The 72,089-nt window shown below is 41.5% G+C and overlaps 2 protein-coding genes across 2 annotated transcripts; one reads left to right on the forward strand and one right to left on the reverse strand.

The window, feature by feature from the left end:
• The first annotated feature begins 11,463 nt into the window (after nt 1–11,463).
• LOC122660808 (TORTIFOLIA1-like protein 2) lies at nt 11,464–32,638 on the forward strand. The gene is made up of 7 exons (XM_043856042.1): nt 11,464–12,281; nt 13,781–13,975; nt 14,077–14,179; nt 14,823–15,481; nt 31,195–31,884; nt 32,298–32,463; nt 32,562–32,638. Exons 1-7 carry the CDS (start codon nt 11,637–11,639, stop codon nt 32,615–32,617), a joined length of 2,514 nt encoding a protein of 837 aa, XP_043711977.1. The 5' UTR covers nt 11,464–11,636; the 3' UTR covers nt 32,618–32,638.
• Nucleotides 32,639–67,131: 34,493 nt separating this feature from the next.
• LOC122662899 lies at nt 67,132–68,244 on the reverse strand. Its single transcript, XM_043858605.1, has 2 exons — nt 67,812–68,244; nt 67,132–67,715 (listed from the first exon to the last, which is right to left on the reverse strand). The coding sequence occupies exons 1-2, from the start codon at nt 68,242–68,244 to the stop codon at nt 67,132–67,134; spliced, it is 1,017 nt and encodes a 338-aa protein (XP_043714540.1).
• Between the last annotated feature and the right edge of the window lie 3,845 nt (nt 68,245–72,089).

The raw sequence follows: 72,089 nt of genomic DNA on the forward strand, positions 1-72,089 counted from the left end.
TGGTCGTTCAGGTCAAGCAGATAGAGGTCGTGACCGGGAGAGAGAGGAATCAAGAAGAGAAGAGAGGAGGACGGATTGAGAGAGAGACCACCCAGAAGAGCGGAGAGATGCAGCAGAGCCTAGTGGCACTAAGGGAGCCCCCATCCTCACCATACTAGGAGGACCAGGGCAAGAGTCCACCAGGAAGGCTAAAGCCCATGCCCGATTCGTGGGAGTTACAGAGAAGCCAAACAAGATAGCCAAGGCCGAGACGGTGATCTCCTTCTCGGATGAAGACCTGGAAGGACTAAGCTTCCCACATAAGGATGCCCTGGTGGTATAAGTAGAGGTAGCCAACCGACCTGTACACAGGGTACTGATAGACACAGGAGCGTCTGTAGATGTGCTCTCCTTGGACGCCTACCGACAGTTCGGGTTCAGAGACGATAAGCTCAAGCCAAAACCTACCTACTTCCATGGATTCTCGGGCGCGACCACCTCCGTCAGAGGCACCATAGAGTTACCAGTCACCTTCGGAGTACACCCTCAACAAGTGACGATCATGGTGAACTTCATGGTTGTCAAGTCCATGGTGTCATTCAATGGCCTCCTAGGGTGACCATCCCTGATAGCCCTTAGAGGAGTCGTATCGCCACTCCACCTGAAGATGAAGTTCCCCACCGATAATGGGGTAGGTGAGGTTCGGGGAGATCAGAAGAAAGCAAGGGAATGCTATGCGACCTTCATAAAGAAGAACAATGGCAACACCCGAGGAATGGCACTCTGCCTAGAGACCCTGGTCAGCGACCAGAGAGATAAACTGGCAGAGAGGAGAGGTAGACCGATGGAGGACCTCGTCCCATGGCCACTCAGGAAGGATGACCCCTCCAAGGTTGTATAGATAGGCTCACTATTGAGCAGCGACCAGAGGAATGAGCTCGTGCACCTCCTCCAAGCCAACATGGATGTCTTCGCATGGTCGACCTCTGATATGCTAGGCATACCACTTTCCATAGCAGAGCACTGATTGCACATCGATCCGACCAGGAAGCCCGTCCAACAGAAGAGGCGTAACTTCGCCCTCGACCGATAGGCAGCAATCAAGGAAGAGGTCGAGAAACTGAGCCAGTCGGGGTTCATCAGGAAAGAGAAATTCCCCACCTGGCTGGCGAACGTAGTCATGGTGCCGAAGCCTAAAGGGAAGTAGAGGATGTGTGTTGATTACACCGACCTGAACAAGGCCTGCCCAAAAGATGAGTACCCACTGCCCAGGATCGACTTGTTGATCGATGCCACAACAGGCCATAAGATGTTGAGCTTTATGGATGCCTACTCGGGGTACAACTAGATCCTAATGCATGAGGGCGACGAGTCCTACACGGTATTTTGGACGGACGAGGAGAACTACTGCTACCGTGTCATGCCGTTTGGGTTAAAGAACGCAGGGGCCACCTACCAGAGAATGGTCAACAAAATGTTCGAAGAATAAATTGGGCGCAATATGGAGGTGAACATGGATGACATGCTCATGAAAAGCGTCCAAGCCTAACAGCACCTCACCGACCTGGAGGAAGCCTTCACAGTACTGAGAAGGAACCAGATGAAGCTGAACCCTGCAAAGTGCGCCTTCGGGGTAACGTCAAAAAAATTCCTGGGGTTCATGGTCTCAGTACAGGGAATAAAAGCCAACCCGTCCAAGATAAAAGCCATCCAGGAGATGGCACCCCCCCAGACGGTCAGAGAGGTGCAGAGGTTGAATGGAAGGGTCGCAGCCCTTTCAAGGTTCATGTCATGGTCATGTGACAAACGCCTGTCGTTCTTCAAAACATTGAAGAACCTCAGAAGCCCAAAGGACTTCACATGGACAGAGGAGTGCCAGAAGGCGTTCGAAGAACTGAAGGAGTACCTGGAAAGCCCACCACTACTGGGGCGACCAGAACCCAATAAAGACCTACAGGTCTACTTGCGGCCACCCTGGTCGCTGTAAGCGCAGTACTCTCGAAAGAAGAAGGCAGGGTCCAGAGGCTCATCTACTATGTCAACCACATTCTGATCGATGCAGAGACCAGGTACACAAGGATCGAGAAAGTCACCTCTGCAGTAGTAATCGCAGCTAGGAAGCTATGACCATACTTCCAAGCCCACACCATCACAGTCCTCGCTGACCTACCCCTGAACAAGGTACTCCACAAGCCAGATGTATCCGGATGACTCATAGCCTGGGCAGTGGAACTGAGTGAGCATGACATCAGGTTCCAACCCTGGACTGCCATCAAAGGTCAAGCTCTGGCGAACTTCATCGCCGAATGCACCGTATCTGAGATCAAGCCAGAGGAAGAAGAACCAGAGGAACATGACCGCAGATCGTGGATAATGTTCGTGGATGGTTCGAGTAATGCAACAGGAAGTGGGGCTGGCTTCATACTCACCAGCCCCGAGGGATTCTAGATCCAATATGCCCTCCGGTTCACCTTCCAAGCATCCAACAATGAAGCCAAGTACGAGGCACTGCTAGCCGGACTTCGGGTGGCCAAGGCCGTCCAAATCACATACCTATCCATCCGGAGTGACTCCCAGCTTGTGGTGAACCAGGTGAATGGAGAATATGAGGCAAAGGATGAGCGACTGGTGGCATACCTAGCACGTGCCCGATCATTAATCGAGGGGTTCATGAAGTTTGAGATGGTTCGCGTTCCCAGGATCGAGAACACCACCGCCGATGCTCTATCCAGGCTAGCCAATGATGAATTCTGAAACCTGGCAGGGGCGGTATACATTGAAATACTACATGAACCAACATACCAAGAGAAGCAGGTCAATGCCATCAAGGAAGGGCCCAGTTGGATGGACCCTATACTTGACTATATACAGAATGACATCTTACCAGAGGACAAGGTTGAGGCGAGGAAGGTCAGGATGAGAGCGGTAAAGTACACCGTCCTGGATAGAGTACTATACAAGAGGGGGGTCACAGCACCACTACTCCGGTGCCTGGGACCCAAGGGAGCCGAGTACGCCCTGGCTGAAGTTCACGAGGGTATATATGGAAGTCACATGGGAGGACGAGCCTTAGCCTACAAGGTCCTCCGCCAGGGACTCTACTGGCCATGAATGCAAGAGGAGGCCATACAGTATGTCAGGAAGTGCGAGCAATGTCAGTTGTTCACCCCAGTACCCCATCTACCCGCCACCAAACTGACATCGATCCTCAACCCCATACCCTTTGCCATGTAGGGGATGGACATCCTGGGCGACTTCACGGAAGCATCGGGGAACAAGAAGTACTTGGTCGTCGCTATCGACTACTTCACCAAGTGGGTCGAGGCTAAGCCGTTGGCTAAAATCACAAAGGCAGAAATGGAGAAGTTCGTCCGCGACGACATCATCTACAGGTTTGGGGTACCAAAGATCCTAGTCTCAGACAATGGCAAACAGTTCGATAACCCCAAGTTCAGGGCATTTTATCAGAGCTACAACATCGACTATCGGCCTGTCTCGGTAGCTTATCCACAGGCCAATGGTCAGGTGGAGGTGACCAACAGAACATTACTAGAAGGGGTCAAGAAGAGGCTAGAGGGAGCCAAGGGGAAGTACCGGACCACAGTCAGGACACCCATAGGGGAGAGCCCATTCCGCCTGGCATATGGCACAGAGGCACTGGCACCAGTCGAGGTCCTTGCTATGTCCCATCGAGTCCTACACTTCAACGAGTGCACCTATGTCGAAGGACTACGGGCAAACCTGGACTTCATCGATGAAGTCTGGGAGAAAGCACTCCTAAGGAATGTAGTCTACGAGCAACAAACCACCAAATAGTACAACACCAGGGTTAGAGAGAGGCTGTTCCACCAAGGAGACCTAGTCCTAAGAAGGGCCAATGCTTCCCAGCCAAGGAAAGAAGGTAAGCTATCAGCCAACTAGGAAGGACCTTACATAGTTTCCAAGCAGATACGTCCAGGGACCTACCGCTTGAAGACTCAGGGGGCAAGAAGATAGAGCGCACTTGGAACTCAGAACACCTAAAGAAGTTAGAGAAACACTAGCAGCAGTAGCAGAGTCGCTAGTTAACCAAGTAGGAGCAGCAGAGTCACTAGTCAGTCAAGTAGCAGTAGCAGTGTCGGCAGTCAGCCATGATACATAGTAGATTTGGATTTTCAAGAGTTATTTGAAATTTGAAATTTATATTTGGAAATTGGGATACGCTTGTCTACTCCTGCCTATTGGCCGACTACCACCAAGGTCCGATGACCACCAAGGCGCAAGGCCACCCAGGTCTGATCCACCAAGGCCCGTAGACCACCAAGGCGCAACGCCACCCAGGTCCGATGACCACCAAGGCCCGTAGGCCACCAAGGTCCGATGACCACCAAGGCGTAAGGCCACCCAGGTCCGATGACCATCAAGGCCCCGAGGCCACCCAGGTTCGATGACCACCAAGGCCCGTAGGCCACCAAGGTCTGATGACCACCAAGGCCCGTAGCCCACCAAGGTCCGATGACCGCCAAGGAGCAAGGCCACCCAGGTTCGATGACCACCAGGGCCCGTAGGCCACCAAGGTCCGATGACCACTAAGGCCCATAGGCCACCAAGGCGTAAGGCTACCACAGTCCGATGACCAATAAGGCGCAAGGCCACCCAGGTCTATGACCACCAAGGCCCGTAGGCCACTAAGGTCCAATGAACAATAAGGCGCAAGGCCACCTAGGTCTAATGACCACCAAGGCTCGTGGGCCACCAAGGTCCAATGACCAATAAGGCACAAGGCCACCCGGGTCCCCAGACCGCCAGGGACTGAAGATCATCAAGGTCCTACGTAGCAAGGAGAAAAATAGAAGGAAAACACATCAACTACAAACGACCGAGGTCACAACTACAACCAAGTTCAGCATCCCAAGGTTCACTATTCAGAATACATATAAAATCATGGGGCGTCGACGGGAGGAGTCACGTCGGACCCTGTAGGAGACATCATGTCACCCTCAAGGGGATGAGCCATACTCTCCTCAAGTAGGACCGCGCTCTCCATAGGCAAGGCTGCGCTTCCTAAGGGCAAGACCGCGCTCTCCTCAGGCAAGACCGCACTTACCCCTGGGTCACCACAAAACCATCCCCAGTAGGAACTTGAACCAATGCAGACAGCACCGAGGCGAACTCAGAGAATCTCAAGAAATCATAACCAGGGGTCTCCTCCAAGACGCGATCCGCCAAATCTTGGACACCCCCCTCATATAGCTCCTGGGTACTCTCGTGGAACAAGTCTAACATCACCCGAGACTCTCGAAACTCAGCCACAGCTCGCTCCCTAGCTGCGGACAGCTCGACCACATGACTTTCCCTCAGCGCACGAACCTCCTCCTCCAAGGCGCGAAACTCTGGTCGAACTCTCAGCCGTAGCAGCAAACGACACTCGGAGCTCCTCGGACACCACCCTGAGTCCCTTAGATGCCACCCTGAGCTCCTCAGCCATGCTCCTCTCACTAGCCGTATCCTCCTCCCGAGCCGCCTTCTGCCCTTGGAGCTGCCTCTCCAGACCCTGCAGTCAGCAGGACAACTGAACCTCCTGGAAAGTGTGTCTCTCAAGACTGAGTATCGCCTCCGTAGCGCGGTGCTGAACCTGCAAGCAACACAACCATTGAGTATACAGGGAAAGCTACAATCACGAAAGATCAAGGGAAAGAAGAGGTAGGACTTACAAAGGCCATGTCATGATAAAGGGTCTGCGCCAGGAACGCGTCACTAAGCCCTTGCAGGGCTGAACTCTCAGCAGGGAACCTCCCCTTATCCAACCACTCCCGTGGCACGCCATGCCCAGACAGTGTCACACCTTCCTCAAGATCCAAGGAAAGCACCAGTGACTAAGGGACTGTCGGATCAATAGCCGTGCCGATCAAAGAAGAACTTACCCCCTTCCCCGTAGAGGGGGGCAAAGTAGAAGGCCCCAGGGGGGCAACAGTGGGAGGCGGAGCAGGAGACCCTGAAGCAGCAACGACGGGGGGAGAAGAGCGTGGGAGGATGACACGCATATCGGACCTCGTCACACTGGAAGAATTCGGACCACCCTTCTGCTTGGTCCCAACGGCCGCAAGGGGGGAAGGGGCAGGGACTGGGGGAACGTCGATACCAGCAGCTCCAAAACCAGAACCACTCCCAGGAGGAGCGACCGAAGGGCCCTTCCTCTGCATACTGGACTGGTAAATGTTAAGGTCCGGCTGTATACTCATTGCATAACCACATCAAATCAAGACCACGGGACAAGTCAGGTAGCTAGTAAAGTAGAAGATAAGCATGGATGCAAGAAAAAAAGGAAAAATCTTACCAGGATTCAACTTCCAGAGGCACAAGAAGGCCTCGGAATCCAACTGATGAACGTCGAATAGGTCGCGTCCCTAACATTGTCGGAGGGTGTCAAACTCAGAGTCACTCAGCGCAAGAGGGCAGTTCACCCTCTTGAGATCAATGGCCTCCCAGGTAGATCGCAATGCACATCAGGGGACCGTGGCAAAGAAGAAGCGATCCCTCTAGTGCTTCACCGAGTCGGTAATCCCCACAATAGGATCAAATGCAGCAAGAGCCCCCTTGGGAGCACAACGGGCGAAGTGGTGGCACCCGCCGTCCCCCTTCGTCAGAACGTAGAAGTACGAAAATAGGGGAATAGTGGTTGCATGCCTCGCCCGGGCAAAAAACTCATATACTCCTAAAATAATCCGCCAAGAGTTGGGAGCCACCTACCCTGGGGTAAGGCACCAATGCTCCAATGCCAACTCCACAAAGCGGGAGACGGGAAGACGAAGACGTAGGTGATGAAAACGAGGTAGAGGCAGACCTCGTCCGCTCGATGGGAGTAGGTGAGGTCGTCAGGACCGGGGACACGAAGAACGATCTCAAGAGGAATTCAAAACTCACGACGGATAGAAACTAAGTCTGAGGTGGTCAAGACACTAGCAGTCTGGGCCAACGTACTGCGAGGATCCCCAATGGAGGCCCGGGGAACCCTGCGACCCCTACTGACACCAGAGGCAGAGCCTCTAGGAACCACCTCCTCCCCATCACTAGCACGGGGAGAGGGCAATGACAAGGTGGTACCCGACGGGGAGGACGACTCAGACAAAGATTCCCCAGGATACTCAGTCGGGGCCGTGGCCGGATCGGAGTCGTCGGGAGATGACATGAATAAAGAAGGAAGGATCAAGCTACTTACTCGGAGCGACAATCTCCAACGTCCGAAGAGGGATGTCAACCTGCAACCACCAACATGTGAACTGATCAGGGAAAGTCATCTAAAAAATAAATTAAAATGTATAGGCTCTTACCAGGCGCCAACCGTCGCAAAGGCACTGATCGAAACAAGGCCAAGCACTGACCACTACATAGACGTAGACCGTAGACCGCAGGCGCCAAACGCCAAGTTAGGGACACGACCAAGAGAAGGTGGCCAGGAGCGACTCGACGGTGACCGCGACCTAGAGAACACGGGCGCGACGACAGGCGGGCACGATGGGTCGGGCACGACTAATAGGCAGGAGCGACAGGTAGGCGGGCGTGATGCACCAAGGCGGGCATGATGACCTGGGCGAGCATGATGCACCAAGGCAGGCCCGACGACGACAAGCAGAAGTGGCGCGACGACACAAGCGTGGCCGTGGCCAAGAGTAGACGGAGCAGGCCAAAGCCAAGGCCCAAGCACGGGTGGTGATCAGAGCACAAGCCTAGGGACAAGACCGTAGGTACACCTCCAGCAGAGAAGACACCACAAAGGCAAGCTCAAGGCAAGCCATAAGACACCAAGTCCCAAGGCTAATAGACAGGGGAGGACATGAGAGAGGACATGTGACAAACTCTTGGGGGGCACACCAAGAGAGGGACAAAAAACAAGGTAGGGGAGAAGAGCCAAAAAAACAAAGAAGTGGAAGGAAAAAGACAAGAGAAGGAGAGGAAATTAGAGGAAATGGAAAGTGAATGAGAAAAAGAAGAATATATATCTCTACAAAAAAGAAAAAAGAAAAGAAAAAGGTAAAAAGATGTGAGAGGAGGGGTTTGAACCCACAACCTCTCCCTCACCCAACAATTTGCAGACTCACCCCCTGAGAGAGATTATTTGCCGCCAACCCCCTGGGTAACATACAAGGGTATAGAGAACTCTCTTGAGCACATTATTCCAAGTGAGTGGGGGGCAAATGATGAACCACAAATCATCCCAACCTATCAAAAGATACCACGTGTCCCTGAAGAACAAGAGATCCACCTGGACACCAACAGCAGGAGATCCACTCGGACACCAACAACAGGAGATCCACCGGACACTAATAGCAGGAGATCCACCCGGACACCAGCTACACCTTGGGTGCCATCACCCGCACTTGGGCGCCATCCACCCTGGGCGCCACCCACCTTGGGCCAAGGACCACCTGGACGTCTTTCCCTCTTAGGCCTCATCGACTGAGGTGTTGAGACCTCGACAGGGTGCAGGTACAAGCTGGACGACACCACCACCATGTCGCCAACAAGATATACACCACCGCGAGGACTCCGGGCCATCACCTACCACTTACGTAACCCATATGGACTCAAGCACTAGGGACCTTATCTACCACGTAGAAGGATCTATCCACCAAGAAGGACAACCCTACTGGGATACTAAGTCTCACGGGAAGACAACCAACTAGGGAGGAGCCCTGCTACTCAGGACTCCTCCACCCATGAAGAAGACTCCACATCAACTAGGGACTCTCCACTCCGCCACAGACCACTATAAAAGAAGAGGTATCTCACACCCTCAACCCATCTTGAATAATTACTATTCATCTATTTGCTTAGGAGATCTGAGTTTGGCATCGGAGAGCCCTAGGCCAGAACCACACCGGTTCTCTCTGGTGACTTCTTGGTCCCCTTGCAGGTGACGGCACTCGCAGGACCGCCCGACGATTTCTTGACGCAACAAGCACCATAACCTCCGCCGAACCCATCTTTCTCTCTTTGTTTACCTTTTTTTTTTTGAACTCCACCCACAACCGTCATCTTCCCATTTCTCTCTCTTTCCCATCTCCTAATCCCAAATCCTAACTTCATTTTTATCTCAACCCATCTACCTCCACTGAAACCTAAACCCATTTCTTTTCACTTTCCATTTTTCACCCTACCGAGAACACCATCACCAAACCAAGAACACCATCACTGGTCTTGGTGTTCTTCCTTCTTCCTCCTTCAAAGCATGGAAATGGGTCAAAAAATGACGTCAATTGCAGAAGTCCCCTTCCCTATTCTTGCTTCTTTCGCCTTCTGCCCAACGAAGACGATGAAGATAGAATGGTGTTTGAATTTGGGATTTTACCCTTAAGGGTATTATGGGGAGTTCACACTATGGTAAGGATAATTTTGCCATTTAAAAAGAGTTAACGGTTACTTAACTGCACAGACCTAATAGAGTGGACTAAGTTGAAATAAAGTCATAAAGTAGGTCTTCAGTGTTGACTCTTGATCCTATTATATGTTTTTAATTTTCATTAATTTGACCATTTTACTCCTCTTAAGTAGCAATTGTGCACATGTTTATTAATGGTACCCTCATAAATAGCTAAAAACATTTTTTTACCATAATAGCTAAATGAGCCTTTGATAAGATTTATTTTAAATAGAAATAAAATCCATAAATAATATCAAACACTTGTAAAAATATTTTTGTGTTAGAAAAAATAAAAATAAAAATAAAAATGATACCAAAGAGAGAAGTTTTTTTTTGATGAAATACCAAAGAGAGAAGTTGAATAATAAGAGGGGAAAACTGCAATGCTGCATTTTAGAACCGGATAAGCGGCCCTGGCGCACCTCTCTGGTGGACCTCTTGGCTTGACCACATTTGTATATATAATTTCCTTACATTAAAAGTTCCTAATTATAATACTTTTGGACACACCTGGATTCTCTTTACCCCACACCTATTTTCATTTTTGTAAGGACTTAAGAATGTCCGTACCAGCGACCGCAGGTTACCCTTTTCAATTTGGATCCTCTGCTGCCTCTTGTCCGTGCGGCCGACGTGCAGTCTCAAACAGGCAGATGCGAAATGACCGCCCTACCCACTAGCAGTACTATTCTCTTTGAGTTTGAATTAATCGAATCTTCATTAACTCCAAACCGATCTCAGATCATGGGGATGTGAACTGCAAACACTTCCCACATGGACACATCCAACGATGTTGAGAAGCCCAATACCATATGGGGGACCCACCAGAGCGCTCTCCCTCTCAATTCGAAACGGAAGAGAAGCGCGAAAAAACTGGACAAGCGACGACGATATTGATGGATATATAAATACGGTACTTGTCTCATGCATATCTCGAGAAAGTCTCTCTCCGACCAATGCTTCATTTGCAGGTAAGATATTCGCGAAGTTCTTCTAAGCTCGCTCTTTCCCTGTAATGAGATTCTCTCTTTTTCTTTCTCAAGCATGAGACTGTACTAGCTACTAGGTGTAATGTACATTTGCAGCTTTGTTCGTTGTTGTTTTTCCCTTTTTTTTTTTTTAAGGTATTTTGGTTCCTGCAACTTGCAATAGACGCAACTTTTTTCATTTTGAAGTTGTGAATGTAAAAGAAAATTTGTTGCGGTTTTCTAGGGTTTCAGTGGCAAGTGTTTTTGAAGTGGATCGTGGAGCATTTGCTATGAGAGTAACGCTGCTTGCAGTTATTTTAAAGTATTGTTACTGTTGATTTGAATCTTCATGTGTTTGTTTTGTTAAAGCTTAAGTGTTTAAGACTAGTAGTCTCTGCATTTAAATTTATTTTTTTTTGCTTCATTATGCACTTTAATCCTTGATTTTCCTGGTCTCGTTTTCTTATTGGTCTTTGGATTTTGGTGTTTCCTTAGTTTCTTGTCTTTAATTTGAGTCTCTTTTGGAACTAAGTTATTCCTTTTGCCCCTTTTGCTCTCTGGGTGTTCTCCATGGGTTGCAGGTGACTCGCATTGCCCTTGTTTTGTGTTCTTAGTAGTGTTCCATAAATATTTTAGCAATTTTGATTTTTCTGAACTCATGCTTGAGCTCATTTACGTAAGGTTTATTATTTTTTTATTTATAACTTGATTTCTGGTTTAGTTCTCATTTTGAGCTTGAATGGCATGTTTCTACCGTTTTTAGCGCTCTCTCTCTCTCATGCAGTTCTGAATTCTGCCTTTTTTATTTCCCCCTCCCTCCTGAAAAATCTAAGTCGTTTCACTCCTCTTTTGGTCAAGAGCTGGCTTCTCCGATTTTGGATTCTCTAAATAATTTTGCACTCATTTTCATTTGTACTTATATCAAAGTCACTTCTTATTCATGCTTGTGGTTGATGTTTACTTGGCATTCTTCCTATTGAGAGCCATTTAGGGAACTGCCTTTCTCCTATTTTGGACCCAAATCTTGCTTTACCAATAACACATTGTTCTTTTATAGGACTTCAATCTTGCCAAGGAAGGTTTTGAAATTTCCTTCATGATGGGAATGATCTCTTTAAGAATGTCTATTGCTCTTCAAACATGTGGATGATTAATTATCCTTCAAATTGGTTGGAACATTGAAATATGTGAAGTACTGTGAATCTGTGGTTCTAGGTTGAGCATTGGATTTGCTTCAAGTAAATATTGAATCGGTAGAGGGAGAACGATCATCTTGAGGACTACCTAAGATGAGAACACATTTAAAAGGAAAAGGGACTGCTAAGGTTAACACTCAAAAAGCAATTTTTGAGCTGAAACATAGGGTGGTTCTTGCACTGAACAAGCTCGCAGACCGGGATACTTATCAGATTGGGGTTGAGGAGCTGGAGAAAAATGCTGAAGGTTTAACACCAGAAGGGGTTGCTCCATTTCTTTCATGCATCCTCGACACTGAAGCAGAGCAGAAAAGTGCTGTTCGCAAAGAATGTATAAGGATCATGGGTACCCTGGTGCATCTTCATGAGGGGCTTCTTGCACCACACCTTGGGAAGATGGTTGCTAGCATTGTTAAACGGCTTAAGGATCCAGATTCTGTTGTCAGGGATGCGTGTGTGGAAACAGTTGGTGTCTTGGCTTTGAAAATGTGCAACAGTGGTGGAGAAAGTGATGGAGCTTTTGTTGTGCTGGTGAAGCCTCTTTTTGAAGCTTTGGGTGAACAAAATAGGCAGGTGCAATCTGGTTCATCATTGTGTCTGGCCAAGGTTATTGATAATACAAATGAACCTCCAGTTGCACTGCTGCTGCGTATGTTGCCTCGAGTTATTAAGTTGCTTAAAAATCCCCACTTTATTGCAAAACCAGCAGTCATTGAATTGATCAGAAGTATTATTCAGGTCATTATTTCTCTCTGGAATTTAAGTTGCTTTATGTTTTATACACTTCTGGGTTCCATTTTCTTTTTCATCAATGGGCAGCTGTCTATTATTTAGAGTTAGAGAACCAATGTCTGACATTCCGTTTATGTTTTTTCAAATTCTTTTTAAAGAAAATGAAAAGGGAAGGATATGCTGATACAGAACTTTCATAACTTCACTGCCAAGAACATGTCTCCTCATACAGTTCCTCAGTTGGCTGAATCACTTTTCACAGAATTAGGTCAACTATGATGTGCAATTTAAGGAGATGTTTAGCAGATTTTGGTAGTTTATAAGTATGAGAGTGAGTTGATGTATGTATACTTTCACTATTTACAACTTCAAAGTATTGCCTCAATCAGCCGGCATGTTCTTGCATTGTAAAAGGAAAATTACGCTATTAACACCCCATCATTGCAAAAAGATTTGACTCCTATCTATGATGTAAACAATCTTGCCAGAATGTTATTGAACCATTTGACCCATGAAGTACTGTGAAATGAATCTATCTTATCAATCAATTGGTTATGGAATGAGTTACTCTCCAAAGTGATGTTTGAGTTCTTCCAATTTGGGCTGTTAAGATGAGTTGGACATGCAACCTCAAGTTTCTGACACTACTCCATTCAATTGATTTAGGGACTTGACGGTATCAGTTTGGAAACTCTGTTCTATCTCAATCTATTTAGCTACTAAGATTATGGCAATTAATCACTGGCAATAGTTTCAAAGACTTTGAATTCCATGGCCTTTCTTTTGGCGACTTTTCTGTTGACTTTTGTTTTTGCGGTGAGGTGAGGGTGGGACTTCTGACCATCACATTTGCACATATTCAAATTTCTGAACCAACAAAACAATCTTCTGTATTCAGCATCTTTTCTTCAGAAAATACGGCAACAACAAACTCAGCCTTATCTCAGCTTAATGGGTCGGCTACATGGATCCAAACAAAACAAAGGAAAACTGAGTTCTAGCCAAAAAAATAATAAATAAATAAATAATTGAATAACCCACTAATGAGGAATACCGAGGATATATCATTATCTCAAAGAATAGCATTTTGGAAGCTTATTGTGTATCCATCTGTTTATACAAGAAATATTTGTCTCCTTAGTGCTAATTTTATTCCTATAGAGACACTAATGAGGAATGCCAGGGCAATGACTGATTCTTACTTATACCATTGTTTGTCATTCAAAACTTGCTTCTATTGCTTGAGTAAATGGAAACAATTTGAATTGCTTTGTCTAATTTAATTTTTTCTCTGGCATGGCGGTATTTATTTGGAATTTTGAAGTAGATCAGCTAAATACCTTAACTTAATTCTAAAACCCCCTTATTTTCTTAATTTAACATCTTTTTCTTGAATTGCAATGACTATTTCTAAGTACTTCAGCCGAAATTTATGTTACTTATGCTCTATATGTGTATCAGTGCCTTGCTTAAATCTTTAACTTCCGTTTTTCTTAATCTTTCAGGCAGGTGGAGCTGCAACACAAAATGCTTTATCTGATGCTTTGACCAGCATCCAAGAAGCTCTCAAAAGTAGTGACTGGACAGCACGCAAATCTGCATCTGTAACATTGGGAGGAATTGCTGTAAATGGTGGTTCCTTGTTAGGGCCTTTCAAGGCTTCCTGCATCTCGTCCCTTGAGTCCTGCCGTTTCGACAAGGTCAGTGTGGGTCATCACTGATCACTAGTTTTGGAGGATGTTTCTTTCTCACAAGTGATAAATGTGTAGGTCCTTAGTTGTTTTTTGTGTGCTTTCTACAGGTGAAACCAGTTAGAGATTCAGTACTTCAGGCCCTGCAATACTGGAAAAGTCTTCCTGGGCCTATTTCTCCTGAACCTTCAGAAGCAGGATCTTCTACAAAAGGTATGATGGTAATATTAAATGTATTGAGCATTTTTGCTAAAAGTGGATAATGTATTCTTTCCCTCGCTGAGTTTTTCTGTTAGCCAAGTTTTGATTTACTCCAGAATCACTGAGGTGAGAGGCACAACCGAGCAATAATAGCTTAAAGGCCCCCTAGCCTTAAGGTGCAAGGGAGGTGCCTTACTGATTAAAGTGAGCATTTTTGAGTTACAGTATGTAAAAATAAATAGTAATAGATAGATAAATACTAAAACCAACACTTAAAATAGTGCAGGAAACACCATCAGAATACAAGGTGACTACATTGTTAGGACCATTATAATTGTTCCTTTAAACCTTTTGTCTGGGAAATCAAAGTGTTACGAGAGACTAGATTTTTTAGATGCCATTTGAGTGATTGTAGTTGCTGTGCTTTTAGCTTATTTTTGTGCGGCATGGGCATGGGAAATGTTACCATAGGAAGATCTATCAAGGATTTGTCTTAGACTCGGGTCCAAGTGCCTTTTTGAAGCAGGAATTTTAGTTCTGAACCAAGCTTTACAAGTATAAGCTATATATACATCCCTCCCTCTCCCCCCTCCCCAAATTTATTTTTAATCTATTAGGATGTTTCTTCTATCTAATTATATCAGTTGTGCTGCAGAAAATTTCTGTGGAGTTGACAGTGATCTTACTAGTGCAAGTGATAGTGGGTGGAAAAATATTGGTCTCAAGAAAGTTGGCACCAGTTCACTGAAGAAGAGGATTCCTCTAACTGTCCAAAAAACATGTCCAAATCATGTGGAAAAACCTAAACAATCCAAGGCAAATGATTGGAGTATTGATATTTCAGTTCCGAAAACCCAGAGTGTTTCTTTACTTGATGCACACAATGAAGAATCTGAGGGTAGTAGTGTCACTAAGACTTTTGAAAGAACAGACAGGAATGCAACAAGAATGGGGGATATTGAATATGATTATATGTCAGTAGATGAAAAACCAGAATGTTCATCTGTGTCGAATCTCGTCACTGACAACCTTGAGACTAAGTGTGTGACAGTTGCTAATAATGGTCTTGAGGAAGGTGGTTTGATTAATTCAGTGAGGATGAATCAAATGCCTGTAGTTGAAGCGAATCACATGCAACATATAACTTATTCAGAAAGGATGCAAGAACGCAGAAGTCTGGATTCTACAGTTACAGAACTGAGCTTGAGGAGTGTACATGGGGGTTGTTCACAAAGAGCAGATGAGATGTCCTTCATAAGAAAGCAACTTTTGGAGATTGAAAACAAACAGTCAAACCTAATGGATATATTACAGGTAACTTGTTTTGTCTTGGGATATTCAGCTCTTCCCATTTCCCCTCTTGGCTGTTACTGATTGTAATGTTCTCAGCAAACTTTAAACTTTCACCTTTGAACTGTTGTTGAGCGTAATTTTCGTTTAAAAAAATTTGAGCAAGTCAGAGATGAAACCTTATTGTTAGATATATGGGCCAGAATACCGTGGGGGTATTCTGGACTTTTTTCCTTTATTATTTTGTTAGTTTCTTGCGTGTGGTTTAGTCCCACATTGCTCATGTAATTACGTTCATTCTTTCATTATAGTTATAAATACATATGTGCTTGGGATGAATAAATTATCCAAGCATCGAGTTCTAATTCTGATCCTCTTAACATGGTATCAGAGTTGGTTATGAATTAGGACTCACATTGCCATCCACGATCCCCTTCCCTCTCTAATTCTCGATCTCTCTCCCCTTCTCTTCTCTTCTCTTCTTCCCTTTGTTTTGTTTTGGTCTTCTCTGTACCATAGGGCAGCACTGATGAGGTGATCTATTGATCCAGCTGCTGCCCTCCTTTGTTACCTCATCCCATGATATGAAGATTTGATCGATAGGGTGCTTGGCCTCTTTGCTGCGAATATTGAAGACCCAGCCTTCGTTGGACAGATCCACTCTATACTACAAGGGATTTGTTCACCATATTGGAGCTCCAAACCTGCAGCAGATTAGTATTCCAGCACCTGCATCAAGTTATATCAAGTTCTGACCTCTCAAGATCGATATCTCTTCACACTTTCGGGTTTTTCAAAACCACGACAATAGTCGACCTTGGGGTTCCATCTATCAGTTGATTCTGATTTTTTGAGGAGTGATTCTCCCTTGTTCAAGACTAATTCGACTGCAATTTCAGCCTCATCCAGTCACTTTTTAGGCCTCAATTCATCTTATCGATTTCAGCACTTTCAGGGTTTTTTTCAAAACCCTGAAAAAATCGATCTCAAGGTTCTCTCTGTTTGGTGTTGCTGATTTTTGGAGACATTTATTCCTTCATTATTAGAGGGCTTTCACCCTTGTTGCAGCCCTTAACTTGGAGGTTTTCTTGGGTTTCTCTTCACAAACAGCCCCCTTCTGCGATTTGGGATTCTTCACTGTCTTCATGGGTGATTCTGTGGATTCGACTGCTACTTCTGTTGGTGATGGAAACAGCAAACCAGATTATCATACTTTTTCCCCAAATCCAATCAAGTTGGATGGCACAAATTACTTGCTTTGGTCTGGGTTTGCCTCCTTTGCCATTGCTGGCCGTGGCCTTACTGGTCATATTAGGGGAACCACTGCTATGCCTACTGAGGTTGGAGCTGCTCAAGACAAATGGCTTGCCAACAATGGAGTTCTTATGTCCTACCTGATCGGTTCTATGACTACAGATCTGCAGCACAATTTTCTTCTCCTTGACACAGCCTCGGAAATTTGGGTTGCTTACAAGGAGACTTTTGGACAGCTTGGCAATGATGCCCAGGTATATAAAATCAGGAAGAAGGTCCTTCACACTACTCAGGGAGAGTTGATAGTCTCCAAATACTATGCTACCTTGGGCAGCCTTTGGCAGCAACTGGACCATTTTTCTGACTTTCACCCAAGTACAGCTACCGATATTATTTCTTATAAGCAACATGTGGACAAGATCAGAGTTTATGATTTTTTGGCAGGATTAAATATGGAGTATGATCAGATTCGGGTTCAAGTGTTGGGTCACAAGCCTTTTCCCACACTTGAACAGTCTTATGCCTTGGTCTCCTCTGAAGAAAATCGTAGGGTTGCCATGTTGCACCCTCCTATTACTGACAGGTCAGCTCTCCAGGCTGCTGCCCCTGCCACTCCTGCACCTAGTGGTACTGCTTCTCTTGGTGATTCTACTACAGGGTCTGTTGTTTGTGAGTACTGTCACAAACCTTACCACACCAAGGAGAAGTGCTGGAAACTTCATGGGAAACCGGCTGACTTTGAAGCAAAGAGGGCTGCCAAGACCAATACAAAGACAAAGACCAAGGCCCATCAGACTGAGACTGTTATTGCAGCCCCTGCTACTGACACTGGTCTATCCCAGGATGATCTACAGGCACTCCTACGTATGCTGAGGTCTTCTGCTGCTGTTGCCTCTACTACATCAGCTACTGCCAATTCTTCTGCTCCTTCAGGTTCACACTTTGCTCGGTCAGGTATTCCATTTGGAGGTCATTGTGCTTCTGTAGCTTCACATCCTTGGATTATAGATTCTGGAGCTACAGATCATATGACCTGTTCCTCTAGCTTGTTTCACAGATATTCTCCCACTTCTGGGAAAGACAAGGTTAAAGTGGCTGATGGTTCCCTTTCTTCCATATCTGGAAAATGACTCATCAACTGCACTTGCTCTCTTCCCTTGTCCTCTGTTTTGCACATTCCTAACTTTACTACTAACCTTTTTTCCATTAGTTGTATTACACATGATCTTAGCTGCAAAGTCACTTTCTTTCCTTCTCATTGTGTGTTTCAGGATCTGGACTCTGGGAAGACGATTGGATTGGCTAAAGTACACGGTGGGCTGTACTTGCTTGATGACGGCCGCTTCTCTCCACCACCATTACCTTCTCTGCTACACCAGAACTCCATGGTCTCTTCTAAACTATACCAGTGGCACTCTAGGTTAGGTCACCCCCCTTTAGGAATTTTAGCCCATTTATTTCCTAGTTTGGTCACCCTTCGTATTAAGGATGACTTTTTTTGTGAGGCTTGTGTTCTTGCCAAACAGACAAGTTCAACTTATCCAATTTCAAATAAAAGGAGTTCTTGTTTTCAATTGGTGCATTCTGATGTTTGGGGCCTTAGTCGTAAACCATCTATTTCTGGTCATTGTTGGTTTGTCTCTTTCATTGATTGTCATTCTAGGAACACTTGGGTGTATCCTTTGCACACAAAAAATCAAGTTTTTTCATGTTTTCAGCACTTTCCTAAAATGGTCCAAACTCAGTTCCAGGCTACTCTCAAAGTATTGAGAAGTGATAATGGAACAAAGTATACAGAATCACAATTTCAAAAATATTTGGCTGATCATGGAATCATTCATCAAACTAGTTGTGTTGATACACCTGCCCAGAATGGTGTGGCTGAAAGGAAAAATCGCCACTTGTTAGAAATGGCTAGAGCTTTGATGTTTGCGAGGAATGTCCCGTCTCAATATTGGGGGGATACGGTTCTCACTACGACCTATCTCATCAATAGGCTACCCTCTAGGGTTCTTAACTCCTGTAGCCCCTTGATATTTTACTGGGTAATTCCTCCTTTATTGTGCCTCCCAAGGTATTTGGTTGTGTGTGTTATGCTAGAGATACCAAATCTCCAGGGAAACTTGAACCTGGGGGGCTCCGTTGTATTTTCTTGGATTATTCACCAACCCAAAAATGTTATAAATGCTACCATCCCCCTTCCCGACGTACCATGGTTAGTATGGATGTTATTTTCCATGAGTCCCTTTCTTATTATTCTTCGCCACCTCTTCAGGGGGAGAGTTCTAGTGAAGATGTGTCCTTTGAGATTCCTCTACCTGAGGTTCCTCTGGCTTCTGCCCAGCCTTCTTTACCACCCACGGCTGCTGCCCAGCCTCTTTTGGATGCTTCCCATCCTACTTTGGAGACTGCCCAACACCCTCTGGCTGTTCCTCCCTCTCCTAATAGGAATCTTTTACAGGGGAGACCATAGAAAAAAGTGTTGTTAATGTTCCTATCCAAGGAGAGCTGACTCCAGTCCAGAGAACTATTGGTGAATTTCAGAAGAGAATTGACAACTCCAACATGATCACCTATACAAGGGGCAGATCCAACATAGGGCAGCTGCAACCCACTATAGCACCAGTACCCATCCAATTGCCGGCTCCAGACATGGATCTTACATCTCCTGGTAATCCCTCTTCTTCCGACCTACCTATTGCACTTCGCAAAGGTACTAGGACTTGCACTTTACAGCCCATATCTCATTTCGTTTCTTATAACTCTCTTTCTCCCTCTTTTCGTGCTTTTGTATCTTCTCTTTCCTCTATCTCGATTCCTAGAAATTGGCAGGAAGCATCTATAGATGGAAAGTGGAAGGCAACAATGTTGGAAGAAATGAGAGCACTACACAAAAATAATACGTGGGATCTTGTGGCTCTTCCTTCAGGGAAAAAACCAGTGGGATGTAAATGGGTCTTCGTGGTTAAACAGAAGGCTGATGGTTCGGTGGATAGGTATAAGGCACGTCTGGTTGCAAAGGGGTTCACTCAGACTTATGGAGTTGACTATCACGAAACCTTTGCATCAGTGGCAAAGCTCAACATCGTCAGGGTGTTATTATCTTGTGCTGTAAATCTTGGGTGGGATCTTCAGCAGTTAGATGTAAAGAATGCCTTCATCCATTGGGAGCTTGAGGAGGAGGTCTATATGGACATTCCACCAGGCTTTTCTGATGACAGGACTAGGGGCAGGGTCTGTAAATTGAAGCGTGCCCTTTATGGTTTGAAGTAGTCACCTAGGTCCTGGTTTGGCAGATTTCATAAGGCTAAGATTTCAGCAGGTTACAAGCAGAGCAATGCTGATCACACTTTGTTTATCAGACGGCTTGGTGACAAGGTTACTCTTCTCATAGTCTATATGGATGATATTGTGGTTACTGGTAATGATGATGCTGCAATCAGGGATTTGAAACTTTTTCTTGGCTGTGAGTTTGAGGTCAAAGATCTTGGTCTTCTAAAATATTTTCTAGGGATAGAAGTTGCTCGATCTTCAAAGGGCATCTTTCTTTCTCAAAGAAAATATGTCCTTGATCTATTGTTTGAGACAGGACTGCTAGGTTGTCATCCTTCAGATTCTCCTATGGAAGCTACTACAAAACTTAGGGAGAAAGAGGGTAAGCCTATTGACAAGGGTGGTTATCAACGGTTAGTGGGCAAACTAATCTACCTTTCCCACACACGACCTGACATAGCAGTTGCTGTAAGTTTGGTGAGCCAGTTCATGCATGATCCCTATTCCTCTCATATGGATGAGGTCCGTCGTATTTTGCGGTATTTGAAGTCTGCTCCAGGAAAGAGAATCCTTTTATCTCCCAATGGTCACCTTAAGATTGAAGCTTATACTGATGCCGATTGGGCTGGTTCTACTGACAGGAAGTCTATCTCTGGCTATTGTTCCTTTGTGGGTGGGAACCTTGTCACGTGGCATAGCAAAAAGCAGAATGTTGTGGCAAGGTCCAGTGCTGAAGCCGAGTTTCGTGCCATGGCACACGACATCTGTGAACTTTTGTGGCTTAGAGGATTATTGCAGGTTATCAGTGTTGCTGTCCATCTTCCCATGATGCTTTATTGTGACAATAAAGCTGCCATTAGCATTGCTCATAACTCTGTCCAGCATGATCGCACTAAACACGTGGAGGTTGACAGACATTTCATCAAGGAGAAGCTTGACGCCGGCGTTATTTGTGTTCCCTTTGTGAAATCTACTGATCAACTGGCTGATGTATTCACTAAGGGACTGAGTGGCAAGCTGTTTCATCCTATCTTAGTCAAGTTGGGCATGCATGATATATATGCTCCAACTTGAGGGGGAGTGTTAGATATATGGGCCAGAATACCGTAGGGGTATTCCGGACTTTTTCCCTTTATTATTTTGTTAGTTTCTTGTGTGTGGTTTAGTCCCACATTGCTCATGTAATTACGTTCATTCTTTCATTATAGTTATAAATACATATGTGCTTGGGATGAATAAATTATCCAAGCATCGAGTTCTAATTATGATCCTCTTAACACTTATGATGTGATACATACCTTTTCACATCTTGTTCAGTGCTAGTTCCTGTAAATTTTTTATTTGTGGCCCTTTATACTTTTAATTTTGTCTTGCGGGTTGGAGGTGGGGTTTTGTAAGTTTTGGGTCAGGGTGCTTCCCATGAGAGCTTAAATTAAAAGGGATTTACAAGCAGTACTTTATACAGCCACCAACCTGTCTTAAAATAAATAAGAAGGAATCTGACAAAATTATATCCTTGTGTACAATATCACAAGTGGGACCATCACTTGATTTGTTTTTTTGTGGGAAGTGTTTAGTTGTGTTGTAGACTGAAGATTCACTGGCCAAATTCTTCTTCACCGCTTCCAGACATCTTAGTGTTTGCTACTTCCTAGTGTTCAGCATTGCCAAATTCGAGTTTGTAGCTACAACTCTATGACCCTGTTTATAAACATTCTTATTAATTAGTAGGCTTGTGGTTTGTCAAAGTTGTTCCAGATTGATTCTAAATTAATTATTTAATTTTTTTTAGGTGTATACAACTCCCTGAGCAGTAGTCTCAGGGGTCACCCCCCTTCAATAATGTGGTTTCTATTTACAGAGAATCTCAGTGTCACATTTTCTTATTTACATCAACTTTGAATAAATTGGGTACAGTAGTGGTACTGAAATTTTGGACTCTATTCAACATTGGATGATTAGGAAAAGGAAGACTGCCCTAATAGTTCTATACTTTACTATGTTCATTCATGGTACTAATGCTCTCTTTTGTTGGATTTCTATTTCAATTTCAATTTAATTTTTTAAAGGGAGATGGTTCTTTGAGCAAGTGGCATAGAGGAATGAACCAATGAGGTGCGGCTTAGCAGTTTTGTAAATAGGAGAGCAGTGATGTCATTTCATATGAGGAGAGATACAAAGAGCTAGGGTGCTAGCATACTCTCTCTTGGTACCATTTTTAGTAGTGGGGGCTGTGGCTACACTTTCTGTGTGATTAGCCTTGTTTTTAGTTTTATCACGACCACGTTTGGCTTCAAAATCAGCAGGTTTCCCATGTAGTTTCTAGCAAGTAGCTTTACTGTGATAGGGTTTGTTGCAGTGTTCACACTTAACAGGTTTCTTGGAGGAAATATTAGTCTTAGGAGAGCCATCATTTATGGGAGTAGGGCTGGAACCAGCTTGAAGAGCAGTCCGATCTACGGTGGAAATATGCAACATAGCAGCCTGACGAGTCTCCTCAGTATGTACCAAAGCATAGGACTGCTCCACTGAAGGGAAAGGAGATCTATTAAGAACTTGCACATGGATATGATCATACTCAATGTTCAGACCTGCCAAAAAATCATATACCCGAATTTTGTCAACATGCTTTCTATAGGCAGCAATGTCAATGGGATTCGTAGGCTGAAAATCAGAATAGTGATCCAACTGTTGCCATAAACTCTTGAGGGCAGCATAGTATTGGAATATAGAGAGTTCCTTTTGAGTGGTGCCATGGACCTTCTTCATGATTTCATACACCTGAGCATCATTCCCAACCTGTCCATAAGTTTCCTTTGTAGCAGCCCAAATCTGATGTGCAGTGTCCAATAATAAATAGCCACTGGAGAGGTCTGATTGCATTGAATGCAGCAAGAAAGACATCACCATAGCGTCATTAGAAATCCATCTGTCTTGAAGAGGACCAGGGTTAGATGGCTTTGTAGCAGTGCTAATGAGGTGTCCTATAAGGCCACGACCAGCAACAGTCAGATAGGTAGATCTAGACCACATCAAATAATTTGTCCCATCGAGTTTAGTAGCAGCAACGAAAGGGAGATATTCATTTGTTGGCTATCCTTCAATGTTGGAGGTAGTAGTAGTAATATCAGAACCAGACATACTGACACAATCAAATCAGCAATGAATCAACGCAGCCAGCCAAGAACCAAATCCATAAAAAATTCGATAGGGGCAGAAATCGATTGTTGAAAGAGAAATCTGAAAAACTTGAAAAGTCTTCAATAGGATGAGTCACCGTGTTGCGCTTAGGTGCGTTCGGTCTTCCGTTCATCCAGGGCAAATCGTTCATTCCTATGATTGGGAAGGCTGTTTTGCTACTGATGTGCTCAAAGCTCAAGCGCTAATGCCCCTGTTATCCTGTTTCTTCCGAACCAATGGCTCTGGTGTTTACGAACTAACGTCTTCTGTTTTTCCTAAACTAGTAGCAATTTCTCATTAGACTGCTTGTTAGGGTCGAGCACTCGTTGAAGTTGAATGAAAAAGCCCTCAAAAAATCAGCAAGGGTAGAAGCCTGAATCCCCAAAATCGATGAGAGTCAGGGTTTTGAAAAACCCTGAAAGTGAGATCGATATAGGGGAGATGTCTTCAATGGATGGTGTAAACCTTTGATAGGTGCTGTCCAAGGCTGCTAGAATGGATCTCCAACAAAGAAAGATCAACCTTCAACACAGAAAGAGGCTCGATCTTCAAGAACAGGAGAAATCCAGAAATCGCAGAGAAGGGAGGCAGCAGCTATCGACTTGAAACCTTGTTTAGATCATTAGCTGAAGAGGTGGAATAAAGGGCAGCAACTAGATCATGCGATCACCTCATTAGTGCTGCCCTAATGTGGGAAGAGAACCAAGGAAAAAAGGAGAGAGAGAGAGAGAGGAGATCGAGAAGAAGATGGAGGGAGAAAGAAAGAAGAGACGATGGGGGGGGTGTTCTTAAACCAAGATTAGAGAATTGGCTCTGATACCATGTAAACAGAACTGAATTAATGGAATGCTTGAATGATCAGTTCGATCAGGCAAGCCCTTTTATTTATAAGAAAAGAGATTACAAAATATAGGACAGAATTGTCCCTACTCTAGCAGACTCTACTAAGAGAGTTGGTAGTACTTAAAAAGAAGTCCCAAAAAGACCAGAATACCCCCACAGCATTTTGGTGTACATTATTCAACAAAGCATAATAGAAAAAAGAAATAGAATAGGTTTTCAACTAGTGGGGCCTTCTCAAAACAGTCTTGTATACTTGTCACCCCAATTTTGTTTCGTATTTTTGGTTTCATCCCTAACTTGAAATGGGAAACAAGCTAGTTGTCCTCATCCAAGCCGGTGTGAGAAACAAGAATGTCAAATTGGTCCATGTAGTCTTCCATCGAAAGTGAGCTTTCACATAGAGTGTTGAGCTTGTCACATGGGCGCCTTTGTAAAGTCTGCAAAAGAAATTTCTCCTTTAGCTCTTTAGGCATCTTGTCCCACGTAGTGTGTTCTCTTCTTCGTCGTTCTAGCTTTGTCTCATAGTTGCGCCATCACTTGTTCTGGTTCCATGATCTTGAAGCGGGCCAACTTCAACTTCAACTTCAACTTTCTAGGTTCATAAAGCTCAAATGGATTGAAGTAGTTGTCTGAACGACACATCAATACATAGAATACTTGGGGATCATGTTTACCATGTACTTTCAACTCCATCTTCACTTTGTGAGTGTCATCTTGGCGTCGCTGCAGTATGTGTTGATCACAGTATGATCGCACATACTCCTCAAGAGTGTTTCTAAATGTTGGTTGATTCCTGATGCAATGGGTGTTATTGGCTGTCGATTGGACTGATTGTTCATCACTTTGTGGAGATATGGAATCAAAATGCTGCTCCATTATATACGACCACTCAACTATTTCAACGTGTCAATTACTTGGCACAACTCCTGGTCTGATCAGCTTCAAATTTAGGTCGAAGGAAGGGATCAACGAGTCCATTAACTCTTCAATTAACCACAGGGATCCAAGGGCTAGATATAGAGTTATGAATAAAATTGAGTTGCAGATATAGAACATAAAATAGAAGAACAACAAGGTTGGGAGAACTGCAAAACTGATTTCAGTTTATGCACTATTTGGCCCTGACGATCAATAACCAAACACTTTTCAGGAATCTACCAAAACAACAACAACCATAGTTTGGGTCTCGCTGAGATCTTGGTATTTCAAGCTACCGAGTCGAAACCAGCCACAAAACAAGAAAAGAACATAGTCTTGACCAGAATTTTGGTCCTAGATTTCGTATCGGGTTGAAATGTTACAATCCACCTTATATAATACAAAAACTCGACCTTGTCTCGATCGAAATTTTGACCAACACTTGGTGAACTCAACTGGTTTTGTCAGTTTTTGAAGAAACCTCCAACACCCCCCCCCAAATCTTACCCAAACAAACAAACTTGGAACAAGAGGATTTGTTGCTCAACAACAACATTTCGAGGACATATGCTACCCAACAACCTTCCTTGGAGGAGATTTGCTGCCCAACAACATTCGGAGGAGACATATGGAAAATGCCATATCAGTAATTTAGTATATATATATATATACAGCATACACTACCAACCTAGGGCCCTAAGTCAAACTACCATTTGGGTGTGATTTTGAAAAAACTAAGGGTTCCATTATGTTGATAGGGCCTAAAATAGGCTGTTCTGCAAGTTTCATGACCTAATTAGGTCATATGGCCACTGAAACCAGGGGCTGAAATTAAAAAAAATGCATCATCTTGGCCGAGATCTTGGTATCTTGCCGAGACAACTCTATTTCTGGGCTGGCCAAAATCATGCCCGAAACCAAGACCTCGAACCTTGACAACAACTTAAGAACAAATAGGTAGATATATTCTAAAAAAAAAAATTCACAGGAACAAAGGAAGAAGTAAGAAAGAGATAAGAAGTATGTGACGAATTTCTTTCAGGCCTAGATTTGCATCTCACAATGCAACCACTAGGCTCCACTTCATCTCACAACTATTGGCAAAAAACTAAAATATTCATTAAACTTTTAACTTCAAAATGCTTACAGACAACCCTTTTATAGAGTGACACAGAGGGTTCTAGACTCAATTGGAACTTTCTCCTAACTCTTTGACCATACAATGAACTGAGCATTTTGGAAGACTTGTACAACCTTCAATTAACTGAATTAAATTTTTAAGGACTTACACAACCATCGATGAACTGACTTATTGAATGAAGTAATATCTTGTAGGACCTATGATAATAGTTGCAACTAACTAGATAATGCTTCTCAAATTCTGCACATGCATTATTTACTTTTGATTCTTCTTTGACTAAGACTTGGATTGGATTAATTAGAACTGTTTTTGGGTGAACCATAAAACACGCCAACCTGATTGGTCTAGCCTGAACCTGGTTCAGTTGAACCAGAATAGGTTCATTAAAGGAACCACAGGCTAAGGTAGAGGCTTGGTTCCTCCCTTCTTCCGATAATACTGCTTGGAGTAGAACTTATCTACACCGCCAACCCAAGGCTTATTTGCACTAAGGGTTTCTTTGGTATGATTTGTGTTTGTATTTATTACCTATTTTTGAGAAATCATTTATGACAATAAATTATGGTCTACAAATTATAATCGTTTGGTTATTATTTGTACAATTTATTATATAATTAGAAATAGGTTTGGTATGTCTATGAGCATAATATATTATGGGAAAAAGAACTGGTATGCCTATGTACATAATATATTATGGGAAAAAGAAATTTAAAAGGTAGCGTGGCCCTTGCGCCCAGACACACATGGGAACAAAATTGCCACCCCGCCCCCATGAAAGGTGAAAATCCACCCCGTTGATGCTTCCGTGAGCACTCCCATTTGCCCCCGCACTAATACAAGGGTTTCACTACCTTTCAAGGAACCCTTTCTCATATATTATATAACCCTAAACCTTTTATTAGAATCTATAAACTATTTGAACAAAAGATTATTGGTCATCCTCATCCCCCAACCCTACTCCCACTTCTCTTGGGCCTTTTACAAGCACATATCATGGAGTACAAAGAGAAATAACTTTGTCAGTACAATGAGAACCTTATGGCAAATTATATGGATGTGTGAGCAATCATACACATCGCAATTCGAAAAGAAAAACCATAACTTTATTTGTCACATGTCTGCAAAAATTGAAATGGGGTTAACATTTTTTTTTATCAATACCCCTTTATGATACATAATTTCATTAAAGATACATAACAGCCACAAATATAAATTGACACAACCCCTAAGAAGATATTTAACTTAAACCCCCTTATGATACATAATTTCATTACAAGATACTTGATAGTTACAGATATAAATTGAAACACCCCCCTCCCATTCACTCTCACCCTACTGTCATTCTTGAGAAGAGGGAGGAGGGACAAGCATCCTTCCAATACCCATGTAATCCGTTGCAAAGTCCTCATCATTCTTCCACAACATTTCTTTCAAACTACAGTCTACATTCCTGCTCTTGAGCACCCAAAACCTGGGTTTTATCTTTTTTTCCAAGGAGTAGCTGAAGTACCTAGGATATTCCACCACATCCCTAACTGGCTTCTCCATAGTGTTCACAAGAAATTCAAGCTTTGGTCTCAACACCTCCTCAATGCGGTAGCTCAGTAGTGGGGAGAATCTACGGACCATGGATGCTACCTCCTCTTAGACAGCTCACTCCTCATCATATACCTCATCCTGCTACCACCAAAATGGACCAAAAAAAATAGAGCCAAAACAATTTTCCACAGTTTGATATGTAACACGGGAAGATTCTTAAAAGGCTGAATGACAGTTCTTGAACACCATGTTCCCAAAATCAGAATCTAGGATTAATCAGGCTGCTGACAGGGACAGGTATAATAGTTTATGATTGTGAAACTTGGGGCTGGCTACGTAGGTTTAAGACTAGCAATTGATGGATCAAACACAGAATAAAATGCAAGGATTTAAAAGAAACCCCAATCACATCATCAAGAAACTCCAACCACTGCATAAAAAACTACATTGTGATAGAAACCAGTTTAAGCAGAAAATGACTACATAATAAGATCAAAGTTCTAAATTAACAAAGGGAGTGGTAAAGAGAAACAAGGTCTTTGCCCAAGTTTTTGCAAAAAAGTAGCTCTCTGAGGGAACTGCAGAAGCGAGAATAAAGCCAATTCTGGCCTCTACAATCGGTGCAACAGTGCAACAGCTACCACTTCCCCCATCTATCAATTTATAATAAGTTATTACTCTTCCCTATACATATCTTTCCCTCTTTCTTTCTTCAGATACAATGGAAAAAGATAAGAAACCAAATCCTTCAATGGAGATTCCTCGATATTTCAGGTGCCCCATTTTAATGGAGCTCATGAAGGACCCTGTCATCATCTCCACTGATGTTACATATGAAAAGAAAAACATTGAGAAGTGGTTCTTCACGTACAAGAAAACTACTTGCTCTGCTACAAATCAGATCATCAACAACTTCAACCTCACCATTTAAGGTAACTTCAACTTCAGCCTATTTCTATGTATAATGGCACCCATTTCACAACATAAGAAAGGTTAACTCATTTCACTATCATGATTTTTCCTGCAATTTTCAACTTTTGATTGGATAAGAATTTGAGGGACATTGGAAGCACTGGTTGAAGCTCATTATTGAGATGGAATGTTTGGTCTAGAACTATTGGAAACAGGAGTGGAAGTAGTTAACAAAATAGAAACAAACAAACAAAGCAAACCCATTCAGCTCTCCAACCCACATTGATTTGACCTCTTTCCTTTTCCTCAACCACTTAAAAATATTTCCTTCCCTTCCCTTCTGTTTGGTAGGTTTTCGTGGTTCTCCATCTCAATTTTTCTCTCCTCCTCTCCTCTTCCTCTCCCATCTCATAATTCTCAGTTCCTCACCCATATTCTCAAACTCAAGAAACAGAGCAAAATGGTTTTATATCAGTTTTACATGTTATCTCTCTGGACAAGGATCTGGGGGGCAATGATGAAAAAGGGGGAAAAGACCTTGATGTAGAGTGGAGGAGCAAGAGTAGGAACAGAACAGCTTCTCTTCTTTTGAATCTCTCAAACCTTCATTCACTGCATACCCAGATTTAGAAGAGAGTTAGAAGAGAACATTTTTTGTTCTGATCCTTTGCAGGCATAGATCAGAATTGTCTGGGTTAGTTAATCTCATATCGTTTTGGTTAGGAGACCAATTCTCACAACAGCCAAACAAAGAGATGCAAGTAAAACGTTTTCAAACACTCCCAGAAAGTACAACAGAGAATTCAATAAAATTTCCACAGGATCCAAAGCAACAACTAAAATTTCAGAAATTGAAGAGAGGATATCAGTTCTCTTACCATCAACACTGGAACAGATGGCAAAGCGCAAAGCCCTAATTCTTCATCCCCATTTTGATTTTGTCGTCAAGCGGAGAAGGATAAGATAGCAGTTCTTAGTTCCTTCTCACTTGAAGAACTTGGCATTAATGGCTTTGGGTCGTATGGTCGCCATCGAGAGACGGAAAGTTGCAGAACCAAAACTGTTCTCTTCATTCACCGGGAAGTCTGCGTGCAAACGACTGTGAAGCAGGCGGAGAAGACACAATAGACCTCACCGGGCAAATCCGCGGCAGCTCCAGAAGGAGTTGGGTTGTCAAGGAACGAACGAATGATGGCGTCAGTGAAGAACAGGGGAAGGAGATTCAAGCGAGGAAGAGGAATGGAACTCGTGAGATCGATGGAGCCAGAAGGTTTTCACCTTCACATGAGCAATCAAGAGCGAGAACGCGAGAGAGAGACACAGGTTTGAGAGTTTGAAATTCCCGATAAATGTATAAATCAGAATAAATGATTTGTGGCCACAAATCACAAACAGGTCAAGAGCTATTTGTTATTTTTAATTTTTTCTAATTTGTTATAAATAGAAATAAGCATTATAAATTATACCAAACACCTGAAAAAATAGAAATTCATCACAGAATACAAATACAAATCATATCAAATAGACCCTAAAATAAGTTCAATTCTGTATGTTATCTGCTTCAAAGCCATTTGTAATATTGGCTTTGGGTTTGTGGGTGTTAGAGATTCTTTTTTTCTTTCTTTTTTTTTGAGGGGGGGGGGGGGGAGGTTCCTGTTATGGAGTTTATGAAACATTATCTGACATCATATAACTGCCACTCGACAGGTTGATTCCAAGGTCCCCTCTCCACATGTCAAGTTTCAGCCCAATCCGAGTTGGCTGCAGAACAACCATTAAAAATTCCAGGACTGCGAAGAGGGTTGTGCGTAGGACTATAAGGGGGTGCATGGACATGGGAGAGTAAATGATTGAATATGAGGCTGAAATTTGACTTGTGGCCAATCTGGACCTTGACCAGCCTATCCGACAGTTAGAATTGCCAACATTATTTTGGAATTAGGGGTATTTTCTATCTGATGAGATTTCGGAAGATCACCCACATGGGTGATCTATAGTTTCCCCCATTTTTTTCCCCCTTGTGTCAGTAAAACTGTGGCTTAAATTTGATATGTGGCCAATACAGACCTTGACCTACCTATCCAATGGTCGGAATTGCCAACATTATCTTGGATGTAGGGTTATTTGCTATCAAATGCGATTTTGGAAGACCCAAGTAGGTGATACATAGTTTTCCACTTTTTTGCTTTTGGGGAGGGGGTGATAAACTTGGGACACGTTTTACTATCCCTGAAAAAGAAATGGGGGAAAAAGAATTCTTGGAGGTGCTAATCATTTTCTAGCGTTGCATGTTTGCAGAATCCTCTTTTGCTTGTATCTTAAAAAATTGCTACTGCTTTATGTTGTCCATACATGTCAGCTCTTTATTACATGTAAATCTTTTGCATTTGCCTTTTCTACTATTTTACTATAATCACTCAAGCTATTAACACGACCTTGATATTTTATTCTCTTCCCTTTATTTTGCAATTTAATTTATTTTATGCGAAAGGTTTTGTGCACAATCAGCCATTGCTTCAGCCGTCGGATGGGGGAGGGAGGGATGGTGATAATACCATTTTTCCCTCTACTGGATGAAGGGCAGAAGCACCGGCAGTGTACGTATATAACCATGCACAAAAATTGGACCATTTATTTTATTTTGAAACTTTTCCTTGTCAATTGCGTCACTTTTCAGGAGTTTATGGGGAGGACACTGGGTAGCTTGTCTATGTTGCAGTCAAAGGTGCTTGGTCTTGAAGATGCTGTTGATAAAGTAGCTCAAGATTTTCATAGGTTGAGCTATACTAACATGGCAACCTCCAAGATCTTGAAAAAGAGCCAAAGTGTCTCGTCTTCTCCTAGGCTCTCTGCCTGCAGTCCTAGGCCATCAGTTGATATCAATAATAGACAATCTTCTCAATTGTCTACAAGAAGCAGAGAAGTTTGGGAGGACGCTGCATTTGGCAAGGGCAGATCTAGCACTGTAGAGATGTGGAGGGATCCTAGAATGAACATGTTTAGAAAACTGACTGCGAAGGGTGTTCAACAGAGCTTTGGCCATGCACCCCAAAGCTGTCAAACAAGGAAAAATGAAGGTTTACATTCTGCTTTGGCTGGTAAAGTTGATGCCAGCCAAAATAGTGTAGAAAGTAAATGCAGCTTGTGGAAACATGTGAAAGATTTTCTGCTTGTAGGGGACCTAGATTCAGCATTCGTGGAGGTTCTCTGTTCGGGTGATGATCTTGTTCTAATTGAGCTTCTGGACAGAACTGGTCCTATTTTGGAGAGTTTGTCTCACGAGACAATCAGTGAAATTCTAAGCACTTTTGCATCACTGTTCCTTGATCAAAGATTTCTGGACTCCATTATCCCCTGGTTACAGCAGGTAACCTTAGTCCCTTTTCTACTAGTTATTGAACTTTGGCATTTTCTATGATTCTCTTTTAAACCCCAAATGTTCTGGCTGTGTCTACTATATTGTTCTATGAGGAAGTGTTTAGATAATGAATGCATGCTGTATCAAATTCCGATAGTTGAGACACTCCTAAATGGAGATTGTTTGATTGCTTATATTTGCAAGTTTCTACTTATTGATTCTTTAGTTACAATAAGCTGAGCTTGTACATCTGAACCTGAAACCCTATCAGATCAAACTAATAATTGGGATGACCCCCTTTTCTCGCTTCTCCATCTTTACCAATTAGGGCTGCATATGATATATCTTTTAGATTTTCTTTTAAAAAAATAATGCGGAGCGGGATTAGTATGTTGGTATGAGAATGCCATGTTGTATTTTAGGTTGTGGACTTGAGCACTACCCGAGGACCAGATTGCCTTGGTCTGTCTTTGAAAGCGAAGCGGGAATTTCTGTCTGCATTACAAGAAGCAGCAGCCATGGATTTCCTCAATCCAGCAGAGAGGAGATCAATTACACAGTATGCATTGAAGTTACGGCAAATTTGGTGTAAGTCCATTTCATTTGAAATTGATTACATGCGTGCAAATGCATGAATCTCTATGTCCCAAGTCCATTTCATATGAAATAGTTGTCATGTTGTCTAGGCGACCCAAAGTGTTGGAGGGGGCTGGATGCAAGGCGACACCAACAAGGCGGCTAGGCAACCAAGATGCATGGATGCCTAGGCGACACCTTGACAATGGTATATGAATTTAATTAGGAATATTTTGTGTATAGTTGTTTTACTTAATAATTCCAGAAAATGAGAAGAATAATGATGAGAATTGATCCTGGCAGGCTGGCAGCATGGAGATAACAAGTGTATTGCTTCTAAGGGGTCCAAGTGAGCTGTCTTAGGTATTTACATGGTGCTGTATCCGATAACAGTTTTCCATGGTTTGATGGATTCAATTCCAACATCTATTGGAATCTTGAGGGATCTCCAATCTCTGTAGGCTCACTGATCTTAAAAATCCTTTACCACAATTTCTCAATTTTGTTTGAATTAATACTTTGAATTGTCTTTAACCTCTGAAAAAACTTAGAAAAACTTTCACGCTTTATTTGAGTCAAGTATGAGTTAATTTTAGTGTTACATTCAATTTTTCATAGTTTTAACCCAACAAGAACCATTTGGGGTTGGATTCTGGTTTTAAGAATTGAGAAGGATTGGTGACGGTCCGATACGGCTGATTCACACCCAAAATTCCTAGAATCCCTGTTTTTTGGATTTGAGAACCTATTCTAGGCTTTTTGGAGACTGATTCTGCCCTGATTCTGCATTTTAAAACCCTGGTTGGATTGAACCATTAATCAATACACAAAGGCTGCTGCCCTTCCATATGAACACCAATTGAAAACTTTCTTACTCATGCTTAAACCTACTTGTGGAGTTTCCTACACGAGTTCTAGGTGAAGAGACTTCCACTTGCCCTTGTTCAAGGATTGGGAGATTTTGACTCTATTGATTTTTTTTCCAACCCCTGCTGTACCATGCCCAGGCACATGCAAATGTGTATTGGCAATCAGATTGGTTTGGCTTTTTGGGTGTTTTGAGCTTGGTGTCCATAATTATATGCCAAACCCCAACCCACCTGTTTGTTGAACAGGTTGGGTAAGGAAAATCTGAGACCAGCCCAATAAGGGCGAATTTGGATTGTTAAGTGACTTTCAAGTTTGAGCAGGCCATGTTAGAAAGGACCGACTGGGGCTAAGGAGATAAGGGCTATATGCCAGCAGGCTGAGGTAGGCTTGTAAGGGATCTATTCCCCAAAGAATTTCTAGTGCCTTGAATTCTTAACTTGTGTTCAACATGGCATCTGCTGTGAACCATCGGCAAAAATGGGTATTTACAGATGTAGTAAACTGAAGTATTTAATACATGCAAACAATGGGTGGCCAGACAAGGTAAAATTTTGGAAAACTAAAATGTCATTTTTACGATTTTTGGGTTATTTTAGACTTTGCATTCTATTGTATCCTTTATCTTAACAAAATTATTTCATCGTCTATCAGAAAATAAAAGTCTAATTGTTTCTACTTGCATTAATCATCAGTGTGCCCAGTTTCTGAATTCCATTAATCAAGGATTTTTGGAATTCAGAAACTTGCATTAATAGTGATTTGCACCAAGTTTTATTTCAGACGAAGGCCAAACAGTTACTGATTTGCATCAAATTTAAGACATGCCTTAATATCATGTAAATATGCTATTCGATATTTTTCAGCCCATTCTGGCAATGTTTGGGCCTCTCAGTCACTTCAAGGGCAAAATGGTCATTTTCCACAATGCAAAACCTTGGAGACTATTTTGGGTTCCAATCACTAGCAAGAAGAGGGGAATAGTTTTTGGATGAAAAAATTTAATGTCTATAGACACTGTTTTTTTTTAAAATCTTTTTAATCATACAACAACGACAGCAACTCGGCTTTATTCCAACTAAATGGGGTCGGCTACATGGATCCTTGCCCTCCAATTAGTTTTATTTGAGGTCATACTTGATACAAGGCCTAAGCTATGCATGTCTTTTTTCACTGCTTCTCCTAAGGTCATTTTAGGTTTTCCCTTGGATTATTTAGTTCCTTCAATTTGAGTTAAATCGCTCCTTTATATTGGAGCATCCAAAGGCATTTGTTAAACATGGCCATGCCACCTTAAACAACTTTTTCGTAGCTTATCATGTAACGGAGTTGATCCCAAATTAGCTCTAATATAATCATTCTTTACTTCATCCTTCCTAGTTTTGTCACTCATCCATCTCAACATCCTCATCTCCGTTACATTGAGTTTATCTATATGATTCTTCTTAACTGCCCAATATTCCGCACCATATATCACAGCCGATCATATGATTGTCCTATAAAATTTTCCCTTAAGTTTTAAAGGAATACATTGATCACACAACACTCAGGGCAAACCTCTCCATTTTATCCATTCTATTTTAATTATTTGTGAAATATCATCCCCTATATCACATTCTTTATTTGTGATCGACCCTATATACCTTAAACAATCACTTGTGAAATCTTCCTCTCATCAATCAGAGGTGTCAATGGGCCGGGCTTGCCTTAAATCCTAGGCCAACCCTAGGGGTCTTAAATTTGGCCCAAACCTAGCTCAGCCCTGCCAGGGCCTAACATACCCTCAACCTAGGCTTGGTTCGACCCTGATTGGCCCTAAAATTTAATTATATATATATGGGGCGTTGTTTTCTGTTTGAGACGCAAAGGTCATGCTACGCGCGCTAGCCAATGAGAGCGCACGCGGTGGCACAAAAGGGGGCAAAATTTTCGCAATACATGGGGGCGGTCATTCCGTCACTCACTATGCATGGGGTGTGGCCCATGCGTCCCATTCAGGGCGCTTTTTCCCATATTATATATAATATAAATATAGGGGAAAAGAACGCTACTTGGTTGTGTGCGGCTCCTACGCCTAGACACACGGCCATGCGAAATGACCGGCGCACCCCCATGGAAAGGCAAAAACACCCGAGGGTGCGTTGACCATTTCACGAGGCCCTGTGTCTAGGCGCAGGAGCCGCACACGACACACAACCAGGTAGCATTCTTTTCCCCATATTTATATTATATATAATATATATAATCACAATTACAATTATAATATATATATCTACTGGTATCAGAGCCTAACTCTATGTAGGCTACCCTTAGTTCTAAGATCTTCTCTCCTTTTCTATTTTACTTTAAGCATCCTCCGGGAGTTTGCGTTGCAGTATTAGTTGGCTTTTAGGGCCGTTGGGCAAGAGGTAAGACCCAGTTTGCGGTTAATTAGCAACTAAGATCTCCTTCACCCTTTGGTGGATGGAAGTATACCTTAGTTAGGGGGATATGTTCCGATAACTATGAGTAGACTTAGTAGAACCATGTCTTCGAGACTAGTCGGCGACTTCAGTTCGCCAAGTCAAATAATTAGTAATGAAGTTCTAACAAGTGACCTTGATCAGTCCCTTCAAAACTGGACCTTACCTAAGGTCCCAACTAAAGAAGTTTACAAACAAGAATGGTATAGTTTCACCGAAACTATCAAGACCGTAGAACAAACTATCAATTACTCTCCGGATATGGAAGAGATCCAACTCTTAGACCCTTCAAATCTTAACAAGTTAAAAAGGATTTTAATTATATCCATATAGGACTTATACAAGTAGCCATCAAACCCCCGCACAGGGAAGGGCTCAACGTAGCCCTCCCGCTTGCTCTCGGGATCAAAGGTTCCTGCAATTTGATGATTCCCTTCTAGGGATGATAGAAACAAGTCTTCACAAAGGCCCAGCTTTATTTCAATTGTTACCCGGACATAAACTTATCCTTAAATGATGCAAATCTTCCGGATACCTTAAAAGTTAACATCCTTACAAGTGGTTACAAGATGAAACAAGGTTCTATACCAATTGCTATAATCCATAGAATCCAAAGACAAGGCCATGAGAACTTTAAGACCCAAGGCTCTAAGAAGAACTATCAAAGGACAAACCACGCGTTCATAGAAACGGACTTTGTCCATTCAAGAACGATTCACCGAAAGCAATGAGTGGAAAGACATTAAGTTTCCGACAAAATGGTGTCTCCAGGCACCTTGCCCGAGTCACTTGTTGAACCTAACAAGTGACGTTGAATCCATAAACCAAGATCGGGACGGAATGGTTACTATAACATTCCAGAGGAAAGATAAACAAATAAAACCAAATCCTGAAGAGTTTGAAAACTCGTCAAGTCCCAAGTAGAGCTTCAACCTCTAGTTCTCTAACAAGTCTCCACTTAGAAAACCAAAGGTTACAAGAACAAATAAGGTCCTTACATATTCTAGGATTACATACTCAAATTAACAATAATGTCACCCAAGGAATTTATGAACAACAATCTAACAAGTCTTCTCCATCAAATGAACCAGCTTCACCAACTCAAACCGACATGCAACACGAAGCAAGAGTTGCTGTCATAATAGAAGACTATGAGATAGACAAACCCAAACTCGAATAGATTTCAATTCACCCAGAACGCTGAAAAAGAGAATGGTTTTTAGCTACTTCTCGAAAGAAAAACAACAAGAAATCAAGAACCTCTGGTATGACAAAATGAGAACCATCAAAGTAGATGTTATGTTCTTTACATATTTAGACATCTATACAAGTAATAACAACATTCCTTATCCCTTTTCAAACATCAATGCCAGAAGAAGGTGTACCACACCGGAAATTGGCCGATGACAAGACCATAGAGACAATACACCCTCCTGGTTCAAATGTTAAATTAAAAATTAACAACACGAGAAATCTTGGCAACACCTTTTAGATCCATTGAAGGTGTTTCGATGGGTCCAAGAAAATTATTGAACAAACAAATTACACAAACTAGTATTTACAAACCATAGGAAGTCAACTAATTAGAATAGAGAACTTAGTTCAAAAAGACACTCCTATTGAACCAACGTCTCTAAATCAAGCTAGTGCTTCCTCAACAACAACAACAACTCTGTTCAAACCTTTCACGATTTCGAACAAGAGTTTAAAAACTTAAATACTCAAGAAAACAGAGATCTAGTAAGCCAAATTTCCACAAGATTGCAAAATTTGATTGTCCCCGATACACCTCAAAAGGAAACACAAGGAAGCTCGCTCCAATGTGGCGAACATCCAACAAATGGATTCCTCTGAATCATCCAGTGATGAGGAAGAGCAGAACAAGTAAATGCTATTACTAGCCCATATATGAACAATAATTATTATCCAAGACCTACTTACCGCACCTTCAAATTGAACAAAGAAGGAATTTTCCCAAGCAAATTACCAAAGTGGTACCATATATGAATGGAACATAGATGGTATGTCGGATTATAATCGCTAACAAACTCTAAGAAATGACCATGGTGAGCAATGCTCATCGGATCAAGAACATACTTGATCAAGCCATAGCGTAAATAATCATTTCGGGTTTACGAGTCAACTTAAAGGTTGGTGGGATAATGTTCTCACCCAACCGAAAAGGAATCCATACTAAATGCCATTCAAATTAATGAACAAGGGCTACCAATTATGATAGAAGACCAACCAGTTGAAGATGCAAGAAACACTTTAATCTTTAGTATAACAAAGTATTTTTAGGAGATCCCACAAGACTCAAGGACAGGTCTTCGAACAATTATCAAACCTCAAATGTAAAAATTACACGATTTCAAGTGGTATAAAGACACATTCATGACCAAGGTTCTAACTAGGGAAGATGCAAATCTCCCCTGTTGGAAAGAAAATTCCTTCATCAAGTTACCCAGTTTATTTTCTTAAAACTTAAACAAAAATTAAGAGAGGAAAACAATGGGGAAATACCCTATCAAACCCTCACCTATGGTGACCTCATAAGCCTCGTACACAAGGAAGGATTGGCCCTATGTACAGATATCAAACTTAGAAAACAAATTAGAAAAGAATCAAAGTCCTATAAACAAGAATTAGGGGATTCTCGTGAACAGCTTTGGTTTCGATTCAAAAATCACGCTCAAAAGAAACATAAAAGTCATAGGCATAACAGAAAAATAGATACTCAAGTAAGTACAAGACAAGAAAAGAACCGAGATAAAAATTTAGACAATAGATCTAGCCCAAGGAAACAGAGACCTTATAAAAGAACTTTCCAAAAATCAAGACCAACTCAAAACACCAAGACCGGTTGTTACAATCGTGGTAAACCAGGCCACATAGCCAACATCGTAGACTAGCAAAAAGATTAACTCTCTCATAATGCCTCGATGATACCAAAATCCAACTCTTAGCCGATTTGGGTCAAAACAGTTCCGAGAGTGAAACAGAACCCAAGAAAATGAGTTGAACCAAATTGAGTCAAAACAGTTGATAGTGATGAATGTGCTTCTCCTTGTAATTGTAGCCAAGGAGTTTTCTCGAAAAATTGTGATGATTCGTAATCATCAAAATCTATAAACATGATACAATCAAGTTCAGGACTTAAAACCTTTAACAAACGTAGAAGAATTTCTCAACTTTGTTGATCAAATCAAAGATAAACATACCAAAACTTTATACCTTCAAAGATGCCCAAGAACTCTTACAACAGTCTCATCAACAAAACCCCAAACTAAGGCAACCCCTTATAACATAAAAATATTTATAAGAAGTTTGACAAAACCCCTACTTCCTCACAAAATCCGGACCAAATTAAAATTGCCACTTAGAAGCTACTACAAATGATCTAAAGACTGAAATCAAAAATATAAAAGGACATAGCAAGTTTAAAGAAGTTTCAAAGAAAAGATCGATTTAGAAGAAGTAGAAGACAACAAGATACAAACTTTACCAAACAATAATGAAGATTTTGTTGATATTATTAACAAAGTCGATGCCAACAATGGTATGTCAATATTACTATTGTCATATCCTCACCCATAAGATCAGACCATAGCCCTGGTTGACTCAGGAGCACAAATGAATTGCATACAAGAAGGGTTAGTCCCAACCCAAGATTTTGAAAAGACAACTCAAAAATTAACAGGAGCAAATGGCTCAAGACTAAACGTAAATTATAAATTATCCGATGTTCACATTTGCAACCAAGGAGTTTGCTTAAAACAAGTTTTCATATTAGTAAAAGACCTTAACACCAAGTTATTCTAGGACAACCTTTCCGGAACTCATAAAACCTTTCACTGCTTTCGGATCAAGGAATTACAACAACTATCCTAGGTAAACAAGTCCATTTCCGCTTTTTGAACAAGCCAAAACAAAAGAGATAGACTGCTCAAAACAAGAGCCATTTCGAATGCACAACTATAAGTCAAATTCAAAGTAAACAAAAACGTCTACAATATCTAAAACAAGAAGTTAACCATAGGACTATTGAAAGAAACTCCAAGAAAGAACAGTTCAAAAACAAATTTCTAACACCAAGGCCCAAATTGAAAAGGAACTCGCTCGAGTTTCCCGATGCCTTCGCAGCACGACATAGGCATATTGTTCATCTTCCCTATGAACCAAGCTTTTCCGATAAGGATATCCCTACAAAAGCCAGGCCTATTCAAATGACCCAAGAACTACAAGAAGTATGTAAAAAGAAATTCAAGACCTCCTTAATAAAAATCTAATCAAGAAAAGCAAGTCACCTTGAGTCATGCGGCTTTCTACGTTAATAAGAACGCTGAAATAGAAAGAGGGACACCCAGACTTGTCATAAACTACAAACCCCTAAATGAAGCTTTACAATGGATTAGATATCCTATACCAAATAAAAAGAGTTACTTCAAAGACTTTACCAAGCCACAATCTTCTCAAAGTTTGACCTCAAGTCCGGATATTGGCAAATTCAAATCCACAAAGAAGACCGTTACAAAACGGCTTTCACCACACCATTTGGGCATTATGAATGGAACGTAATGCCCTTTGGTTTAAAAATGCCCCTAGTGAATTCCAAAACATTATGAACGACATCCTAAACCCATACGGCCAGTTCATAATAGTTTATATTGATGATGTTCTAGTCTTTTCCAAATCCATTGAACAACACTTCAAACATCTTAGGAGTTTCTTCCACACCATGAAAAAAAAGGGTTTAGTTCTTTCCCGAAAAAGATGGAGTTATTCCAAACCAAGGTTAGATTTTTAGGTCATTATATTTACCAAAACCAAGTCATCCCTATAGAAAGATCTATAGCTTTTGCAGATAAATTCCCGACCAAATCCTAGACAAAAACAATTACAAAGGTTCCTAGGAAACCTAAACTATGTCGAGATTTCATTCCTCAAATAAGCCAATTATGTAAAGATCTTTACTCTAGGCTCAAGAAAAACCAAGTCCATGGACTTCAAACCATACCAAAGCAGTTCAAGATATTAAAAATTAGTCAAGGAAATCCCATGTCTAAAACTTGCAGATCCTCGCACTTTTCAAAATTGTTGAAACCGATGCCTCGAACTTGGATACGGAGGTATCCTTAAACAAGTCCAAGATGATAAAGAACAATTAGTCCAGTTTGCTTCAGGAGTTTGGAACCGACCAAAGAAAATTATAGTACCATTAAAAAGAAATCCTTTCGTAGTTCTTTGCATTCAAAAATTTCAAAGTGATCTTCTAAACAAAAAATTTTTAGTAAGGGTTGATTGCAAGCAAAGAAACAAGTTTTAAAAAATGATGTTCAAAATATTGCTTCAAAACAGATTTTTGCAAGATGGCAAGCCCTTTTATCGAGTTTTGATTTTGACATAACTTATATAAAGGAGAAATGAATTCTATTCCCGATTTCTTGACCCGTGAATTCTTGCGGGTCCTAAAACAATTTCTATCATGGCTCCAAAGGAGCCCCCAAACCAAGTATAAAATCAAAAGGTTCCTATGCCAAACCAACTTCCTCAAGCCAATTAGTCAAAGTATCCCCTTCCAAAACAAAGAGTTGAGAGTATTCCCTTCACCCAAGTCGTGGCTAGTCACCCACTCAAATAGTTCCTAACACAAGGTCATCCCAACACCTCTCCGCACCAAGTTCTTCCACAACAGTGTCCAAACCAGCTTTCTTCCCAAAACTTACCCAAGAGTCAAGATATCCTCAAACAAGTTTATCAAGATATTTTTGCCCTTGATGATCGGTTCACCAAAGGCGCAACACTCCTGTGGAAATAGCTCGAAGGGCTTTTTTCCAAGGTTGGGATTTCTATTCCCCAAATAGTTCAAAAAGTCAAGAGTTCTATGAGTTTATCTCGTTGATACGGATTCCATCCGTATTAAACAAAATTTCGACAAAATTGATCCTAATTTGGTTACCCATACTTCAAGAACCATTTTACAAATTATCAGCTCAAAAGATTGGGGTACACATCCCCTCTCTACAAAGAGGTTCTCTCAAAACTACAGCCCCGTGAATTTCACTATTTTGACTACATGGACGCTTGGCACCATGCTTTCTTATTCCAAAATAGTAAGAATCAACATTCCTGGTTCTTTTGTTTCGACTTCAAGTTCTCAAGCCCAATTCCTAATTGGTTCCCTCGGGTGGGCCGCCTTTGGGCCAATTAATGACATCCTACCAGATCAAGTGTTCGATGCGCTAAGCATTTTTTGCCAAGACACCGAACAAATCCCCGAACAGCCAGATCTCCCGAGGTTCTTCATCCATTGCCGCCTGGCGTGGATCGTATATTGGGAGTATGCAATTGGACATTCAAGGCCCCGATTGCTCTACCCCTTTTCTACAAAGAAACTTCGAGTCAAGTGGTGGGACAAGTGTGATCTAAGAAGGTGCACCCCGAGGCCCTCACTCAAGCCCTCACAAAGCCAAACCTCAAGTGGCCCTCATCAAGGATCGGACAAGTCCAAGAATGAGAGAAGACTCAAGCTAAAAGCCAAACAAGCGAGATCGAGGCCCACCTGGCTGCCCTCGACTTCAAGAAGAAAAAGAAGAAACCAGCTCAAGTGTTGGGTCCATTGACCCCCACCTCCATGAAGGCCAATATGCCCAAGATCCAAATGATGGGTGGACCTCATCAACCAACAGTTCTCTTCAACAAGGTCCACCAAGGTCCGTTAGCCAAACTTCAAAAAGAGTGGGCCTTTAAGCCCATGGGTTAGTCTCCAAACCCTAATGTTGGAGAATCGTCACCATGACGACATCAAAAGAATGGCACGGCAAATCGACACGTGGCTGTATCAAAAGGCGTGTCCCAGCCACTATCTCGGTCCTAGATAGTCAAGCCACCACGGGCCCATTCAAATACAAAGTGAACCATCTAAACCAAACCAATGAGGAAAAAAAGGTCTCGACACGTGGAATGCCTCGTGCGGTTTTTGAAGTATCTTCTCAAAGATTCCAAGCTCTACCAACAAAGTGGTGAATAGTAAAAATGACTTTTACCGTAGCACTACGGACCAAGACTACTTTCGGCGCCCCGCCTCCAAAGTCAAGACTCTGGGCCCACAACCACATGCTTCTTTGCCCTGCCAAAGATTCCTTCAAGATAAGGTTTGCTTTCGGTGGAAAAGTGAAGCATCCAAGGCCTCCAAAGCTCTATAAAACCCCTGGTCTTCTCCAAGAAGAGGGGGAGAATCTCTGAAGAGGAAAATAGAAAGCACGCAGCACTGCTGTAGCTCAGCTCTTCAAGTTCTTACACCAAGTTACTTCAAGCATTTTTAATTTTATTTTCTTCAAGTGTAACTTCAAGTTTATTTCATCAAGTGTTCTTCAAGCTGTAACTAAGTTTCATCAAGTGTTCGTCAAGTTTAAGCCTTTATCTCAGGCTTCAAGTTTCCTTCAAGTAAACCCGTAAGTGAATAGTTTTCTTCAAGCTTTCTTCAAGAGTCCTGTATATCAAGAGTGTAATTCAAATTCTCCAAGTAATATAAAATTCAAGATTTTATTTCTCTTTTATCTTCAAATATTGGCGGCTCACGCCTTCAAGCAAGCAATGAAGGCTACCCGCAAACGTAGACCGTCGAGGTTACCCCTCCGAGTGCCGCGACGGTTCAAATTAAGGACTGCAAGACCTGCTAAACACACACAAGTTTTATTTCCGCTGACCTCTTTCAAGGTTTCATTTGCATATTTATTTCATTACTGCATATTTTATTTGGTATCCTGAGAATTCTACTGGTATCTATATATATATATATATATTGAATTACAATTAAAATTTAAGGTCAATTAGGGCCAACCCAGCCCGATCTTGGTCAACTAGGGTTGGGCTCATATTATATATATAATTATTGAATTACAATTAAAATTTAGGGTCAATCAGGGCCGACCCAGCCCGATCTTGCTCAACCAAGGTTGGGCTCAGCTAGAGGAATCAACCCTGGCCTGGCCCGGCCCTACCAGGACCAAAAGAATATTTAGCCCAAGCCCGCAAGCCTTAGGCCTGTCCGGGCTCTGGGTAGGCTAGGGGTGGCCGAGTATTTTTTACACCCCTATCATTAATTTAAACCATCTCATTATCTGTACTAGTGTAACCAAAGTTACATACCATATACTTCGTTTTTCGTTCTACTTAAACCATTTTGATTCTGTATTAAAAAAAATATTAAGCAAATCGAGCCCAGGCCCTGTCCGAGTTAGGACGGGCTCGGGCTAGCCGGGCTTTTTGACACCCCTATCATCAATTTTCACCACCTCATTATCCGTCCTAGTGTAACCAAAGTTACACACTATATACTCCGTTTTTCGTTTTACTTATCTTAAAACCTTTTGATTCCAAGGTTGATCCCATAACTCTAACTCAGTGTTAATACATCCACTAAAGTAATATCATCAGCAAAAAGCATACACCAAGGAACCTCATCTTGAATGTATAAAATCATCCATGATAAGAGCAAACAATAAGGACTTAAAGTTGATCATTGATGTAACCTAATTGTAATTGGGAATTCATTACCTTGACTCCCCACAGTTCTTACACCTGTCACCATACTATCATAAATATATTTAATTATGTCCACACATTTACTTGAAACACTTCTCTTCTCTAGTACTTGCTAGATTAACTCTCTAGGGACACTGTCATAAGTTTTTCTAGGTCAATAAAGATCATATGGAGATCCTTATTGCAATCTATAAATCTTTCCTTGAGTTTCCTACGTAAGTAAATAACTTTTGTCGTGGATCTTCCTGATATAAAATCAAATTGGTTTTCCGTAATAGTAGTTTCTTGTCTCAGGTGGTTTCAATAGCCCTCTCCCATAATTTTATAGTATGATTTATTAGTTTTTTATCTCTATACTTATTGCAGCTCTGAATTTCACCTTATTTTTGTAAATTGGAACCACAATGTTTCTCCTCCATTCCTATGGCAGTTTCCTTGTGCTCATAATCTTATTAAATGGCTTGGTGAGCCAAGATAAACCTTAGAATCCTAAGCTTTTCCTCACTTCTATTGAGACCTCATTTAGGCCTTATGCCTTACCTACTTTTCTCCTCCTTGAAGCTTTTTTTTTTTTTTTTGGGGGGGGGGGGGGGGGGAGGGAGGGGGTAAATTTCTCGGACAGCCCCTGTATTTAGTCCTAAAGCCACAAACACACCAAAAACTTTCAAATTCCAACTTTCCCCTTGATGTTATGAATTTATTACTACTAAGTCCACTCCGTTAAATGTTTAAAGTTAACTGATGATGCCATTGGGTTAACTCTTTCTAAATGGCAAAACTACCCTTATCCTCTTCTTCTTCTTAGAACTCCACCGCCCACCCATCTTTCGCAAAACTGTCAACCTACCTAACTGAGTCTTCGCAGAACCAGTTCCCCCACCTTGCCACCAATAAAGCATATAAATGTACGACAATGACGATTCTCTCAAATAGATTCCTTAATGAGCTAGTCATTCTTTATCCTATAAAAAGAAGGCACAGGCCTTCTAGTCGAAAAGCAGAACAAAAATTGACCAGCTTATGTTTTCGTTTATGAACTTTTGGAAACTATCTACAACGCTCTCAACTTTTGAAGTTGGTTCTTATGGTTTTTGCAGTTCATTTTGTTTTGAGAATTCATGTCTTATTCAGAAGCCAACTCAAAGGCTAGAGTATCGATTTCTTTTCCTTTACTTCGTTCTTGACTTTAATATTTACGTTTTGTAATTTACACTTTTTGTTTAATCTATATCCAATTTGAAACAAACTCAGATCGTATTGTTGGATCTAAAAATTAATTCTCGATATCACTACTGTGCTTGCTTCAAGCTCTGATTTTCCTACAATTTTATTTGTTTTCTCATCTAATGTTCTGTCGCCTATTGGACTTGATGACGGACGAAGGATTGGAGGTTGTGGCCTTGAGATTGTATCACCTTTTCGATAGACAAGGGTTTTGAGGCAAGTAAAGTGGTTGGAGAAGTTAGATTGTAGAAAATTAATAACAAAAAAAGAGAGGACGGTGAGACTGCCTAAGTCGAACGAACACGTGTTGTCCTTAAGACAGTATTTGCACCCTTATTACTACAATAGGTTACAGCAAATCTGCCTCCCAAGATAAAATAGGTCTGACTAAAGACTGATTTGCAGGGACAGTAATTATCTTGAAACTAAGAGAGAACGTTTTTGTTACAGCCAAATGACTGATTTTTTGGGCTATTTATGGGCTTCCACATGGCTGTTCGGATGGGTTGCAATCATTGGGCCTCAATGGGTTACACCCTTTGGTTCAGGCACCAATCCAATGGTCAGAACCAAACCATCGCACCAATCAAACGGTTAGATCCGAACCATCGCACTGGTTCACTGACCAATGATCCAGAAAAGATTAAGGCGCCTCATTGTGACGATGCGTACGTGCGAAGTGCAAAGTACACCATCAAAGCGCCACAATGCGCCTCAGGCACGTGCACGCGCACACGTACGTATACGCGCTCGGACGATCGCCCCTCGTCTTCGCAAATGCTCCGTAGAATCTTTTCTAAATATAACATGTGATAGTAGAATACTAATACATATAACCCATATTAAACCTTTCTTCACAACCGATGTGGGACTAAAGTCTCATACCAATAATTTAAAATTTCTAACAATTTCCCCCAATTTTCAAAATAATCGAGTTTCAATCTATAACCTCTCTGTACCTTTAAATCATACTTATATAAAGGTGTTTTGTGACTTGAAACTTCATGTTGCCAGAATACATCAGTACTTGTCAAAATCAAAGTAGCCGTAGCCTTGAACTTAGAATTTTACAGCGAAAAAATTAATATACTTGATATATGATATACTTGAACATAGTTTCAATAATACCCGCACATTTTTGATCTTATGCTTTCATCTTAGGTTTTCATAAGCGCCTTAGAGATAAGCTTTGAATCTCGCAGAAGTGGCCCCACTTCCTACACTTAGATAAGTGAATCTAATGAAATGCAAATGTATGACTTGTATTCTCCTATAGGACATAGATTCATTAAAGGATTGATCATATCCTCTGTCAGTTTCTCCATACAAACATACGCCTTGAGATGACAAGAGATTCTATCTCTACTAGTTAAGTGCATAACCGGTTATGACTACAAGTGTTTTTCCATTGAACTAGTTGACTAGATGTTGGTCTAGTGTCTAGTTGATTTTCACTTATAGATTACCTCTCATTTAAAAGCTTAAAACCCATCTCCCTGGAAGTCTTCCATACCACATCCCTACCTAGGCCTTTTATAAAGGGATCAGTCAAATTTTCCTTTGACTTTACATAACTAATAGTTACAACTCTTTTGATAAGTTGTTCTCTTACATAGCTATATTTTAAACTGATATGTCTTGAATTTCTATTGTAAACTTTATTATAAGCCCATAATAATGTTGCTTCATTATCACGAGATATTGATATAACAGGTATTGGCTTAAGCCATAGAGGAATATCTGTTAATAGAACCCTAAGCCATTCTGCTTCACTTCCATTGCTAAAACAATAAACTCAGACTTCATTGTTGAGTGTGAAATCACAGTTCGTTTCTTGGATCCCCAAGAAATTGAACCTCCACTCAAGGTAAATATCCAATCACTTGTTGACTTTGTTTCATCAGATTTTGTAATCCAATTTGCATTTGTGCATCCTTTTAGCACTACGGAAAAATTCTTATGACTTAATGCATAATTCATTGTGACTTTTAAGTACTTAAGTACTCTAGAAATTACATTCCAATGAATTTATCCAGGGTTATGAGTAAATTTATTCAAAACCCCAACTGCAAAAGCTATATCAGGACGAGTGCACTGTATGGCATATACTAGGCTGTCAATGATACTAAAGTATATTAATTGAGATACACAATTCCCTTAATTAGAAGATAATTTGACAGAATGATCATATGAGGTAGCAATTGGTTTACAATCCTCATTATTAAATTTTTTAAATATTTTCTTTATGTAATGAGACTGTGTTAAAAAAATAGAATCAGAGGATCTAACAATTTTGATTCCCAAAATTATTGCTGCACCCATATCTTTCATATCAAAACATGAAGATTGGAAAACCTTTGTCTCTAATACAATGCTTGAATTAGTACCAAAGATTAATGTATCATCAACATATAAACATATTGTAACACTATGTCAATTTTTGAATTTAGAATAAACACATTTATCAGATTCATTTATTTTAAATCCATTTGCTACAATATTTTGGTCAAATTTTTCATGTTATTGTTTAAGAGCTTGTTTTAGACCATATAAAGATTTGACTAGTTTGTAAACTTTATTTTCTTGACTTTTCAAAACATACCCTTCAGGTTGTTCCATGTAAACTTCTTCTAAATCTCCATTTAAAAAAACAGTTTTAACATCCATTTGATGTGTGACAAGTTTATTAACTGATGCTAAGACAATTAATAATCTAAATGTACTAATTTTAGCAATTGGAGCATATGTATTGAAATAATCAATAACTTCCTTTTGCTTGAACCCTTGGCTACAAGTCTAGCTATAAACTTGTCAATGGTTTCATCAGCTTTAAGTTTTGCTTAAAGATCCATTTACAACTAATAGATTTAAATCCAAGAGGTAAATCTGTTAAAACCCATGTTTTATCTCTCATGATATAATCCATTTCATCATTTATAGCTTCTTAAAAAAATGCAGAATCTTGAGAATTCATGGGTTCTCGAAAGGTCAATGGATCATGTTCAACATTATATACACAAGAATTTGTAACTTCATTTCAATTTCCTTTTACCAAGAATTGATAGAAATTTGGACCAAATGATTTTTCTATTCTAACTCTTTTACTTCTTCTTAGTTCAACACTCTCATCATTTCCAAAGTTTGTTTGAACAGTTCCTTGATCCTCTTTGTTCGTGTCTTCATTTTTTCGTTTCCTAGAGAACAAATCCTCAAAGAACTCAGCATCTCTAGATTCTAAAATTGTATTTTGACTAACGATCTCTGTAGATTTCATTGTTAGAAATTTATAGGCCTTGTTATGTTGGGCATAGCCAATAAAGATACATTCAATTGTCTTTTCACCTAATTTAGGTCTTTTAAGATAATCTTACTAAGACTCTACATCCCCATACTTTGAAATGTCCAAGAGAATGTTTTTTCTTTATCCAATGTTCATAGGTGTGACATTAGTCTTTTTATGGGGCATACGATTAAGTATATGACAAGCAGCCATTAATGCTTCTCCTTATAAATTTTTAAGTAAGTCAGAAGTAAGTAAAAGGGTATTGACCATTTCTGTTAGTTCTATTTTTCCTTTCTGCTACACCATTTTGTTGAGGAGTATAGGGTATCGTTGTTTGATGGATAATTCCATAAACTTCACAAAAATCATCAGTAGAGAAGTATTCCCTTCCTCTGTCAGTTCATAGGATTTTAAACTTACGATCTAATTGATTTTCCACTTCGGCTTTGTAGATTTTGAATTTCTTCAAAACCTCATCTTTAGTCCTTAACAGGTATACACATGTATATTTTGAACAGTCATCAATAAAAGTGATGAAATATCTTTTACCACCTCTAGTTAAAATACCTTTTAACTCACACAAGTCAGAATGTACCAATTCTAAGAGTTGTGTATTCCTTTCTACTTTCTTGAAAGATTTTTTAGCAATCTTAGACTTGATGCATAAAGAACATTTGTCTTGACTAGAAGAAGTGCATTCCGATATTAAATCTAATTTAACCATATTTTTTATGCATTTATAATTAATATGCCCAAGTCTAGAATGTCAAGTATCAAAAGTCGAAACAATGTAAGTAGAAGATGGATTTCCATTAATCATATTAAACTTATACATGCCATTTGATGCATAACCTTTTCCAACATAAATTCCTCCTTTGGACATTATCATGTTACCTGACTCAAACAGGATTTTAAATCCATGTTTGTCAAGCAAGCTTACAGAGATTAGATTCTTTCTAATATCAGGAATATGAAATACATCATTCAAAATAAGCTTCTTTTTTTATGTGAGATTTAAAACCATTGTGCCTTTTCCTATGATCTTAGCAGTTAAAGAATTTTCCATAAAGAGATCTTATCCATCTGCTATAGGTTCATAAATCTTGAACAAGTTTTTGTTCTTGGCAATGTGTTTGGTTGCATCAGAATCAATCCACCATTCCTCATCATCACCTACTATACATGCTTCAGATATCATAGCAGCCCAATCATCATTGTCAACCATGTTGGCTTGGTCCTTTTGTTGCTTCTCCTTGAGATAAACTCTACATTGTCTCTTGAAGTGATCGGGTTTTCCGCATTTTCAGCATGCCCCTTTAGGGATAGTATTACCCTTCTTCTTATCCAAAATACTTCTTTGACCATCATACTTTCTCTTTTTGCCCTTAGAAGTTGTAGATTTTATAACATGAGCCTTTGGAGATTTTTCCTCCAATTCAAGTTTGTCCAATTTGTGAGAATTCTCGATATACTTGATCAACTCTTACATAGTCATTGCATCTTTCTTTTATTTCAACTCTTCCGACAATCTTTCCAAGCAAGAGATAACTTAGATATAATAGTAGATACTTGGAAAGATTCGTCAAGAGAATGGCCCTCAGAGATTATAAGAATTATGAGAACTTGCAACTCATAAGTTTGTGAAATAATAGATTTATCATCTAACGTTCTGTAATCAAATAACTTACTCACAATAAACTTCTTGGTGCCAGCATCTTCAATTTCGTACTTCTTATCAAGATCCTCCCATAGTTCTTTTGATGTGCTTTCGGCAAATTTAGGCTCGTACACATCATAAAGTGAGTTTGACAATCCATTGAGAATGTAACCTTTGCACATGAAATCGTCTGATTCCCACTTCTGGCGTTGCTTGAAGGTTCTCCATCGGTGTTTGTCGGTGCCGTTGGCTTCTCTTCATTCAGAACATGAACAATCTTTAAAGCGGTGAGGAAGAAATAAATCTTCCCTTTCCAACGGTTGAAGAACAAACCATCAAACTTGTCCAATTTGCTGATTTCGTTCCCAGGTATCTTCATTATTGTAGTCTTCTCCATTGATCCAAATATTGTCTTAAGATTGTAGAAAATTAATAACAAAAAGGAGCGGACGGTGAGATTGCCTGAGTCAAACGAACATGTTTTGTCCTTAAGACATTATTTGCACCCTTATTACTACAACAGGCTACAACAAATTTGCCTCCCAAGATAAAACAAGCCTGACTTGTCACACCTCGGGCCGATTAATAAGGGCATGGAGTGACCGGATGCCAATTGACACCCAATCAACCTCTAAGATCACAAGTGCAGTACTCCCATTCATATCATAACACAGTAAATCAACGCAGTGGAAGAGAATAAATAGTAATGATAACAACAATAAATAAGGGGATCTGAGTGATAAACTTGATATTTATGTAGATTGAAACTTGTATTACATCTATACAGTTCTCACAAAAGTAATACAAGTTAGAAATATATACAGCTACTATAAGCTTCACTATACAAAAATAATGTATAAACACAAAAGAGAATAGCCTGCTCCGTTAGGTCAGATCACAGGAACGCGTATGCATCGCATACGTAAGACACATCATGTACTTCAAACTCCTGTACCGCACAACCCTCATCAGTGTCGAAGTCCGAAGTAGCATCAAGTCAAATACCTGGTTTCTCAGAACCAGCCATACCATCTAAAAAAGAGGGATTCATACGGGTGAGCTCCATTGAGCCCAGCAAGGGAAAACATGCAAGTAGATGTAAATAGTCCATAATGCATGTCCTAAACTAAGCATGCAACTAGCAACAGATCTAGGTTTTATGAGCTTTAAGTACTACTGTAGTAGGTATGATATTCTCAGTCCAAAAAATGCAAACCAAACATTAGTCACCCGAGAATACCACTCTACTACGGTGAAGACCCGCCAGTTCCGGAATGTACACATCAGACCGCGGTGGACCCTCAATGCTAACCCTACTGTTTGTTTCCTTTCTGGTAATACTCTTCAGACATAGGACAGTTAATGGCATTCCAGAATTTACCCTTCAGACCTACCACGGGTTATCCAACACCTCACCCCTGTTGGCGAGGGTCGTAGCATTGGATTTATGACAGTCTAACCATATGCATTTCTAACATGGATGACATATTAAGCAGTAGATAGTATAGTAAACAGTTCAAGCATCATTTGTCAAACACATCAATATAGATCACTGTGAAAATTATGCAAATGCAGTATAAAATAATAACCTATTATCATGCATTCATCTAATGCAAAAAAAACCTACAAAACTACATGACTAATAATCCTATATTGATGCAAATCAATGGCAGTCAGCATAAACAACAAATTAAGTAAGAAACACACTCAAAAGAAGTCCAAAAATCCCTTACCTGGAGTTGGATGACTGTATAAGTCCAAAGATGATACAAGTCCACAAAAAATCTCACCCAATAGGAATTTATAGTCCTACCAGGTAGCAAACAACATAAATTAGACACAACATAGACCTAGGAATAAGCCCAAACCATCTAGGATCCAAGCTGGGATAGCAGGGGTCAACCGGATTCAGAACTGCCCTGAATCTAGTCGGCCATAGAGGTCACTTACCTGAATTCGATGGGTGAAACAGTGGCTGATTTTTTAGGTTTAATACATGGATCTTGCCATGCATGGAACCCCATCCCCCAAACTAACTTAGGGAAACCCTAGGGTACTGCCATGGGGTCATTTTGACCAAATTGCATGTATGATCAATCCATGGGTTCCAATCATAGAAAATAGTAAAAGGGTTCTTGGAACCCCTTATGAACATGGCAGATCATCATAGAAAGAGGCAAATGGGCACAAGGGATTGGAGGTGATGCCCAATTGTGTTGGATTAACCCAATTGAGTTAGGGTTAAGGGCCTTTATAGGTCAACCTATTTAATTACAAGAAGGTTGGGTTAATTAAGTCATAAACTCAAGTGAAAATCAAAGAAGAAGAGAGGAATGGAAAATTCCAGAATTTGGATGGACCACCTACCTGGGTTTGATGTGTAGAAGGTAGTAGCACACCACCAATGATCCCCTCCCAAGCTCCCAACTTTAATTGCCAATAGATTTTATAAGCCCTAGATTCTTCCTCCCTTCCTCCTCTTTCTTTTCTTCTTTTCTTAGAGTATAACTTAATTGTGCTTGAGTTGGAAATGAACATCTAAAGCTAAGGACAACTTATATATAAGGGGATAACTAAAGGCTATTTGGTTCAGCCTTAAAAAAATCAGTTTTTAGAATTAGTTTTTGTAAACTAATAAAACTAGAATTTACAGCCTAAAGTCTTATGTTTAAGTTACAGGTTAGACATATCATGACATAATTGAGGCCCCGGGCATGTTGGCACACAGGCAGCCCCAGACCACAAGGAATGTGGGTCCCACAACAAAAAATTTATGTTTCATGCCCCCATTACACTATTAAAATTTCAGTCCTAGATTTAAAATAAGTTCTTACCTAAACCCGGCCTATGAAATTGTGAGGTTCTGCATATGCTCAATCCAGCATGTTTGACATATGAAGCTTATGTGGGACCTGATAGGTTCTTCGGATTCAATGATGGCTAATTGTGTTGGTTCCCCGAAATCCTCCATAGTCTAGTCAACGGATTGATCTGAATCCACAACTGATGCAGCCAACAACATTGAGGCAAGCATGGACACTGACCCAGTACCTGAAATCATACAAGTTTAAAAGGTTCAAATTAGAGGTGGGTCTCACACTCCCCCAACCGTATAAAAATTTCATCCTCGAAATTTAACATACCGAGTAAGCCGAAAAGATAAAGGTATCTTTCACGCATCAAGTCTTCCCGCTCCCAAGATACTTCACTAGAGGAGTGATTACTCCATTTGACTTTAGCATACGAGATGGTACGGCTTCGCAAATTATGTTCCTTCTTATCAAGGATTTCTTCAAGTACCTCCTCATAAGTCAAATCAGCAACAAGTTCAGTAAGCTGCTGAGGCAAGAGGTGTCTCGAATCTGGTATGTACTGCCTCAATATAGAGACATGGAAGACATCATGTACGCCCGCAAGTGATGGAGACAGTGCTAGCTTGTAGGCCACCGCCCCAACTCTGGCTTGAATCTCGAAAGGACTAATGTACCTTAGATTTAGCTTTCCTCTTTTACCAAAGCGTACAACTCCTTTGGTTAGAGATACCTTCAGGAAGGCCTTCTCTCCAACATTGAATTGTAGGTATTGTCTTCTCTTATTAGCATAGCTCTTCTGTCGAGACTGGGCAGCCTTGATCTTTTCTTTAATGAGGTCAACCTTCTCACAAGTAGTTTGGATCAGCTCTGTGCCCAAGATGCGTCGTTCACCTACTCCTCCCAATACAATGGAGGTGCGACAAGTTCTTCCATAAAGTGTCTTGAAAGGAGTCATGTCAATGGATGCTTGGTAGCTATTATTGTAGGCAAACTCAATTAGAGAAAGATGTTCATCCCAGCTGCCACTCATCTCCAATACACATGCTCTAAGCATATCTTCCAAGGTCTGAATTGTTCTTTTTGACTGTCCATCTGTTTCAGGGTGATGTGTCGAGCTATGGTTCAACATGATGCCCATTGAACTTTGCAAACTCTTCCAAAATCTTGATGTAAATTTGGAATCCTTGTCTGACACAATATTTACCGGCACCCTCTGTAACCGGACAATGTTGTCAACAAATAACTTAGCCAGTGTATCCATGGAATAAGTGATTTTCATGGGAATGAAGTGGGTTATTTTTGTCAGCCTGTGTACAACCACCCAGATGGTATCCATACCCTTCTTAGTGCGGGGGAGGCCTGTGATAAAGTCCATTGTAATCTGTTCCCATTTCCATTTCGGTATAGACAATTGCTGTAACAATCCACCCGATCGGTGTCTAATGGCCTTGACTTGTTAGTAGGTTAAATACTTGGACACAAAGGTTGCTACATCATTCTTCATTCCATACCACCACAAGTACAGCTTTAGGTCCTTGTACATCTTTGTACTCCTTAGATGTATAGATACTAAAGATTGGTGTGCCTCTTTCAATACTAGATTTTTCAGGTCACCAACTGTAGGCACGCACAATCTGTCCCTGAACATCAGAACACCACTTGGAGTTAGAGTAAAGTCCCTATCCCTCTGTCTTTCTTCCTTGATCTCCTCCATTATCCTTTGGAATTCTTCATCAGAAGACTAAGCTGAAATGATCCGTGCTCTAAGTAAAGGCTCAACAAATAGCATAGCTAGGGCCCCAGTGGTATTTCCCATCATAAAGGTCACATCCAGATCCTTGAACTCCTTTACTAAATGTTTATTCAAGTGTATCATTTCTGTTGACCAACCTTGTGACTTCCTACTAAGAGCATCAGCCACCACATTGGCTTTGCCTGGATGGTAAAAGATCTCACTTTCATAGTCTTTTACAAGTTCCAGCCATCTTCTCTGTCTCATGTTCAATTCCTTTTGAGTGAAGAAATATTTAAGGCTTTTATGATCTATGAATATTTCTATTTTCTCCCCATAGAGGTAATGCCTCCAAATCTTCAAGGCAAAGACCACTACAGCCAATTCCAGATCATGTGTGGGGCAATTCTTCTCATACTCCTTCAGTTGTCGGGAAGCATATGGGACAACCTTCCCATGTTGCATTAGTACACAACCTAGCCCTATTTTGGAAGCATCGGTGTATACTACCATTCATTCAGTGCCATTAGGAATAATTAGAACAGGGGCTCTCATTGGCCTTTGTTTCAACCCTTGAAAGCTTTTCTCACAAGCCTCAGTCCATTCATACTTGGCACCTTTCTTTGTCAACTGAGTCATAGGCATTACTATTTTGGAAAAGTTTTCTATGAACCTTCTGTAATACCCTGCTAGCCCCAGGAAGCTTCTTATTTCTGTCACTGACTTAGGTGTTTCCCAGTTCACAATTGCTTCGACCTTGCCTGGATCTACTTCAATTCCCTTTGCTGAACCAATATGGCCCAGGAATCCAACTTGAGGTAGCCAAAATTCACATTTGCTGAATTTGGCATACAACTTCTTCTCCCTCAGTCTTTGGCATCAAGAATCTCAAGTGCTTGGCGTGCTCTTTTTCATTCTTGGAGTAAACCAAGATGTCATCAATTAACACAATCACAAATTTATCCACGACATCATGGAAAACTAGATTCATTAGATCCATAAAGGCTGTTGGTGCATTCATAAGGCCAAAGGGCATCACCAGGAACTCGTAATGCCCATATCAAGTCCGAAAGGCTGTCCTATTGATGTCACATTTCCTGACGCAAAGTTGATGGTATCCGGACCTGAGATCAATCTTTGAGAAAACCCTTGCACCTTGTAGTTGGTCGAAGAGGTCATCAATTCTTGACGATGGATACCTATTCTTAATTGTCAACTTGTTCAGCTCTCAGTAATCAATGCACATTCGCATGCTTCCATCCTTTTTCTTAACAAACAATACCGGTGCACCCCAAGGTGAGACACTTGGCCTTACAAACCCCCTTTTCAGCAAGTCTTGTAGTTGGGCTTGCAATTCCTTTAATTCACTTGGTGCCATTCTGTAAGGTGCTTTGGACACTGATGCTACTCCAGGGAGCAAATCAATTACAAACTCAGTTTTCCTTGGCAGAGGTGGACTTGTCAAATCGCCAGGAAAAACATTAGGAAACTCCCCTATAATAGGAGTTTTTGACATAGGCCTAACCTTGGTCTCTGTATCCATCACCGAGACAAGGTATCCCTGGTAACCCTTGTTAAGCAGCTTCTTCATCTAAAATGTCGATATAATTGTCTTCATTGGCTTCCTCTACTTGTCACCCACAAAACAAACCCCTTTTCACCTCTAGGCTGGAACACGATCTTCCTTTCTACGCAAAGCATATTTGCTTTGTGTGCCGCCAACCAATCCATACCCAATATGACATCAAAGTCAGTCATATCAAGTTGAATTAAATGTGCTATCATTTCTCGGACAGCAATCCTTACAGGGCATGGCTCGTATACTGTGCTTAGTTCTATCATTGACTCTGTGGGTGTACTAATTGCCAAGCCACTCGCCAAACTCTTTGGCAAAATCCCCATTCTCTTTGCAAAAGATGGAGACACAAAGGAATACATGGCTTAGATGTCAAACAGTGTATATGCTGGCGATGCACAGACAAGAATGGCACCTAAATGACAAAGACTTAATGAATGCATATGCATGTTACCAAATAATGAGTATATGGGAGATGCATAGGCAAAAATTATACTTGTGACCACTGTCTGGTTCGCCTCAGCATCCCCAATGAAGACAGAGAAAATTCAACCCAGAGGCTGGTTGCCCTGTTGTCGATGAGGAAGTGGGGGTCTCCGACTGTAGCAAGTCCTTGAATAGTGGCCCACCTGGACATAATTATAGCACTTGACTTCTTGACTGGCTACTGGTGTTGATGCTTCTATAGCCTTGGTGTTAAGGTTTGCATATACAGGCGCTGGGGGCTGATGATTCTGCAACCCCCCTTTGAGGCTGAGAAGAGGCTGAATTGTAGTAGACTGGCTTAGGGAACTTGTTGTACCCCCTATCTGCAAAGGGTACAGACCTCTTGCCAGACCCTTGGTTTGCCAGAAAGGTGTCTCTCTGCTTATCTTCAATTCTCTTTGCGAGTTGTACCACTTCAGAATAGCCCTGAGCCTTATGGGCTATCATCACTGTAGCAATGGATGGCCTCAGACCATCCTCAAACTTCTGTGCCTTTGCTTCATCAGTGTTCAGGTAGGGAGGGGCGAAGAAAAAGAGCTCCTCAAACTTTTGTTGGTATTCCAACACAGACCTGGGTCCCTGAGTTAGCTCCATGAGCTCAATTTTCTTCTTCTTTCTTACACTACTTGGAAAATAGTTGCCAAAGAAGTCTTCCTTGAATATCTCCCAAGTTAGAACGGGATGGGCAGCAACCAGAATAGGCTTGGTGATCTGCCACCAGGCTTCTGCTTCCTATTGAAGCTTGTATCTAGCATATGTAATCTTCTTCTCTTCAGTGCAGCCCAAAAACTCAAAGGCCTTCTCCATTTCCTTGACCCATTTGATTGGTAGGAGGGAGTCTTTAGAAATTCCAGCAAAGGTAAGTGGCTAGATCTTCAAGAACCTTTCCTTCAAATGGCCATTTGCATCATTGGCGGGTGCATCAGGGACTGCAGGAGCCATTGGTGGAATAGGGGTAGCAGGAACTGCTAGAGCTTCATGTGGGGCCTGCATAGACCTCGTGGTAGTTTGAAATTGTGTGGCCATGGTGGTCATGAACTACTGCATTTCCTGTTGTTGACGGTTCATCATGTTATCCACAGTGGTGGTAACATCCTGGGCTGTGAGGCTTGTAGGATTTCCATGTGTATCCTCCCTTTGAGGCTGATCAACATTTGCGGGATTGGAAGTGGAGGCCGCATTAGTATGTCCTCAGGTGTTCATCCATTGATTGGTGTTCGGATGTTGTCATACTATGATTGACCAGCTGGGGAAAGAATCAAACTTTTAGCATTTAAACAATAGTTTGATATGCATCAATAACATCAAAGTATGGATGCAATAACAAGTACTGAGGTTAAAAAAGAACATATATTATAATGCCTATCTAAGGCATCGGAGTTAGTCCGCCCACCGATTTAGTATGCTTTCGATGCGGGTAATATGAAATTGAAGGTATTCCACCCTTCACTCGATGACATTGATGTCTCTAGTCATCAAGGTTCGATCGTTCCATAGCACGAATTGGAGATACTTCCGGTTATTGATAATTAATTCGAGTTTACAATTTAAATCATCAATGCTTTCGTTATTGTAAACATATTCTCCGGCCTTAGCATATAACTCATTTGAGTCCTGGCGATGTATCACGCTGATATTCCTAAATCCTATATAAAACATCCCATTACAATAAATCTCTATTTTCTTAGTATATATATAAATAATATAATTACAGAGGTCATGCATTAACTCATCGTGTCCACATACAATCATATAACTTTTTATGTAATCAAACATTTATGCCCTTTGCTAACCTATGTTTATTCTATTTATTTTACCAATACATGTGTTACATACATAGTATAATATAGTATTTTAATTTAATTTATTTTATTACATTTATTTTAATTTTTTTTATTTACTGCTTAGCCCACCGAATTCAGACTTCAGGTCCTACGGTCAACCGTAGGGCTTCACAGTAGCCAACTTAAAATTTCTTGCTCACCGGATTCAGAAGTTAACTTCCATCGGATTCAAACTGGGCCAACCGATTGACCGGTTGGCAACACAGAAGCCAACTTTAAATAAGATCGAACCTTCATTCTTTTATTTCCCATTTTGGTCTCTCCTTCTCTAAACTCTCTCTCTCTCTCCCCCAAGGAGTTCTTAGGGGTCTTCTATCATACTTTGGGCACTCAAATCATTAGATCAACCTTCCTAAACTACAAGTAAGTGATGTACCCACTACTTTTCTCAAAGCTCATGATCATAACCTAGTTTTCTTGTCTTTTCTTATGTTCATATGTAATGTAGTAGTCTCTTTAGTGTTTCTTAAACTTTTGTTCCATTCTTTGTTTTTTTTTACCCATTTCTAGCATGCAAAACTACCCTCTTCTCTTCTTTCTCATTTTTCAAGGTTTGTACCACTCCTATGTTCTTTATTACACAATGCATAAAACTGTGCATACCATATGTTTGTAAAAATGCCCAAATGGACCTCTTTACATGATTGCTTGTTTATTTTAAAAACCAATGCACTTCTAATGCATGTAATCACTATTCTTCCATCTTCCTTTCCCATTCTTTTCATTTTCTTTATTTTCTCTTACACATTACTTCTCCTCCTATTGATACCTAAGAATGTGCCTACAATGTGTTTGTAAAAATGCATAAATGAATGTCCTTAACTATATTCTCGTTTACTTCGGAATCTAACGCTTTCCAAACCTTTCTAAGTCTTCCTATATGTTGCCTAAGTGTTCTTTTATATGCAATTAGTTATATTTTCCTAAACTTGTATTTTCTAAGTGGCCTAATACAATTGTATACACACACACACACACACACATATGTTGCTGTCCTACTTCCTTGTTTCCTAAATCTTTTGCAGCCCTATTATTAGCATGGCTGCAGCTAGAGGACGAGGTGGTAGAGGAAGGGGTGGTAGGGGAAGAGGTGCCCCCGCACGAGCAGCTGATTTTGAACCCATATTCTTTTGAAATGCCATGGAGTAAGAAAGATATGGGGAGTGGTTCATGGGTAGGACAGTAGAAGAAGAGCGGGGCGTGATTCTAGTGGACTTGGCAGCATTCAAAGTCAAAGAGAGGTTTGAAGGCTTGGGTTGACTCCCAATGGTTCAGCCAGACAGTTCATGCTACCCCCGATTGGTTTAGCTTTTCTCCAACAACCTTGCTTACTGGCATGAGGGGGAGGAGTTTATTGTGAGCAGTTATGTGAAGGGCCGGGAAATTTCCTTCAATATTTCTCAACTGGCTGCATTGTTGGAGATGTCCAATGAGGGTGAGAGGAGATATTGTTCTCCCAGGACGGAGACATCCGAGTTCCTCTCACTTACCGAGAGAAAATGGTTATTTTCTATGCTCACCAATGGAGCATCATATGATGTCGGAGTTGGAATTTATACCCTCTGCTTAGGTGCTTTCGAGGATATGCGGTCACAACGTCGCCCCGAAGGTAAGCCATCGCACCGAGCTTTCATCCATGCAGATTCTCACCACCTACTACCAATATACGGGTTACCAGATATGCTTGCCCTATGCCATTATGCGCACCGTGGCACATCTTCATGACAATCTCGGGAGTGGGAACTTAGTCTATGGGAGGTTGCTCCCTAAGATCTTCCGTCGGTATGGTGTCCGACTCATAGACAAGTAGCCTTTAATGAAGAGAGTGGTGAACATAAATCAAGTCACTCTGCTCAAGATGCACATTCAGCTTCCACCATTTTGCTCCAGAGCTTGGTCACTTGGACTGCACTGAGCAATCACAGCCCGTGGGGGCGGAGGGGGCTGCTGGGGAGGTCCCTGTTGAGGAGAGGGTAGAGGGTGGTTATATGGAGATGCCTGGTGATTTTCCCACAACACTCTGTCCACCGTTCCATTTGGACACCCTGGTGCTTCTTCTTCTTCTGCTGCCCTGCACATTCCAGGTGATGCCACCACTTGGGGACAGCTGTTTAGTCGCCTCGACTCCTTGGAGAGGACTATGGCACGAGGATTTATAGGTGTGAGGCAAGATCTTACCCATTTCAGCAACCGAGTGGGCGCCGTAGAGACAGAATTGGGCCGGTGGAGATCTTACTTCTCAGGATAGGCACCACCACCACAGCCGTGATGACCTATTGGCTTCCCTTTTTAGCTGTTTCCACATTTAGCTCTTTAGTTTTCTCTCTTTTGTAAAGGCCATGTACTCTTTCCCATGTTCACTTAACGGATGTAACCCAATCAACACATGTTGCTGGAATTTTGTATATATATATATATAGATATTAAAGTTTATGTTTTCCTTCATATTGGATTTTACACTCCAGAATTCTTTTATTACTTATAGATTTTAATTGAAGCTTTTATTTCTTCCTAAAGTAGACTCACCTTTAGGTCAATGAGTCTAAGATGCTGCTGCATTATGAATTAGACTGTAAATAGGAGTAGAGCACAATCGCTCTGATACCACTCAAATATCACACCCCGACCCGGTTAATAAGGGCATGGTATGATCGGATGTCAAGTGACATCCAATCAACCTCCAGGATCACAAGTACAGTACTCCCATTCACAGTTTATCATAACACAGTAAATCAACGCAGTGAAAGAGAATAAATAGTAATGATAACAACAATAAATAAGAGGATCTGAGTGATAAACTTGATATTTATATAGATTGAAACTTGTATTACATCTATACAGTTCTCACAAAAGTAATATAAGTTAGAAATATAACCAGCTACTATAAGCTTCACTATACAAAAATAATGTATAAACACAAAAGAGAATAGCCTGCTCCGTCAGGCCAGATTATAGGAACGAGCACGCATCGCATACGCAAGACACATCATGTACTTCAAACTCCTGCACTGCATGATCCTCATTGGTGTGGAAGTCCGAAGCAACATCAAGTTCAATACCTGGTTTCTCAGAACCAATCATACCATCTGAAAAAGAGGGATCCACATTGGTAAGCTCCACTGATCTCAGCAAGGGAAAACATGCAAGCAGATGCAAATAGTCCATGATGCATGTCCTAAACTAAGCATGCAACTAGCAACAGATCTAGGTCTCATGAGGTTTAAGTGCTACTGTAGTAGGTATGATATTCTCAATCTCGAAAATGCAAACCAAACATCAATCACTCGAGAATACCACTCTACTATGGTGAAGACCCGCCAATTCCAAAATGTACACATCAGACCCCGGCGGACCCTCAATGTTAACCCTTAGACCTGGGATAGTGATTGGTATTCCGGAATTTACCCTTCAAACCTACCACGAGTTATCCAACACCTCACCCTTGTTGGCAAGGGTCGTAGCACTGGGTTTATGACAGCCTAACCATATGCATTTCTAACATGGATGACATATTAAGCAGTAGATAGGATAGTAAGCAGTTCAATCATTATTTATCAAACACATCAATATGGATCACAGTGAAAATTATGCAGATGTAGTATGAAATAATAACCTATTATCATGCAGTCATCTAATGCAAAAGAAAGCTACAAAACTACATGACTAATAATCCTATATTGATGCAAGTCAATAGCAGTCAGCATAAACAACAAATTACGTAAGAAACACACTCAAAATAAGTCCAAAAATCCCTTACCTGGAGTTGGATGACTGTATAAGTCCAAAGATGATACAACTCCACAAAAAATCTCACCCAATAGGAATTTATAGTCCTACCAGGTAGCAAACAACATAAATTAGACACTACATAGATCTTGGAGTAAACCCAAACCATTTAGGATCCAAGCTGGGACAGCAAGGGTCAACCGGATTTAGAATTGCCCTGAATCTGATCAGCCATAGAGGTCACCTGCCTGAATCCGGTGGGTGAAACAGTGGCTGATTTTTTAGGTTTAACACATAGATCTTACCATGCATGGAACCGTATCCCCCAAATTAACTTAGGGAAACCCTAGGGTATTGCCATGGGGTCATTTTGACCCAATTGCATGTATGATCAATCCATGGGTTCTAATCATAGAAGATAGTAAAAGAATTCTTGGAACCCCTTATGAACATGGCAGATCATCATAGAAATAGGGCAAATGGGCACAAGGGATTGGAGGTGATGCCCAATTGAGTTAGGGTTAAGGGCCTTTATAGGTCAACCTATCTAATTACGAGAAGGATGGGTTGATTGAGTCATAAACTTAAGTGGAAATTAAAGAAGAAGAGAGGAATGAGAAATTTCAGAATTTGGATGGGCCACCTACCTTAGGTTGATGTGTAGAAGGTAGTAGCACACCACCAATGATCCCCTCCCAAGCTCCCAACTTCAATTGCCAAGAGATTTTACAAGCCCTAGATTCTTCCTCCCTTCCTCCTCTTTCTCTTCTTCTTTTCTTAGAGCATAACCAAATTTTGCTTGAGTTGGAAATGAACATCTAAAGCTAAGGACAACTTATATATGAGGGGATGACTAAAGACTGTTTGGTTCAGCCTTAAGAAAATCAATTTTTAGAATTAGTTTTTGTAAACTAATACTAGAATTTACAGCCTAAAGTCCTATGTTTAAGTCACGGGTTAAACATAGCATGACATAATTGAGGCCCCGGGCATGTTGGCACACAGGCAGCCCCGAACCATAGGGAATGTGGGTCCCATAAGAGAAAATTTACATTTCAGCCCCCATTACACTATTAAAACTTCAGTCCTATATATAAAAACAAGTTCTTACCTAAACCCAGCCTATGAAATTGTGAGGTTTTGCATATGCTCAATCCAGCATGTTTGACAAATGAAGCTTATGTTGCCGGGACCCTGCAGGTTCTTCGGATTTAATGATGGCTAACAGTGTTGGCTCCCCGGAATCCTCCATAGGAGATTCAACGAATTGATCCAAATCCACAACCGATGCAGCCTACAACATTGAGGCAAGCATGGACACTGAACCAGAACCTGAAATCATACAAGTTCAAAAGGTTCAAATTAGAGGTGGGTCTCACATGACTAATTATTGATTTACAGGGACAGTAATCACCTTGAAAATAAGAGAGAACATTTTTGTTACTGCCAAATGACTGATTTTGTGGGCTATTTATGGGCTTCCACATGGCTGTTTGGATGGGCTGCAATCAATGGGCCTCAATGGGTTACACCCTTTGGTTTAGGCACCAATCCAACGGTCAGAACCAAACCATCGCACCAATCCAATGGTCAGATCCGAACCATCACACTGGTTCATTGACCGACGATCTAGAAAATATTAAGGCGCCTCATTGTGATGATGTGTATGTGCAAAGTGAAAAGTGCGCCATCAAAGGGCCACATTGCACCTCATGTACACGCATGCGCACGCGTACGCATACGCGCTCAGACTGTCGCATTGTCTTCGTAAGTGCTCCTTAGAATCTTTTCTAAATATAACATGTGATAGTAGAGCACTAATACATATAACCCATATTAAACCTTTCTTCACAACCGATGTGAGACTATTGTCCCACACCAATAATTTGAAAATTCCAACATATGATTAAGATCCTTGGATAGGATATTGTTTGCTTCAGTCTCCAGCTCCAAGAAAGATTTCATGGTGGATGAGTTGCAGTAGTTGTTGAAGAAATTGTGCTTCTTCTGTATATCCTTAGAAGCTTATTTCAGGGCTTCTAACACTCTTATAAGCCATTGGTTTTCTTGCTCCTTAGCTTCTTCCACGACTGATACCTACTCCTTGCTTTAAAGCTCAGAGAGAGATGAAATGGACATTTTAAGTTTTGTGTATATAAGTAATGGGGGTGGGGATTCAAATCGACATTTAAAGTTATGAGTTAACAGTGTTAAACATCAAGGGGAAGGTTGAAATTTTGAAAGTTTTTGGTGTCTTCAGCTTTAGGCCTAAATGTAAGAGGTGTCCATAAAATTTACCCTAAATAAATTCCAATTCTGAGAAGTGAAATTTTCCACTGAAGCCTTTCATTTCGTTCAATAAATTTTCAAAAGCTTAAGAATTCAGCTTGAGTATGTACACCCTTGAGTAATCATATGTGAAATTAGAAATTCACTTGACCACCTTCCCTTTGAGACAATACAGACCACACAAATCAATGTGTATTAACTCAAGAGGCCAACAGGCTCTTCTTGCATTTATATCTTTCGCGAAGGGTCACATGTGTTGGGTCCTTGCAACCTTGTTACCAAACGCCACCACTTCCACCTCATGATCTCTCACATAATGAGATTATTACCAAAACAAAACCCAAATACAAAATACTTGAAAATTATTGCTTGGTGCTTGCCAATAAATTGGAGACTCGCAGGAGATCATGGGTTCGACCTGAACCCCTTGGATCTTTGTCCCCTTCAGTTCCCTGCCCGGCCCAGTTCCCCCAGTGCCTGTAATAAGGGGGTGCAATGACCACCCTACCCATGCTTGAACACTCTGCCCGCGTGGGAGGCCCTGGGGAACTGGAGGAGAAAAATTTTCAACCCGCCTCCTCCCCCGCTCTTTCCATGCTCACAGAAAATTATCTGCTCCATTTCCTACCCGGTCCATTTCCCCAAGTCCTAATAGGGGGTGGACCCCACCCATCATTGTGGGTATAATGGTAGATGCAAGGGACTAAGTTATTATTATCTCTTTTTCTGCCTTCGTGTTGAGTTTCTCAATTTTTTCTAATAAATGATTAGCCACAAAAGGATTTTTTTTTTAGTACAGTGTATTCGGGCAAGGGGTTGGGTGGTCATTTCCATCCCCTATCAGAGGAACTTGGGGAAATGGAGCACATAATGATCCTCTCTCTTTTTTTTTTTTTGGTAGAAGAGTGATTTTTTGAAGAGGAATGCCTGAAACACCCGGCTCCTCCCATTCGCAGAGGAGAAGAAGCTAGGGAGTGGAAATAGGCCAGACTATTAAACAAGCAACTGACAGGGCCTTCCTAGCCAAGGTGTCTGTAGCAACATTGGCAATCCTTGGAATACGAGAGAAAGAAAAATGCTCAAAAGAGTGACATAACAGCCTAATGTCCTCAATGATAGAAACCGCTAGGATTGGAGGAGGATGATTGAAATCCTGTAGGCACTATATAACCTCCGCATTATCAGACTCTACAAGGATCATCTTGTAACCAGCCATTGCAGCGTGTTGGAGCCCCAAGCGAATACCAAACGCCTCCCCTACAAAGGATGTACTGAATGACTCCTTATCAGATGCTGCAAGCAGAACTCGTCCCTGTGCATCACGAATAATAAACACCAAGCCACCATGTATTGAGCCAGTAGGGAGAGAGGCATCTGAATTCATCTTCACGTAGTCCTGAGGTGGTGGGGACCAGGTCTGTCTCTCTGTTGTAGCTTTCATCTCTCATTGGTGCGGGAGATCCATAGGGTAGTTAGCCGATAAGAACTCTGTGCATTAGAGCTTAGCAAACTCAATAACCTCCCCCCGGAGTCCAGGTTCTTCGCTTAAAACTTAAGTCATTGCGTGCTATCCAAATTCCCCAACAGAAGAAAGATGCCAGGGAAAGAGAATAGTGTCTCAAGTGTTTATTTGATCAAAAGATTGAGTCCCATCCTTGCAGCCATCTGTAGAGTAGTGGATCATGGTTCGTTGGGGCCATGTATGAGAGGAAACTGCCAAACCACATGACACGTGCAAACGGGCAGCCAAGAAGCGTGTGATCAATGGATTCTTTTGTATAGCCACACCTCTGGCAGGAGGGATCAATAGGAATCTGCCTACGATAGAGTCCTTCACCTGTTGCAACTTTACTCGCACAACTTCTCCATAGGAATGCCTTGATTTTCGGGAGAGATCTGGTAGTCCATATCCGATTCCAAACCCCATCAGGGATAACACTACCCACCGAGGAATGAGAAGTAGAGGCGCACCGATGTAGACTCCTCCAGCTATAGATGATTGGACATCACATGATAAGCGGACATGACTGAGTATACCCCTTTCGTATTGCCTCCCCAGACCAAGGTATCCTCTTATGGATAAATACTCAAAGGAATTTGAGTAATTTCCTCCTTATCTTGAAGGAGAAAAGCATCAATAAGATCTGTCTGCCATTTCTTATTCTCCTCGTTAATCAAATCTGAAACCAAGACTCATGGATAATCACTGGGTCTTTCCTATCGCACCCTCCATGTTGGCGACGTTGGTAACCAACTATCCTCCCAAATTCTGATGTGGTTACATTTACCAATATGCCAGATGGGACAGCTATCAGAACCTTTCTTCCCTCCAGTACATTGTGCCACGCCCATGAGGATTGGTTTCCAGCCTTTGCATCTAGGAAATTTGTTTTGGGGTAGTAAATTGCCTTCATCATCTTTGCCCAATAAGTCTCAGGTGATGACCAAAGCCTCCACGCAAGCTTGGAAAGGAGGGCCTGATTATGAAGCTTGGGGTCCTTGAACTCAAGCCCCCCTTGTTGCTCCAATCTACAAAGTCGTGCCCATGATACCCAGTGAATCTTCTTCTTCTCTGTAGAGTCACCCCAATAAAAGTTCATGGCTGCCTTCCTGACTAGAGAGTGAAAAGAAGTTGGCAGCTTAAAGTGAGAACTTGCAAATGTAGACATGGACAACACCACAGATTTAGCAACACCTCTTTGCTTGCATGGGACAATAGATTCTGCTTCCAACCTTGTAGGCGTTTCAAAGTTTTGTCCTTCACCTCATCGAACAAGGTAGCCTTTGATGTCCCAAACTCCGTTGGAAGTCCCAAGTACTTAGCAGGCCCATCGCCATATCTGATTTTGAGTACCCAGGAGAACCACCTCTTGAACCTGTTGTGGGTATTGGGGCAAAATGTCAAGGTCGACTTCTACAAATTTATCTCCTGGCCCAAGGCCTTGCAATAAAGGTCTAGGTAGTCCTCTATTCCTGACTCTAATGCCTTGAATTTGATCATCATTCTCTACTGCAGTAATGACTGCAGCTAAGGCTTGAGAGCAGAGAATAAATAAGGATGGTGAGAGGGGGTCTCCCTGCCTGATTCCATGGGTGGGTATGATGGCTCCTTTCTCCGTACCTGTAGACACTGAAATTTTGCAAACAGATATGGTGGAAATGCGATAACTCATGGCACAATCGGTGCAGTCAATCCATGAAATTTCCAAAGGGGGATCCGCACCAAGATCCGCTAAACAAGAAGTGAGAAGAACTACCTCAACAACCCCCAAAACTCCTGTCACCATACTGGTAGAAGAAGGAGATGACAGTCGATCTTTGGATCCCCCTAAAACTGAAAGGGAAAAGAAAATGAGAGAAAAGGTTGAAGAGCTAAAGGTGGCAGTCAAAAGACAAAAGTAAAGAAAAAGATGAAGAAGAATTAGTGTTCTTCCCTGAAGGAAAAAACCCTGAAGATTTCAAATGGAAGTTGGACAAATTCGACAGATCAGGTGATCCTAGAGCTCACCTAAAGATCTTTGCCACCATTGCTAGATCTTGGGGGCTTATTGAAAACCAGATAGGGCAGGCCTTTCTGTATTCCTTGGCTGAATCAGCGTTGAGATGGTTGACTCAACTGGATCATGCCCAGGCCCAATCATGGGCATCTGTGGTGAAGGCATTCACAAAATAGTATTCATATAATACTGAGATGGACATCACTAGAAGGGAGCTAGAGACCATGAGACAAGAGTCAAATGAAGAATTTTCGAATTTCATCGTGAGATTCAGGGAGAAGGCTGCGAAGATGTGGAACCGTCCTACAGAAGAAGAACAAGTGGAGATCTTACTTGAAAATTGTATGGTGAGTATCATGAAAAGATATACTACCAACATATCAAGACTTTTGATGCATTCATGACCATCAGGAAGAAGATTGAAGATAAAATCTTCAAGGAGAAACAAGCATAAGGTGTAACCCGAAAGGCTGCGGGAACTTATTCTGGAAGGAAAAACTCAAAAGTAAAAGGAGCGAATGCAGCAGGAACAAGCCGCCAGACGGCAGAAGTATAGGTAGTGACTACAAGGACCACACCTCTTGTGATCCAGACCGAGCCAGAACCTCCTAAAAGAGTCTTCAATTTCGGAGGAATGGCGCCAACACTGTTGTTCATTAAGCTTAAAAAGGAAGGAATGATTGACTCAGCCCCTCCTAAACATGTGGACCAGAATAATTTACCTATGTGGTACAAACCCAATCTCTATTGTCATTATCACGACCAGAAGGGGCATCACACGAATAAGTGCATATTCCTCAAGCAAGCGATTCAGGACTTGATCGACGATGGCAAGATCGAACTTCAAGCTAAGCAACAATCAAATGTGACTGCAAATCCTTTGCCAGCTCACAGATTGAATACATTGCAAGAAGATTCCAAACAAGAGGATCCTACTCTGTTGATCAAGCCAATCAGAAGGAAGAAGAAGATGATGGATGCACGTGTCTACAGGGCGATTCTAGCAAAGAGGCACAAAGGGAAGAAGAAATATCCGGTTCAGAAAGAAGTCTCTCAAGAAGTGAATCGCCCGAATTCCCCTTTTTACCACCCCAGAACACCAGGTGCTGCATGGGTAGAATATCCGACACCATCATGGAAAGCACTGCAGCTTCTCCTGAAGGGGACTTACTCTCCAGAATCCTCATCAGGATCAGTAAATATGTTGAAAGAAGAAGGACCAGTTCTGGATCCAACAACATTGATCCGGCCTACCCTGTGGTACCTAGGGAAGGATGAGCAGGCCCGACAAAGGAGAGCTGAAAGGATGCAAGTGTGCATCCATTGTGCCAGGATAAACTGTGACGGGAATATCCGAATAGGCGGACAGTTGTGTGACCATGGCAGGGGAATGACATCCAATAGCCGGCTTCAAAAGTTGGATTTTCTAGAGAACAGTCTGGAAGGCCACTATCCAGGGGCACCTTTACGGAAATACGGGTTCTCAGCATTTAAAATTTGCTACCAAATTCAAGAGCAAGAAATTCTTGAAAAAGAATATGCGAATGACATCAAGCATGTGACACCTAAGCTTCTCAAAGCTGTGTCAGCGTTGGCCATAGGATAGTCTCTATCAGAAGAAGTCTCTCTTATCCACATAGGAGGAGACACCAACGACAGCATGAAAAGCGAGGAAGAAGCTGGTGACACGGAGATCCATGAAGAATGGATGGAATTTGCTAAAGAGAAAAGGTACCCAAAATTTGACGAAGGAGAATTCCTTACGACGTGGTGGGTAAACAATGTCAGAGATGATGATGGTAATGATCCAACTAACCTCATCCAGTCAATTCTATTAAGTGATGATGAAAGCAGAGATGATGAGAAGATATCATCCCCTGAAGCCCCAAGAGGAGAGTGGACTATGCCTGGAGAGGACTTCGATCGGTGGAGCATGAGCATTTGCTATCAAGCGGCAGACATATTGGATGTCACCACTAACACTCAAGAAATTCTTTACAAGGCCACTTCCCTATTCCTGAATTTGGTGTGTAGTTGTTTTGCAGCACGATGTGAGCAGCTAGTAATGCCAGATGAAAATGACATACTTGCTCAAACTCTCCATGAATTAAAGAATATGGCTTGGTTGGCCAATGCCCTAGCATAGGATCTATTCGGAGCTCCCCCTGAAGATCTTGCACTCTTCTCAGATACTCTCTCCTATCCAGAACCTCCAAGAAGAAGCGAAGGATGGGAAGCATGGGTCAATGACATCAATTTGGAAAGTCCCCACATTGACCCAACTAACAACATCCATCCCATGGAAATTGAAGATGAAGAAGATTTAGATGAAGTGGACTCATCCGAAGAAAATGAGAGTGAACAGGAATTTGAACCTAGAGAATCAAATGATGAAGAACCAGGACAAGAAGAAGAGTCTGAAGAAAAGGATTCTGAAGGAGAAGAAGAGCCTTGTCGGCCGATGACTCGCCTTGACAAGTATGAGAACATCTGCGGGCCAGCACCATGGGATATACCATTTCAAGTAAACAAAATCCATGTAAGTGTTGATAAAATCCAAGAAATGCTCACAAGAATTATAGTCTCAGATGACAAGTACTAAGAAGAGCTTCAGCAGTTGGAATATGTTAGAGAACAATGGTCACTTCCTCAAGCAATATGCCATCTGGAGAATTCTGTGAAATTGACTTTGGCCTTGGCACAAGATCTGTGCGGGATTCCCCCTTCTTCTCCTAACCGTGGGAGTAAGGAATACTATGCGTGGGTAAGAGCGCATGATGATTTCATCCTTTGCAATGTTAATGAAGGAGGATTATCCAATGATCCGACAAGGAACATCCATCCAGTCATTTCAAGCCCTGATGAAAGTTCGGAATCCAATCTTGAAAGTTCTGATTCTCAAGAAGAAGAAAAGAATGGCAACTTCTACGGGTCTTTGGCTGAAGCAAAAGGAATATACCAAGCAGCTTTGAAGACTTTCCAAGCAATAAATCAATTGATCCCTAAGGATCCAACAAGCCCTGAGCATCATCTTCTGATACAGCAGATCACCAAAAGGCAAGAATCTCTGTCCAAGATCTTGGACCAAGCTCAGAAATCCATCACAGTCATGGGAGATAGGAAGATGACAAATCAAGAATCAAAGAAAAGAAATCACTCAACAGGCACTGTCATTATCACAGATAGTGATGTAAAGGAAGATAGTCTTTGCCCAGTCAAGCTAATCATCAAGGAAAAGAAGCCAGAGGTCATGGAGACTAGGAGTGGGAAAAATTTCAAGATTAAAGGGTTAATGGTGGAAAAACATTAGTCTAGTCAACCAAGGCCAAACATTGATCTAGAGAATCAGGTGTTGAACCAATTGAAGAAAGCACAAGCCAACATCTCAATCTTGGGATTGTTAATGGCTTCGCCAACTCACCGAGAAGCAGTTTTGAAGGCTCTCGCTAGGGTGTAAGTACCCACAGAAATGGGGCCAGAAGAATTATCTCACATAGAAGGGGCCACATATGCCATCCAATCATTATTTTTCTCAGAAGAAGACCTACCACCAGGAGGGAAGAACCATAATAGAGCTCTCTACATCACTGTAGAGTGCAACAAAAATCAAGTCCCTCAAGTCTTAATCGACAATG

The sequence above is a fragment of the Telopea speciosissima genome, chromosome 5 (assembly GCF_018873765.1).
Source record: "Telopea speciosissima isolate NSW1024214 ecotype Mountain lineage chromosome 5, Tspe_v1, whole genome shotgun sequence".
In the NCBI taxonomy this organism is placed as follows: Eukaryota; Viridiplantae; Streptophyta; class Magnoliopsida; order Proteales; family Proteaceae; genus Telopea; species Telopea speciosissima.

What these genes read in the sequence shown, in the direction of transcription:
- LOC122660808 (XM_043856042.1), top strand. Translation starts at nt 11,637, where the DNA reads ATGAGAACACATTTAAAAGGAAAAGGGACTGCTAAGGTTAACACTCAA. An exon ending in ACCTAATGGATATATTACAG is followed by an intron (nt 15,482 to 31,194) that starts GTAACTTGTTTT and finishes GTCACTTTTCAG; the next exon opens with GAGTTTATGGGGAGGACACT. An exon ending in TTATCCCCTGGTTACAGCAG is followed by an intron (nt 31,885 to 32,297) that starts GTAACCTTAGTC and finishes GTTGTATTTTAG; the next exon opens with GTTGTGGACTTGAGCACTAC.
- LOC122662899 (XM_043858605.1), bottom strand. Translation starts at nt 68,244, where the DNA reads ATGGTGACAGGAGTTTTGGGGGTTGTTGAGGTAGTTCTTCTCACTTCT. An exon ending in TCAAGAGGTGGTTCTCCTGG is followed by an intron (nt 67,716 to 67,811) that starts GTACTCAAAATC and finishes GATGAGGTGAAG; the next exon opens with GACAAAACTTTGAAACGCCT.